At 40.2% G+C, this 72,089-nt stretch overlaps 1 protein-coding gene and 1 pseudogene across 1 annotated transcript; both read right to left on the bottom strand.

Moving 5' to 3' along the window:
* Positions 1–16,860: 16,860 nt before the first annotated feature.
* On the bottom strand, positions 16,861–45,117 carry Wdr75 (WD repeat domain 75). Its single transcript, XM_021157262.3, has 21 exons — positions 44,713–45,117; positions 41,277–41,406; positions 39,201–39,266; positions 38,262–38,352; positions 36,400–36,524; positions 34,957–35,027; positions 33,612–33,731; positions 32,803–32,891; positions 28,399–28,557; positions 27,407–27,466; positions 27,206–27,321; positions 25,778–25,953; positions 23,867–24,024; positions 23,042–23,222; positions 22,204–22,298; positions 21,535–21,630; positions 20,793–20,962; positions 20,263–20,322; positions 17,903–18,049; positions 17,523–17,614; positions 16,861–17,189 (listed from the first exon to the last, which is right to left on the bottom strand). Exons 1-21 carry the CDS (start codon positions 44,793–44,795, stop codon positions 16,985–16,987), a joined length of 2,490 nt encoding a protein of 829 aa, XP_021012921.1. The 5' UTR covers positions 44,796–45,117; the 3' UTR covers positions 16,861–16,984.
* Positions 45,118–67,730: 22,613 nt separating this feature from the next.
* On the bottom strand, positions 67,731–67,918 carry LOC147006029 (Nuclear RNase P; annotated as a pseudogene).
* Between the last annotated feature and the right edge of the window lie 4,171 nt (positions 67,919–72,089).

The following is a 72,089-nucleotide window of genomic DNA, read 5'->3' as shown; positions in this document are numbered from 1 at the left end:
TAATATAGTATAATATAATAGCTATTTTTAATATAATATTTTTATTGATTATTTGGGAATTTCACATAATGCACCTAGATCACCCTTACTTCCTAGTCCTCCCAGGTCTGCCCACCTACCCTTGTGGCCTCTCCTCTCCCCAAAGATAAAAACCACAAAACAACAACAACAATAACAACAAATTTCAATTTGTGTTATCCATATAGTCACAGGAGTATGGTCAAATTCCCTGCTTAAAAAGTCCTCCCCTCCCCACCCCTGCCAGTAGCCATTGTAGAGAACTACAAGTTCACATCCTTATCACGATTTTTAAGAATTCTCTTCAATGGCCTCCTGTCTAGATTGGTACTTTATTGGGGGAATGGGGTGAGGGTAGGGGTTGTCATAGAAGCCTTCTATGTCCCTCTTTCCAAACTGTGAACCTGCAGTCAGTGATACCACTGCAGAAGAAGCTTCCTTGTTCTTAAAAGTCAGCAGGAGCATGGATTATAGACTTCCACATGGTATCTGGCATGATCATGGACATTCACTTGGCCTCTGGCTTAATAGGTTCAGAGGTTCAGTCCATTATCATCAAGGTCCTAGCATCCTAGCATCTAGGCAGACATGGCAGTGGAGCATATCTTGTTCTGAAGACAAACAGGAGAAAACTGACTCCCACATGACTAGGAGGAGAGTCTCAAAGCCCACGCCCACTGTGACATACTTCCTTCAACAAGGTCACACCTCCTAAGAGTGCCACTTCCTGGGCCAAACACATTCAAACTGCCACAGACACTGACATGGTCCGGAGGACAGCCTGTCCCACTTGAAGCAAATTCAAATGGCAGTACAGATCATGATCATCCACATGGAATTCAGTGGTAACGTGGATCATTGACATCAACCTGGATTTAGACTATAATCTCTATTTTTACAATAGTATTAGTAAATATTTTTAAACATGAATTTTCAGCTTTGTCTATCCCTTTTCTTTTTGTATTGAAAGGACTCATTTTAGAGAATAGTGATACTTATTAATGATTTATATTTAAGGTGTATGTGTGTGCATGTGTGTTTGTGCAGTTTTGTTTTTCATTTTCTTTTCTTTTCCTTGTTTTTAAAATTTTTACATGCCTGGTACCCATGAAAGTCTGAAGAGGGCATTAGAGTTCCTGGAACAAATTTAAAGAAGTTTGTAAGCTATCCTATGGGTGCAGGGAACTGGGCCCAGATCTTATGGAAAAGCAACCAGTACTCTTAACTTCTGAGTCCAGCCCTCGGTTCTTGCTAATAAATGTTAAAAAGTATTACAAGGCAAAATAATAACATTAACATAGCCAAGGAGCAAAGGTCAGGAAATGGGAAAAGAAGACACATATACTTGAGGAACATGCATAGAATTGGGCACAAGGAACCTGCAAATGGAAAATACCCATAGGAGCCATCATGGCCATGGACCCATAGAGTGCTGTCATGCACCAGATGCACACTGAGGCAGAAATGCTGCTAGTCAGACAAATATCCCTATTTCCTACAGAAGAGAACAGCACAGTGAGTGGCCTGGGTCCACAGACTACTTTGTCTGTGCTCTGCAGGAACCTTTTCCGGCTCGTATCACAGACACACCAACTGGTTGTCCATCATGATAACACCCAGCCCACACCATAAGCCAACTCTGGGGATAGAGATCATTTTTTGTAAATCCAGTAAAGATCAATTATAGAAATGTCAGACTTTTACCAATTTTTGAGGAAGAATGTGGATTACTGGCTTTATGTTTTCAAAATACATGGCTTTTCACATTCTATATTTCATAAGTATTTTCCATGGTGCAAGGTAGAAAGATTTAAAAAAAAATTGCACTTCTCTGGTTATGTTCATGACTATGGTGCTAGGTGCAAATGAATGTTTGCTCCTTAGTTACTTGAAGTGTGTAATTTGGAAGATGAAGTGAAGCAGGTGATCATAACCCTCTTGTTTGCCAGTACGGTCATGGCTGGGAATTGGAAGTTTATCCCATGAGCCTTCAGCGTTCAGGAACTAGTTTTATCAGTGGTGAAGACAGATGTGACTGGCAGTTTTGGATTCATCAGTCACAAACTAGAGTAACACATCCTTGAAGTAATACTAATTTCTGGACATTTTCAGTTGTCTTCTTATTCTTAGCAAGTTTGACCAATGCATTATATACCTTTCATGCAGTTTTTCTGGATGGGAACACAGAGTATCTTTCCCTCGAGGTTTCTCATAAGGTTAAAGAGAAGTCATTAACTCAATCTTTTAAGCATCTGAAAGCATGTCTGGACTGGAGGACCCTCTTCTCAGGAGCCTCATTTATGTGGCTCTTACTTGAAGGTCCCAGTTCCTCCCTGTGCAGGTCCTTTTATGGATCTGCTCACAACATAGCAACTGGTTCCCCCAAGAGTGACTGGAATAGAGGAAGAAATAAGGAGAGCAAGAGTGAGAATGTGAGAAAGAAGCAGGAATGTCTTATAACTGAACACAGGAATGGCTGTCATACAGATAAACTCCAGCACAGTGTACAAGTGGATGACATATGGATGGGTATACTGTGAAGAACAGAACATTTGGAGCCATTGGGAGGCTGGTCTTCACTTAAACTTATACTGCCTCCTTTATATAGAGGGACTCTATCTCAAAATAAATCAACAAATAAATAAGTATAGGAATTTCATGATATATTTATGGCTCCTGTTCTTCATGATCAAAAACTACTTTAGATTCAACATGGAGAGCAAAAAGCTGAAGGTAGGGAATTCAGAACTTCAACTTTAGAGGTGTTCATGTCAACTATGAACATGAACCACAGCCTTCTGGACCACAGCCAATGTTATAGCTGGAAACCTTTGTCAGAAAAGGAATTTATAACTACCAGCTCATCACTGTCTCTACTTCCTCTTGCCTACTCAGTCAGAGAAGTAGATTTCCAAGGATTGTTTCAACTCTGCTAGGGTGGTAGCTCCTGGCAAATGATTAGATAACAAGTACTCCTGTCTTTCTTGCCATGAGGGCCTCAGTTTTATGTAAAATATATACAAATTATATCTTTGTAAATATATAATTTACAAATTATAAATATTTTGGAGAACATATACAAATATAGATTAGGAATTATATATATATATACATATATATATATATATGTCTCATTTATGTTAAACTTGGCCAAGTAATTTGTTTCATAAATTAAATATTTTTGGGCATGACATTAACAGACATGTCATGCGTGTTTGTGTGGTTTTATCTGGCTGGAGATAGGTGATATCGCCCACGCATCACGAGAATGTGCTGCAGATGGAAGGAACACATACACTGTCTGGCTCTATGCCCAGTCAGCTTTGAGCAAACCCAGCAATCACCAATAGCCTCATGTCCACAAGTGAGCAGTTGCTCCTGTGGCTCACTAAGGTCCTGGGCTGCTTGGTTTGGAGTTTAGTAATGTAAGTGGCAACATGCCCAGCTCCAGAGGATGAATCATAATCAGGCTAAGCAAATCCTTTTTCCTTTCCAGACATAACAAAGTCAAATGGCCTAACCTCAGCCACTGAACCAAACAAAAATAGCCTGTTTCAAACTTATGGGAATGTTTTTGCTTTCCTGAAAAAAAGGCACAACAGATGTTGCTAATGGTCTTTTTTTTTTTTTTTTCTTTTACTTGCAAGAAAATTCACTGTCCATTTTCAAACTTCAAGTTGAAAGGGAAAGATGAAAATCTTACATCTAAAGTCGATGGAACAAACATACAATCTGGATTCTGGATTGCATGATTTAGTAATTGGCTGACATTGACAACTTTCTACCTCAAAACTTTGTATTTAGCCAGGCTTTCTTATTTTAGTATCTACCATCTGTCTATCTGTCTGTCTGTTTATCATCTATCATCTGTTTATTCAGGCTCTCTCTACATATCTTTGGATGTCTAGGAACTCACTATGTAGACCAGGCTGGTTTTGAATTTACAGAGTTCTACCCTGCCTCGGCCTCTGTTTCTGCCTCCTGGAACCTGGAATTGAGGCATTTTAAAAATAATTTCTTTTAGGGTTAATTTATGAGTATTGTGTATTTACATAATTTCCATTGTTTCTCACACCTTCCAACTCTTCATCCTCTCTACTCTATCCCAGATTCATGACCTTTTCTATAAACACACACACACACACACACACACACACCACACACTTCTGTTTCCTTTAATGTTGTTCATATATACATGTGTTTAGCTCTGACCACTTGTGATTGGATAACACATGGGGCAGGAAATAAACAGAGTGGTGCCTCTAAACTTCTTTCTATGATTGGCGATGCATAAAGAGCCAAGAACATGAAACAGAAAATTAGATACACAGAAGTATTTCTGGAAAAGTTTTCTATGCTACTGGTAACTATTTGTTTTGGAAGAACAAAATATGAAATCAGGACAAATTATTTCTAATCAAACAGAAAATTTAGATGCTTTTCAAAGGGAGCCTCAAATGAAGACATAATACAGATATCCTCAGTTGTAGAAAAATCTGTACTTCAGCAGAATCTCTTGGTGTCAAGAGAGCAGCCATGGGCTGGCAATAGGGGGAAGGCAGCAGGGGAAGTCAATGTGTAAGGACAAAATACAATACATACATACATACATACATACATACATATATATATAATGTATATATATATAATGTGTGTGTATATATATATGTATATATATATATATATACACATTAATGAAACCCATCACTTAGTATGCTAACTTAAATTTTTAATTGGGCGTGGTGGCGCACGCCTTTAATCCCAGCACTCGGGAGGCAGAGGCAGGCGGATTTCGGAGTTCGAGGCCAGCCTGGTCTACAAAGTGAGTGCCAGGACAGCCAGGGCTATACAGAGAAACCCTGTCTCGAAAAACCTAAAAAAAAAAAAAAAAAAAAATTTTAATTGGATAGAAGACCTTACCAGCAAAAGTAAAATAAAATAAAATGGTTGGCTCAACATAACTGGTAGGAATCTTAGCAATCAAAATAGACAAGACTGGATTTGAGTGTACACTGAAAAAGCCTTTGGTGGAAAATATGATGTCATCTGAATTATCTCAGGATCTTCAGGGACTGATGACACACCTGGTCTTTGGAAACTCCTCTGTGATTGTCTCTTGCACGTGAGAGCTCAAGAATAGGTGCAACTAGAATGTGCTCAGATGATAAACAAGGGCGGCCAGGAAGGAGTTCTGGATGTATTGTGAATGTAACACTGAACTTGGAAACTTCAATCCTTTAGCAGAAAGTTTAATAACCCAAAAGCCAACATTGTTAATTGCAAGATCAGTGGAAGGACCAGAGAGACCACACTAGATGATTTATGGAGTAGATTTGAAGTTCCAAGTCACTTGAAAGCAAAAAGGGATGGGTGATGTTGAAATCTGAAGCCTGAGAGCAGATCTTACAGATAGGATGCCTTCCAGGCTCTCTGAGCTGACGTCAGACATTCCAGTTTCTGTGTGCAGAGCCCATAGGGGAGAAAGCATGCTACATTTCTTTCTCAATCACCAAACCACCTTGTAGGGACAGAGCTGGGTCTCAAGATGTAGAATTCTTATGAATTAATTACTCCAGAAGATTGAAAATATAAAATGTATCCTTATTTAAATATATCTTACATGGTTAATGCTGTGATATATATTTTCTCCTAAAATTTTTATTTTATGTGTATGGGTTTTTTGCCTTCTTGGACGCTTGTGTACCACATGCATACAGAGCCCACGGAGGTCCGAGGAGAACATTAGATCCCCTGAAGCTGAAGTTAAAGATGTTTGTGAGCTGCCATGTGGGTGCTGGGAATGGAACTTGGGTCCTCTGGAAAAGTCCCCAGGGATCTTAGCCATTAAGGCACCTCTTCAATCCCTGTGTGATTTTTAAATTTGTTTTCTGAAATCTTGTTTTTTTCCCCCAGTTAGGGTTTCTCTGTATATTATTGCCTGCCCTAAAACTAGCTTTGTAAACGAGGCTGGGCTCGATCCGCCTGCCTCTGCCTCCCAGTTGGTAAGATTAAAGATATTTGCTGCCACTATTCAGCTCTGAAGTGTTATTTTTGTTGTTGTTTTTTTTTTTCAAGACAGGGTTTCCCTGTATAGCTCAGGCTGTCCTAGAACTCACTATGTAAACCAGGCTGTCCTCGAACTCAGAAATCCGCCTGCCTCTGCCTCCCAAGTGCTGGGATTAAAGGCCTGTGCCACCACGCCCGGCCTGAAGTATTTTTTAATGTAGTATTTTTTTATGGAGAATTTCATAGAGTATATTTGATCAACCATACTCCCCACTTCCCCCAGTTCCTCCCAGATCCACATCTACCTCCCTACCTTTCCCAACTTTGTGTTATCTTCTAAAACTAGAAAAAAAATTATCCATCAAATCCAAGTTTTGCTGCCTATATACTATTGGGTGTGGAGGGTAGTTGACCTACGAGGGACCACACACATTCTTAAAGAAAACTGACTTCCCTTCCTTAGAAACTATCAAATGGCTCCTCAGTTAAAAGTGGGGGCTTGTGGACCCATTCCTGAAGGATGTATAACCAAAACTCCCGAAACCCCTTAAGATGAGACCCTGGAAAAGCATAGTAAAGTTATCTATTGAACAGAAGAGAAGCAGGATCATCCCAGCATATAGATGAACTTGTTTCTGAAGACCAAGATGACACAAGCATTCTCTAAGAACACAGGAGATCAAGGCACAAAAGAGAGAAAAACAACAACCGTCACCCAAACAGAACACCCTCCCCCCAGCATGACGTGGCCCCATTTATGATCAGCTCTTGTATTAGATTCAGTCACTAAGGCCATCTCGTTATCAAGAGAATGAAAAGTAACACTGGGCTGCTGTACAGTTCCTTCCAACACAGAAGTTATCCCACCTGTACGTTCTCATAAACTCTCAGAAACCTCAAAATGGCTGGACTGTTTTCTCCAGAGTATGTGAAGTGATACTTTTGGCTTCTGTTTTCATATATCACAGGCTTTGTGCCATTTGTGAAAATAATGGCAGGTGAAGAATAGTATATTTTGTGCAACAAAAGATGCTGTCACTGTTCTGAAAGCCAATGAGTCCAGTTTTGTCAAACTTCAGGGGCTTTGAGATGCATTTCTCCTTTCCAAGCACAGCTATCCAATCTCTTCAGGTATATTCCTGTGGGCTTTCAGGATCATGTTACCTCACTTAAAAAATCTATACTGATCTTGTGAAAGTACTCAGTCTAAAGTACATCTCTAGTGCACACAGATCTAAAGGAATACGCACAGTCTACGTGCAGAATGTACATCCTTACACATGACTCCTTTCCCACTGCAATTCTTTTACTTCTGAAAATAAGGTCTTTCCCAAGCTCTGAGACAAATACCTACACTTACCCTTTGGCTACTTGGTGACAGCTGTGTCAAAGGTATTTATAACTATTGGAAATCTCTCTGTGTTGTAAATGCAGGTTGTGTTTTGTTTTGTGCTGTCTGAGTAGCCTTGGGGGTCATAGAGCAGCAAAGAATGAACAGCTATGATACAGCGTGTATAGTATCACACAAGATCAGTATTTCTTTTAAAGTGGAAATCTGCTGTACAGTTCTTGGGCTTAACTTAAGTCATATGCATTAAACATTCCACACCGCTCTGGAAGAAGAGAGAAACCGATGCCACAGTAGCTTGTCATCTAATTACCCCACTTTTCCTATCACTGCCCAGTATTTGAGTTATATACCACAGGCAACAAAGCTCTCAGTTCATTCTTATGTAATCATTTGGGCCTAACTAGTTTAAGAAGAGTTAACATCTTAATATCAAAAGAAGGATGAAGTAGCCAGGCTTGATGGTTGTCCCGTAGCACTTAGGAAGCAGAAGCAGGGGGATTACACAGGAGTGTATTTCTTACGGCCAGCTTAGGGTGCACAGTGATTTCCTGGCAAGCCTTAGCTAGAGGATAAAACTCTATCATCAACAAGCAAACAAACAAACACATGTAATGAGATTAACAACAATGATAATTCACATTATATTGTTGGCTATTGAGCAATTGAATTAATTGAATACGCTTACATAAAATGAAGCATGAGATTTGGGTTGTGGAGTAAAAGGACCAGAAGTAGTTTGAGCAGTGTCACTTATCCAATGTGTGGGAAGTGGCTTCCAAGCTATCTGAGTCACTTTCGTGCTAGTTTACTAAGACCAATGAGGCATTCTGTTTGTTTCTTCTTGAAACTGCAGAGGAACCAGGTAGGCTTGTTTCTGTTGGTAGTACCTGCCTCAGGGGACCTGTATACAGTGTGATGAAGGCAGCCATCTTGGTGGTTCAGAGGGAGGATATATGGCTACATGGTTTAGATATAAAACATCCCTAAAAGATCCTGTGTGGAAGGCCTGGTCCCTAGCTAGTTGCACAATCAAAAAGTCATTGGATCATGAGAACATTAACCTCATCCATGCATTGATTTACTGATGACTTCATAATTGAATGAATGGCTAGAAGGAGGTAAGAACTAGAAGGTGGAGCCAATATGGAAGCAGGATATCTCTGAGTACTTGTCTTTGAAGGCTGAGCCTTGCCCTGGTTCAGAATAAGTTTTTGCTTCTTTTAAATGGTTTGTCAGGAATTTAGCCACAGGAAAGAAAAGCTAACCCCTCCAAAAAAATTTTGTCAGAATTTTCTTTTAATTTTTAAAAAGTTCTTATTATCCTAAACTGTGGTTAATTTCAGATAAAGTCGCATGAGCTACTAAGAATACTATGACCTGTAGTACTTCAGCATAATTGTCTGTAGTTCTCTGTCAAGTTCTTAATATCTTTTATCTTCATTGTTATTTATTTTGTACGAATGATATGTCTTTTGGTGAAAGCAGGCTATTAAAGTCACCTACTATTATTGTGTTGGAGTTTATATCTATGCCTTTATAGCCAATAGTGTTTGTTTATGAAATAAGATGTTCGCATGTTCAGTGCATCTCTGTTTAGACTTTTCTTCTTGTTGATTTGTTTTCTTAATCAAAATGAAATGTCCTTTAAAAAAACAAAATCAAAACTCTTGTGAGTAGCTTTGGTCTGAAGCTATCTTGTTAATGTTAGTATAAGCCACACCTGTTGTTTTCTGGTGCATTTTCTTAGAATTCCCATTCTATGTGTTTTTCTAGGTTTTTTCCCCCCTTGCTAGTGGAGTTTCTTGTAGCAAATACACGTCTTATTTTTAATCCATTCTGCTAGTATGTCTTTTGATTGGAGAATTGAGATAGTTTGCATTGTTATTGTTGAAAGGTACATTTTAATTCTGACATTTTGTAATTCTTGATATTTTTATTCTTCATTTCTTTATTTCCTGTTTTAGTTTGTTTACTTTATTCTTTCCTTGTGATTGGATTCCCCTTTCTTTCCTGTATAAGATCCCTTCAACTATCTTCTGAATTACTGGTTCTGTGGTCATGAGTTCCTCCAGTTTGCATTTATTGTGGAGATGTTTTTTTCTGTTCTTTAGCTATGATGGATCGTTCTACTAAATGCAGGAATCCAAATTGGTACTTGTTGCTTTTGGAGTTTGACATACATCCCGTCTTTTATTTTCTGCTGAGAACTCTATAGGCCTGCATCCGCTCCACCACTGGGCATGGCTGATTGGGGAGGTTGAAAGCATAACGCCCAGAGTTTGACTGTGCTTAGCCCACACCACAGCCCTGGCAGGCGCTGGGCTGTAGAGAAGCACCAAGGCACCACTCCGGCAGGTGGGAAAGCAGTCTTAGGTGTGGGAAAGCAAGAGCTAGTTCAGTTAGTGGCTATCACATGGGCTGATGATAACGAATAGACCAAGAAATACAACAGTTATATCTCCAGCTGTCTTTAGATCAGACCTGGAGATGATAGTGATTTCAAAGACATCCTAGGTCATAAAAACAGAGACACTTAAGACCGCCTGGCCCTTCAGAGCTAGCTCTGTTACATAAAAAGATGGCAATAAAATTCTATTTTTCCAAAACCACTATTCAGACGGGTTAAGGACCCTGAGCTTCCTGTTAGGAAAGGAGAGAAATCACTTATTACTCATCAAACTGGAATTTCCAGTTCCCAGCTAAGACATTTAATCTGGTCCTCATTGTAACACTTGTGTGTGTGTGTGTGTGTGTGTGTGTGTGTGTGAGATGGTGGTGGCAGGTGGTGCACATGATTGTTAGTTATTGTAATTATTAAAGTAATTAATAAGAAACCTGTTTCTGATCCAGATTTTGTGTGCATGTTCTAGACAAGATTAATCAAAAATGAATATTAAAAACCATTTGACATAATTATAAAATTATTGCCTGTATTTCTAGCCAGGAGAATTGATGGTCAAGATGTGGCTTCAATTGTGGATACATCTCAAAAAAAAAAAAAAAAACCAGAAATAAATTATAACTATATTTGCTTTGTTTAAAGCACAAAAAACCCTACAATCACGATACAGGTATAGGAAGACACAACACAGGCTGTGACTAAGAAGTGCAAAAGTCCTGGGTATCTAGGAGCTAGATTCCCTGTTCCTGGAAAGGATGACAAAACAGAATAAATAGTTATAGGGACTTGGGTTCTACTTGTTCTGGTTGGCTTTTGTCAACTCAACACAAGGTAGGGTCACATGGGAAAAGAGAACCTCACTTGGGGAATTACCTCTATTGGATTGGTGTGATTGGTGACTGATAAATGCTGAGGCTCAGCCAGTGTGGACAGTGCCACCCCTAACCCATAATATGCCAGGATCAGGTACTCAGGTTGGAGGACTCCAAGATGGCTTTCTAGAAGCAAAATGGGTCCTTACCAGAGACTTCAACTGGCACTTTGATGTTGGTTCTTGGCTGTGCCTCTCTTATAGAAGTGAAGATTAGAGAAGATGCAAGACCAATAAGCATTGCACAGCTAGCTCTATAAGCAAGCCAGGCTCAGCCCTGGTCACTAAGTCCTATTAATACCCTCCAAACATCATGTGTCCTCCACAGGTCTTGCCTCAGCACATGCATCTGTCTCAGCTGACATCACTCTGCCAATCAGCCAGCAAGAAGCCGAAGCACACCACCAGCAGATTTTCCTGTGCATTTCTCTCTATGGAGTTCCAACAAAAGAAGCTCAACTACACAATGTAAGGTGGACTGATACATGCTTTTTGTTAGCAAAGAATCCTTTGGCACATATTTTTTCATGTGCTTGTTTTAGCAGAACATCCTTTCTTCTGTGTCTGCTTCAGGAAAACACTCACTCATGTGTTTGCCCCAGCAAAACATCATTCAACATAACTGACTTTCCAAAGAACCCTTAAGTTTCCACTTCCAAGTAGCATCAAGATTATGACTGGGATTTTCAAAGCAATAGGGACTTGAAATGCTTGACTATATAAGACAGGAAACAAAAGTCCTCCTGGGGGCCAGGTTTAGGCATCACATCACCATCATGTGCTTGATTGGTGAGCCTCTGATCAGTCCAACCTAGTGAGAAGGGAAATGCTCTAGGGAACCTGCTTTTTCAAGATTCCAAGAATTAGGAGATTGGTGTGGTGGCAGTGGTGACTAAGCCTGCTTGCTCATTTGGGAGACCTGGTGAATAAGGGGTGTCTTCTAGGGCCTAACAAAGTTCTGTTTGGACCTTGGATATTTTACTTAAGCTTTCTGGGCCTCAATGTCCTATCCTACAAGATAAAGACAGCAAAATTATATATATTTATATATTGTTTTTTTGCCACATGTATGACTATGTACTACATCTGTGCAGTGCCATGCAAGTCAGAAGAGGGTGTCAAAACCCTTGGAAATGGATTACAGATTATTATAACCCACAAAGTAAGTGCTAGAAACCAAACCTGGGGCCTCAGGGAAGAGCAGCCAGTGCTCTTAACAGCTGATTTATCTTTTCAGCCTCAGCAAGACTGGATTTTAAATTGTAAATATAGCTATATATCCTTAGGTGGGTTTTAAATAGTATATGATAAATCCTAAATTGACACTGTGTACTGTCCTAATTATTGTTATGCCATTGTTGTACACCAGGGACCCTTAAGCAACTTATGATGAGCCCTATAATGAGTTGTTTCAATGCTAATCTCCCTTTTGACTCCCACCTGAGTTCTTCCCTGACAACTACAATATCTCCCATGTATGTGCACTGGAACTGAGGTGGGTTAGGCTAGGATGGTACCCAGAGGGGAATCATTGCAGTTAGTGCTAGTGTATTCAGCAATGAATTACCATTAGCAAGGCATTAGTTGTCAATAGTATTGATACGGGCTTACAGTTTCATATAGTTAGTTCATTATCATCATGAACTTCTCTCTCTGCTGTCACTATACATAAGCATATCACACATGCAATTAGAGAGGTAGCTGAGAATTCAACATCTGATAGGCAGCAGGAAGAGACACACTGGGCCTTGCTTGATGTTCTGGAGACCTTAAAGCCCACCCCCAGTGACACACTTCCCCCAACACCACCACACCTACTCTGACAAGTCCACAACTCCTAAAGAGGGGCATATTCATTCAAACCATACTGCCTAACTAAAATTCATGGACTGTACTATCCACATTTCAGGATACACAACTCTGTAATGGTTTGTTGGAATGCTGGTAGACAGAGGCAAAAATCTGTTTATACAAGACAAGCTGTGGCACTTCATTTTCCCCAGGATGGTCAAATGCTAGCAAAGGCTCACCCCTACCTTTCCTTGCAAGCTTCTTGTGTTATCCTGCTGAGAAGGGTGTCCCCAGTCTTTGTTCTCACTTTCCACATGACTCCTGAGGATAGTGTCAATGAGGATTTCTGTTTCCAATCTTGTCCTCTAGGGTACAATTGCCATAGCTTTGGACCAAGCACATCTTGAAGGTCACAGAGCACAGGCTCTTCTGTCATACTCAGAAATGTGGGTCTCAAAGCTGCCTTGTTCTGCACCAAAGGAAGCTGCAATTCAATAGCAAAACCGTCCATAAATTTTTACCTAGGGTCAGAAATTCTCCAGTGACTTTGGAGAACCACAATTTGAGAGTAAAGTAAGGCAAAAGTGATAAAAAGCCAGCTAGAACAACAAACTGTGTAAAAGGAGATAAGTAAGTCGTCTCCTGACCCTGCATGGAGTCCCTTCTAGTATAAATGCCACTCATCAAATCACTGAGCCGGCTGGGCAAGTAGACAAGGGTGTCTTAAAATGGCAGACAGCAATTTCTGAAGGAACAAGATGTTTATTTTCCTATGTGAACCAGAGCACAATATCAATATTTGCATTTCAAGTGCTTGTTTTGGGAGCACATATTCATTCACCCTTCCGTTAAGGCAGGTGACAAAGCAGTGCCAGGGTTTATTAAAACCCCACAAAACAATAGGAGGAACTGTTGCACTTTCATGTCTGATTATTGCATTTTGTAAACCCAGCACTCTGATCTCCCAAGGAGTTTCTAAGCAAAAGGTGTGTCATCTTTAAAGCTATCTCACTAAAGAGCTGTATTTCCACAATTTACATATGTGAATCTCTACTTTAGTATGACAAAGGCCAGTTTATCACTTTGGGGCTGGGATGGGAGTGGTGCCATACTATAGAGCTCCATTTCTAATTTAATTTTGTGGTTACACAGTAGCAGAACTGAGAAATCGTTTTGCCTGATTCTGCAGTTTAGAGGAAGGAACTGTAATTCAGAAGTCAGTGACTTGCTCATGGGATTTGAAAAACAAAATTAAGCAACCAACCAGATTACTGCTTAGGTCTCCCGTGCCTTGCCGCTTATTTTTATTGTTTTCTAGTCTAGCCTCACTGTGTACACTGTCAAATTCTAATTGGGGCTTTTTCTGCCTTGTTCTTCTTATCTCAGAGCTATTCTCCAGTGATGATCCTCGAAGGTCTAAAGTCCTGACCAAGTCTTATTTATCTCCTGCCATTTCAGTGATCCTAGCAGAATGATATAAGAAAGTCTTGTTTTAACACACATTCTTTAAATATATATATTTTAATGACCTAGGTTAAACATGAGGTTATTTGCACCTAAATATGTATCACTTTCAAGAGACAGAAGACTTATCTAATGTGGTACTTCTCTTACTGAGCCAATTTGACTTGATGTTTGCAATGAAGATTATTTGACACTGTACATGTATTCACTTCCATCGTTTGAAATGATCTTACTTTTTCAGTTGTTTGAAAGCTGCAAGAAAAGTAGGCACTACAACTGACAAAGGGACTTCGAGGAATGAGAAATCTGAAGAGGAAGTAGAGTCATTGTGAAATGCCATCCTACGAGCTTGGTAAACTGAACTTCAGTGGCCCTGCCAGTGATCTCAGGACCTACAATGAGGCACCTTCCAGCAGCCGTCTCTCCCTTCATGCTGATCCACTCTGCCCTTCTAATTGCTTCTTTTATACCCCTTCTGTCTCCTTCATTACCAAATATATATTTTCATTTTTAACTTGAATATATCAATTATTCATATTTGTGGGGTATTGTGTGGCCTTTCTATATAGATTACATGGGTAATGATCAGACTGGAATAATTGATGTATCTATCATCTTGTACACATTTAATTTTTTTAAGCCTTCATCATTTCTTTGTGTGATGTTGGGAATATTTAAAACTATTTGCTGTTTTCAAAGTCAACTTATCATTGGTAATCATCAGTAGTTGCATGTACCATCGAACATTAGAAGCTATTCCTGTTGACCACAAACCATCCTTTTAAAAACGTCCACTCTGAGAAATTTAATTTGGTATTACAAGGTAATTTCATCATCTTCTTCACAGTTTCTAGAAGTCGTGTTCATACAAGGTAGCTTTAAAGAATAACCAGAACATTATGAGACTCACGTCACCTCAACTAGATGGTTCTGTTTAACTTAGAGGATTCTATGAGTGCAGGCTTATCAGTTCTAACCAATGTTATCAATTGGCTGGGTGTACTGAAAACGAGGAAGTCAGTCAAGTGTAGGGGAGGGGATTTCTGAGAAACCTCATAAATCTTTCCCTCAGTTTTGTCGTGAATTTAAATTTGGTTAAAAAATTAGGGCTGGAGAGGTGGCTTAGTGGTTTGAGTGTGTACTGTTATTGTAGAAGACTTCAGTTCAACTCTCAGCATCAAGTCAGGCTGCTCACAAGCTTAGGTAACGCTAGAGTCAGATCCCCTCTAGCGGCGTCTGTGGGTACTGCCCTCATAAGTTCCTACACCCCACTATATGCACAGTAATTTTAAATAGCCTTACAACAATATGAACTAACCAGTACCCCCAAGCTTGTATCTCTAGCTGCATATGTAGCAGAGGATGGCCTATTCAGCCATCACTGGGAAGAGAGGCCCCTTGGTATTGCAAACTTTATATGCCCCAGTACAGGGGAACACCAGGGCCAAGAAGTGGGTGGGTAGGGTATAGGGAACTTTCGGGATAGCATTTGAAATTTGAAATGTATATAAAGAAAATTATCTAATTAATAAAAAAAAAAAGAGAGCAACTCATCCTTCCAAAGGACATATGATTAATGCAGCAGGCCATGAAGCAATGTTCAGTGGTCCAGGTAACTGATGTTGGAGCTCATTACATTGTCATTTCAAAAGTTGTGAAGACAAATGAACTAGTAGTTATACTACTAGGTACTATGCAAAAAAAAAAAAAAAAAAAAAAGAACATCACAGAAGGAATGAAGGGCTTCGATGAGTCCTATCATGAGTCCTGTCATTTGAAAATGCAATCCATGTCCCCCACAGGCTTACATGTTGGCCTGGCCTCCAGCTGGGAACCCAATTTAGGTGATAGGATCATTTTGATTGAAACTTCATCCATGGACTATTTCACCCATTAACAGCTGAATGGAGATGAAGCCCACTTGGAGTTACTAGAGGTGTCTTTGAAGGGCCGTTATCTTGTCTCATATCTGCTCTCTCGGCTGCCACTATACACAAGCTTGATGTCACATCCTCCTGAGCCAAGCTCTTCTACTTCACCACAGTCTGTGAAAACTGAGTCAGCTGACTATGGACACAGTGAGTGAAAATTGTCTCTCACCCTTTAAAACAAACATGCTACACTCCATTGACACAAATTCATCAGGTTAGATTAGTGTTGCCTAGCAGGCAGGTTATGGAGGCTGAAAGAAGTGGGCAGGTCTGTTTTGTTGTTGGGGTTAGAGGGATGAAACTGCTTACAAGTTGGTTTCTATGATGGTACACAATCTGTAAGTATACTAGACCTCACTAAGTTGTTCACTTTATATGCATGAGTTAGAAGTCACATCTCAGTACAGTTGATATTTAGTGTTGATTAAAATACAGTCCATTTGTCCACTATTAACAAAATGTTGCTTATACTCTTGTCTTATAGTGGCAAAGGCTGGGAAATATAACCAGAAGGAAATCATGTCTGGCGTGAGAATAATTCTTTGTGTCATTGCCTCTAAACTTTTGAAATCTTTTTATACCTTCAAATTAAAGATAAGGGTGTGTCAACTACAGTTAGCTCTGTCACAACAAAACCTACCAGAAATAAAGTTTCTTTGTAACTCAAAATAGAAATCTGTATGTGACAAATGCATACGCTCCATAACTGCTTATAAGGTCTGACAAAAACAGAGCTTTACAGAGCTTTCTTAAAAAGACTGGTCAGCACTCTTACGATGGCTCATAGTCATGGGTAACTAGTTCCAGGGGCTCCATGCCCTTTTCAGATTTTAGCAGGTACCAGTGTAGCCAGTGGTACATATACATACATTCAAGGAAAACATTCATACACAGAAAATAAAAAAATCTACACAAGTAAACATGTTTGAACAGACCTGAGTATCAGGCCTATCTATCCTACTGATTTGGGGGATCAAGAAAGAAGAATCCCAAGTTCAGGGTTAACCTAAGCAACTTATCAAGCACATAAACAGAAGACTTTTAATATTTTATCTTAAGAATAAAATAACTTTACAAACATTTTTGGAGTATTAACAGACAGTAAACATTAAGTACAACATGTCTCTGTGTCATGGCACAGCCATGACCTACTACAGAGCAGTTAGCCAGCTGTAATCTACTTTTCTGAACTTTCTCAGCTCCTTCTCTTCAGATTTTGACAGCTGATGTATAGCATCTTCTCCCAAGTCCGTGTTATTTGTTTCCTTGGCTTGTTCAGTAAGATCATACTCTTCATCTGAATCATCACTTTCTTTGTTTCCCTCCATATCGACATCATCAGGAACTTCTTCAGCACTTTGACAATAACAGAACATAAATACCATTAGATATATACAAATTAGGTCTTTTTAATTAAAGACCACCACGTTGAAATAATATATAGACAAAGCAACTCAACTGAAAACACTGTGATAAATGCCCTTATGGAGCACAGGCCTTAAAAAAAACGAATGAACTTAAAAAAACGTGGAACTACAACTTTAAGCAGTACACACATCTCTTCCTCAGCTCTTCACAAGTGTTGCATGTAATAATCTTATGTCATTAGCTACATTTCAAAGGTAAGATACAAATATGGTAGATGACACTCCCAAATAACTCAGAAGACAAACCACCTAGAATTCTTACCTTTTAGTCTCCTTAGACAGCAGCAGCGAGTTTACGAACAGAGAGCACAGGAAAGAAGCTGATGGCAGTACATGGGCTGGGGTGTGAAGAAGCTATAGGCACACAGAAAAGTCATTTTGTTAGAAAGATCACCCTTTGGCACACTGTGGCTTCACCTCCTAATACCTTTTATTCTAAATGGCCAGCCAAACACAACAGGCTTCCCTGAAGAAAAACCAAACCAAAGCAAATAGTACTTCCAGTTTCCTGCACTGTGTGGTCCCATCTCCTCACCCAGGTACAGGAGAGCATCAGCCCCCTGAGGTTCCTTACTCGTGTGGACATAAGATGAATCACTGTATCTGTTCTGTCTCCCAGGATCTGCAGTACTGATCACTCACCTCAGTAATTGCAGGTATGTTCTCTGTTAAGGGGAGTTGTACCAGTTCATTCTCTGAAGTTTCAGTTAACTTTGCATCCTGCTGTTGCCTGTGTTTTCCCAATATAAAAGAAAATGGGGTCGTTGGCAAACTTTCTTCTGCCAGCAGCTGTATGGATGTAAGAGAAGAGGAAATTATTTCAATAAAAAGATGGAAATTCTTTGACTGAACAGGTAAGGGTCACTGAACTATAAAATGATACTGGTGAAAAGCTTGAAATCACATGATGTTACTCTCATGTCATAGACAAAGCAACTGATGCCCAGTGCCCCACTTTCTACATGAGAAAGCTAGCCAAAGACACTAATGAGAGAACTATGCCTTCCTTGATAGGGATTATAAAGATTACAGGAATGTGTTCTCAGAGGCCATATGCTCATATGGGCAAAGAACTAGGGCAAGGTCACATAGCGACAACCTGGAAGGATGCAGCAGGTTAAAGAATGAAATCTTAGTAGAGTCAAGAAAACAATATTCTAAGACAAAAGCAAGGGGTGTGTGTGTGTGTATGTGTGTTGTTGATAAACATGACAAAACTGCCCACAAAATAGGCAAAAACTGAAATATAGTACAAGGATGGGACTAAGCAGAATTCTTTTTAAAAACAAAAAAACCCAAACAAACAAGAAAACAAAGCTAAAAGCCAGGGAGGGCAATTTGGGCTGCGTGGGAGATGGAATAAATTCCTTCTGAGTCAGTTACCTATTCAAAGCTCTCCTGGATCTCCACACTGCATGAGGAAAGCTGGAGCTACTTAGTAAGGCCTACCTTGACTCCCAATTTAAAATCCCAAGACACACCTCACTCACCTTTCCTGTCTCAACCCTGCTATATTTCATTTTCTAAAATGTACTACATATTTTACTGACTTATTGGTTGTTGTTTAACATCTGTATCTTCCTATAAAAACATTTTTTATAGACAAGGCTGCTTTGTTAACATATCCCAGTTGTCTATAATAGTCCCTGGCATATAGCTGATTACTAACAAAAATGTGAGTAAATTCAGTGAGTTTTCAAAAGACATTAAGCAAGCTATGGTAAATGGTCAAAGATGAAGAACGTCAGAAGCTACATAATCTTTGTCCACTACCTTCAGAGTGCTGAGAAACGGTTTTCAGTTTACATTTATACCCAACTAATCAACAAGTAGGACGAACAGAGAATACTTCCCAAACTGCAAGGCCCGAAGTTCAGCAAGGTGATAACCCATGTTTGAATAGAACAGGCTTCACCAAAGTAAGTACATGAGCAAAGAAAGCAAGTCTATGGGACCTAGTGTCACAGCGGTGAAAAGAAGCCCAGAATGCCGAGCACAGGCTCTAGGATGAGCACTGTTAGCAGATTCACAGAACAACTAGTCCAGACTGAAGTCAGCCATGGGTCTGTGAAAAGTTTTCATGACTTGAAAGAATACATATGTGTCTGAAAAATCCCCCCCCCCAATAATTTGGATAAAGCCTGGAGAAGAATTAAATAGTAAAACAAAACACAGCAAAACACCCAGCTAATAGAAAAAAAGGCAGCAGTAATTAACTTCATGAGGGAAAAAGTTGATCACAAAAAGAAAGTATGTGGACTGCCTGGTATGAATGCATTTCTATGTTAAGGCAATACAAACTTTCAGCTTCAAGAACTTCAATAAATTCAACAGATAACTAAATCCAGAACCCATAATCTAAACATGTTCTTAGAGATATGAATTTCAAGCTAGTAAATAAAACTCTAACCATGGGGGGGGGGGATATGGGGGACTTTTGGGATAGCATTGGAAAAGTAATTGAGGAAAATACGTAATAAAAAAAATTAAAAAAAAAAAAAACCTCTAACCACAATTATAAGATGTTTCTATAATGATGATCTAGTGTTGCCCCTCAGTGTTTATGGAGGGCTGGCTGGTTCCAGAAAATAATGCAGACAACAAAATCCAAGATCCTTAGTGGACAGAGTGGGTTGGGATCTCATTTAAACATAAGCTAAGCACATTTACCCATTTACTCTGGCATGTACCACCCTACCCCACCTACAACTGATTATTTAGCCAATTCCATCCCACAAGTTGGCTAACTCTTTAAAACACAAGACTATACTTCTTCTACTCTAAACGTGAGAGGAGCAGAGCAGAGGTTACAGGGACGCACTTAACAATTCCTTCTTAGAACTCAGTGAGACACGTTCTAAAAGCTAGTTTTCTTTTTAATTTTTAATATTTTTATTACATATTTTCCTCAATTACATTTCCAATGCTATCCCAAAAGTCCCCGCTAGTTTTCTTTAGAAAAACAACATAGCATGTATCATAAATGAATAAAATAGGCCTACCTGTCTGCTTGTTGGTGTGAGCTTCTCTTCTGGAGACTTTGTACTGAATGTTAATAAGGTCTAAAAAGACAGATCAATTAATGGAACAAAATATACATTAGGAGGTGAAATGAAATAAGATTATACAATGTCTTAAAGTGTCCATTTTGATATATACATCTGCCCAAAGAAAAGATTTAAATTTCTTTGAAAGGTTCTGTGGGAGTTACAAGACCATGTTCTGAGAAAAATGTAAAACCCAGTCACAAAATAAAAGCCACTAGTTTAGTTTCTTCAACAGCAAACCAAATGGTAAACTTAGGGAAAAATGCTAGATGAATTAACGTCAACACAAAGAGTCCCTTCTGTGACCACAAAGCTTCAAGGTGTGGGGACAGTGCTAACGCAATCACATTCCTAATACTGATGCACGGATGCTTATTGGACTATTTCTTTGGGGAAATAAACCTCTAAGGAAAGAGTTCTACCTAAAACAAACTTTCTAAAACTATTTCTATAAACAGGCCACCCCTTTAGTGGGAGACAGTTACCTGTGATTTCGTTAGGAAGTAAAACTGAGATCTGTTCAGCCACTGGTGCGCTTCTGAGGTGAATGATTCTGGGACATCTCGTGGAACAAACACTCCCCACTGGACTTCCTCTCTGCAGACATTCTTTTGAATATACAATGGCCTTGGCTCGCTAGGTTTAAATACAAACACTAAAGGGGAAAAACAGATAGTTGTCATTTTACCTGTGGAGGAATATTCTAGCCTCAGGCTGGCAGATCACACTAATATGGTTCCCAGCCCACAGAGTCAATGGCCCTGCTTAGACTGCTGTGGGACAGGTATCCACTGAGTGCCTAGTATGCACCAAACAGGTTAGGAATGAGGACTAAAATCTGAAAATGAAAAAGTTTCTGTTCCAGAGACCAGGGTATCTGCATAAGAGACAGCAGAACACTATACAAATACTTTGTCTGAAGTACCAAGAAAGAAATGCAGACATTGTCTCAGAAGCAGAGAAAGTCCAGTTAACCAGCAGGGGAGATTCTGAAGCCTGAGAGGGAACTGGCTTGTGGAAAAGTCAGGGATATACTAGAGTATTCCTAGCAATAAGTGTGAATGTATATATTATAGGTGTTGGGTAAGAGAGGATGGGCAGGCCCCAGACAAACAGCTGCATGTGAATTTCTGACTCAAAGCGACTATGTCTCAGCTTATACTAAAAACAGTAAAAAGAAAACCTAGGAAACAAGCTGCATGCTATCAGAAAACCTTCAGTACTTACGATCTGAGCCCGCTGAAGACTGAGCCACTGCAGCAACATGGTCTGAGTAAGGGTCGGGTTCCATAACTCTAACATTCAATTTTGCACTCCACTGTACTGTGGGAAGAGTGACACACTGCTGAGAAGAGGTTCAGCAAACGCTCAAGTCTTTACATCAAGTGTTCTTTATCTTCCCTGGGACAGCTCTGCGCTCTGCTTGTATGGAAGGGTCTATGATTTTTCAATAACAATAGAAACACACAGACATTTTCTGTGGAGGGGTCAGTGAAGCGTGCATCAGGACACAGAACGGCAAAATGAACTTCAGTAGTCCTTCCACCCACTGCATTAAAGTTAGGCTCATTCAGACTCATTGCTGATGCTTTTCTGCTCTTACTAGACGTGGGTGACAGAGACTACCATCACATTCATTAGGAAATAACATCATACCTTCCCCATGTCCACATGAGTAAAATGCTCTCAAAGCCTCATTTTTCAGGAATACTGTGACAGACTACTTTCAAATATTATACAGTCTGGGATCCTGCATACAATCAACAGAGCTCTTCCTTGAATTCACTTTTGGCCAAGTAAAAAATTATATATTGTAGGGGTAAAGATATGAAAACAGGGTCCTTGTTTCCTAAACAGTCAAAGTCTAGCTGCAGCATCCCACCCGCATGGGCTTACTTGAACAACTGAGCAGATTCCAACAGCAGAGAATGCCATTCTCAGTAGTGCCGAGAAGATACTTTGAGCATGTCAGTCTTCCAAAGCAAAGGTGCCTAGGCCAAAATCACATAAAAGATGAACAGCAGGCAGCTCTAGTACACTTAGCGACAAAGAACTGCAGGCTTAGACCACTGCGTTTAGTTCTACGCAATATAGACTCGTAAGAAGGCATAGTTTTATTCTTTTTGTTTCTAGTTCTTACGGCAATGGAAAAGGCGCGAAGCCAATAGAAAGGGGTTATCTAGGTACTTGTACTTCTTTAGGAAAACAGGTGTAATGCTATGATCAACTCTATCACGTAACAATCCATGCCACAAAGAACAGTTTATGAACTTCATGCCACTTAACAAAACCTTATATATTTAAAATGAGATGAAATTAGTCGCCTATTATTTTGTCCTCAGGTCTGGGAACCAAAAGTATTAGTTTACATTGTTTACAAAAGTACTGAGTATTACATTGTATTTTTAAGGGAATGCATAAAGACTGGCAGGTCAGGATCAACCAAGGCTAGCATATCTTAGTTTTTACACAATACCTTCATGAAAGTGTTTACTATATCAAACAAAGGTGCGTACAAAAGTTCAATGTGAATCCTAGTGTAAGAAATGCTTATAAACTACATGAACTCATGGGTTACAGTTTCTCAACATTTTGATTAACGTCTTACCCTTATTCCCCAGAAAACTATAGATTACCTCTTTGGGGGAAAATATACAATATTACTGAAGCTTAAAGGCTTTTGAAATTAAAAATACATACATACATTGGTAGCAATACAAACTAATTTACCTACCTTATTTTCCCAGCTCGTTGGCAAAATGTACATTTTAGTTCCCATGTTTGTGAATCCCATATTGTAACTATTTCCTCAAAACTAACTGCCAGTAAGGAACCATCTTCAGAGAAACAACAATTGGTTGCTTGATATTTGTGGTAACTACCCACAAAGTCACAAGTCCAAGCAATGGCTTTTTCTGTGGAAAAAGAAACCATAGCAAAAATGGCATACATATGAAATAATGTTAAGAGGCAGGTTATAAGCAGAAAAGGTCAAACAAAGAAAACAGAACATAGCAAAACCCCAGATTCCCCACAACTGTTCTAAGTAAACAGTGTAACCTACTGACAGGTTATTTTTCCCTTCCTGGAGACCTTGCGCTCCCTCTAGTGGAGGAGAAAGAGTGAGACACCTAGTGGCAGGAGCCCTTTATGCTGCATGAAACAGACATAAAATGCCCACCTACTTGCCCAAAGCACAGATTCTGGTGGAAAGGTATGTAAAAATTTAACATGAAAAATAGTTGCTGAAATTAAGCAGTTTATAGAATTCAACAAAGCGGAAAACACCTTCTCAAAAAAAGACATAAATGTCGATATAAATATATTACTTCTTTTTTTATTGTTTTTGTTTGTTTGTTTGTTTGTAATTTCCAGACAGGGTTTCTCTGTATAGCCCTGGCTGTCCTGGAACTCACTTTGTAGACCAGGCTGGCCTTGAACTAAGAAATCCGCCTGCCTCTGCCTCCCAAGTGCTGGGATTAAAGGCATGCAGCACCACGCCCAGACAATATATCACTCTTAAAACTGTAATTTTTCAACACAATCTGAGTGAACTTACTGTATATGTCAGAGTCATCTGTTAATATCCACACTTTGAAGTGGCCATCTCTGCTAGCTGTGACCAGGATGGGTTTTTCATAGCTTTCTGCATTATTGAAACAGAGAGCTGTAATGTGGTCATCATGTGGCATGGCGATCTTTGTGTTAAGAACAAACCTAGTTGAAAGAAAACCACAAATTCTCAGAAAAGTTATGGTATGCTAACACTCTGCAATATCAGGCAATATCTTCAAAATGGGCGACTGATGGATTATTACCCCAAATGACAAATTTCCACATTCTAACAGTCTCAAGACTGTTCTAACATCATCCGGTGTGACTCAAATACAGAGCATTATATATAGTGGCCAGCTCACTGGGAAAAATAAATAGAAATCAAATCATAGCTGAAGGCCTACTGTACTAGATTCTGTAGGATAAATACACAGAACTTAGAGGTCTGGCTTCTCCTAAAACAGACAAAATAAAAACAGAGAAAAAGAATGGCTGTGGTAAGAATGGCTCCCTTTATATTGTGAAAGCACAAAATAAAAATGACCCATTTAAACTGTCCCTTCATCAACAGTGCTTGCTATGTCCTTATAGTATAAGAACAGCATAGTGTTTCCATGTTAAGAGCATGTAATAAGAGAGAGGACCAGTAGCAATCACTTAATTCTGGGTCTCTTTTCTCATCTGTAAACTATGGGGCAAAGACTCAGTGAAAATTTGTTTCATTCACCTGATACAATTGTCGTACTGCCTTACTCTGCTAACCTAGGCCTAGTCATAGAAGCTTCTAGTCTCTTACCTAGGCCTAGAATGTTACTAGCCTCTGAAATGTACTGGTAAGTAAGTTCACCCTTCCTATTTCTTTCTGAACTCCATCTGGCTGGTTCAACTCAGCCGTTCTGGTTCAAAACTCCTCTCCAAGATGACTGATTCAATCTGGCTTCTTTTTCGGCCTCTGCGTTTTGTTCAGCTTGGCCTCAAACTAACTTTAGCAATCTGTTCTAATCTTTTGGCGTCTCGTTCTTTGGCTGGTCTGTCTTCACCTGTGTCTAGCTTGTTCTCTCTGCAACCCTGTCTCTGTACAACTGTCTCAGTAAAACTGCCTCCTACATATTTCCTCTCCTTCCTTCTCTCTTCTCTTTCGAGGTCAGCATATCCTATCATGTGCAAACATGGGTGCTTTCTTCTACATACTAACTTTACTTTCACTGCTTGGGATTAAAAGTGTGTACTAAGGGCCTGTTTGTATTCCAGCCAGAAGGATTTAAAGTGTGCTAAGGCTGAGTCACACTACAACTAGAAACAGGTTTTTTTTCAGTGAATAACACAATCTTGGGATTAACAGTGAGATCAAATATCCTGCAATACCTTACATTACAATGTTCTCTAGAAATTTATCAAGCCAGGTGCATGCCATGAATCCCAGCATTTGGGAGGCATAGACAGGCAAATCTGAGTTTAAACTAGCCTGGTCTAGACAGCAAGTTCCAGAATAGCCAGGGCTATACAGAGAGTCCCTGCCTCAAAATCAAAACAAAACAAAAACCTGGCACAAAGACTCAATGGACAGTTCTTTAAGAAAGCAGAGGGTTATTTGCCAGAACACGAGACACATTCTCTATATTCTCCCTGACAGTGCTGGAAGAACCAGGGCACATTTGGATTCTAATTCTGGATTTGCCTTGAAATGTGCTATGTTGTGGGGTTACAATTCTTTATCCTGTTTCATCTTTTATGTGATGACATGGCATGACTTACATTGCATCAATGCTTTTTCAAAACAGAAAGCTAAAATAAAGCTTTATTATTAGAATGATACCACAAGCCCCATTTCTGTATTTGTCAAAATGCAACAACAAAAATATAGTTTTAACTATGAAATAGAAACTCAAATGAGGTGGCCATACAATATGATTACCCTTGGGTTTTCTTGCTATAGTTCCACAGTTTCATTTGCAGCTCCAGCTCATTTTCATTTTCTTGGCGTTGTTCAACTGTTGCCAACCAAGTCCCAGAGCAGCCAAAGGCAGCCTTTGTTAGTTCAATTTGGGTTAGACCCTCATCATTGATGTACTCTTGCTGTATGATATCTAGCTGACAAGGTTAAAAAAGGTCCAAAGTGTTATTAATACAAGAATCTTTTACTTCCAGTCATATTTTTCTCTAAGAAAAGCTTTATAGAAAACCTCAGGGCTAAATCATCTATTACTTCAAAGAGCAAAAAATAAAAACAAAGAGATAAGCAATGGTCCAAGAAAACTAGCTTTCTACTTATGACTGATCCCTTAATCCCTTAAAATGGGTTTCCTTGTGTTTGGTAAGAAAACAAAGTGGTTACTATTGATTGAGGAGCCCTCATATGAAAAGCTACAGATCCAAAATGTCCCAGATTTCTTTTGATATTGACAATGATCACAAAAATGTAAGACATAATCTGGGACTAGGATCCAAGTCTACACATAGCCAGCCCATGGGTGATTTTATCTAATAGTTTTAGCGCTGTGTTATGATGTCTTCACATGAGGTCAGACATGGGATTTTCCTTCTGTGGTGTCAGGGAGGTGCTCACAATTTTTAGATCTGGGAGCATTTAAGACTTTGGACTTTGGCCAGGTGGTGGAGGTGCACACTTTTTTTTTTTTTTTTTTTTTTTTTTTAGTTTTTATTTTGAGACAGGGTTTCTCTGTGTAGCCCTGGCTGTCCTGGCTGGAACTCACTCTGTGGACCAGGCTGGCCTCGAACTCAGAAATCCGCCTGCCTCTGCCTCCCAAGTGCTGGGATTAAAGGCGCACAAAGGTAGGCGGATCTCTGAGTTCAAGGTAAGCCTAGTTTACAGAGTGAGTTCCAGGATAGTCAGAGCTACACAGAGAAATCCAGTCTCCAAAAAACCAAACAAATAAAAAAGATTGGATTTTGAGATTAGCGATGCCCAACCATATTAAGTGTAGTAAGTGCCCTTTTAGTAAATGTGGGGGTGGGGTGATGGGGAGGGTTTGACTCGTTAAGAGCAATGCAGGGCGCAAGAAAAGGGATTGCATTTTATTGCAAGAATACTGAAGTATTCTTGTTTAATCTACACTAATCTTTAATGTTTGCAAGTTAGACAGTTTATCACACAACAGTCCCAGAGTTGTCTTGTCAATCCACACATGCTCATTCCTTTATCACTGTGACTCAGAGCACATGTGTGGCTAGCATCACCTGCATTAAAGTAATCTCAGACATTATCAGCTGTGTTCAAGTACAAACGCAGTGTTAGGAGCTTCCAAAGAAACCATACAAGCTCAGTAGCACTACAAAGAACTTTCACTTGTTTTAAAGCTTAGCTTATGGATTAAAATCTTACATTGTATAACTGCTTATCACCCTGGAGAGAATAAAACTGCAGGTGACCAGGCTTTCCATTCAAAACTAAAGCTTTGGTTCTTGGGTCAACCATCAAACCAGTAGATACACTCCTATCTGCAAAAGAACCGACAGAGAGTGGTTGAAGAGCAGCAGCCAGGAGTCGGATGCAGGGTCTCCTATCCACTTGAGCCTATAGTACCTTTAACTAGGCCTTGAATTACTGCCGATGCATCAAGATTTCGGTGAATAACTGTTATCTCTGTTAAAACAGGGAGGAAAATAATTAAACATGAATAGGTCAGAATATTAAGGTAACAAGGATCAGATCTTTATGTTACTTAATGTACCACAATACAATAAAATCCAGTAAGTTCAACTAAATCAGTGTTACTAGAAAATCAAAACTACAGTTTACAAGTTAGTTGGACAATGAAAATGGGGATGTAAGTTTCTGTTAAAGTCACTAATCTTTTCTTTCAAATTATGTGTGTTCATGTCTGTCTGTGTGTATGAATATGTATGTGTATGAGAGTGCAAGTGCTTGTGGAAGCTACACAGTGTGCTGGGTTCCCAAATCTGGAGTTATGGGTGGCTGTGAGCTGCCTGGTGTAGGTGCCAGGAGCTGACTGGAGTTATGGGTGGCTGTGAGCTGCCTGGTGTAGGTGCCAGGAGCTGAGAAAGGCTCTTTGCAAGAGTAGCACATCTATCAACCTCTGAGCTCTCTGAAGCCCAGCCTAGTCTATGCTTTATAGACTGTACTCATGAACAAACTGTTAATGTACACGGTAAGCTAGGGGAGGAGAAACGCGAAGAGAAGGTTGGGGAGAACAGCAAGCACCCAGACTTCATCACAGGCTGTAGCATTCCTTCCAGCCAAAGAGCTCACAGCATTTGTGTGAAAATGTCATTACTTATGAAAGTGGGAAGGCCCACTTAAAACCCACCTTCCATTTTAAAAGGCTCTAAAAATATAACTGGCACAGCAGTAAATATACACATTTAGCTTTATGGTTTCATAAAAATAATTTTGAAAATGATAGATCTGGTAGCATCTGAGGCTAGAAAGGGGTAAAGAAAACACTACACATTAAATTTCTACTATTTTCAACTAGTTTTAGGTTTCTTTACTTCCCATTCAGAAGCTGGTGACTAACTGTTAACACCTCCTCACGATGAGAAATTTAGACTTACTGTTATCAGAGTGAGAAGTACAGAACAAATCTCCTGCAGGTGAGACAGAGATGTGCTCAATAGAAGATCCTAATCGAGGAAGAAACTCTTTGTTCTTCTCTGATCCATCTCGCCACTCCACAAGCACACACTCCCGCCCGCCACTCAGCAGACTGGTGCCTTTGCAACCAAGGAAATAAAAAACAGCAGAGTTTGAAGAAAAACAAAACAAACCACACATATAAAAAGACAAATATATTTATTACTTAAGTGATCTCTCTGGAACTTACAAAAGTGTCTTCGTATCATTTTGAACTAGTTTTATTTATTATCTTTAAGCTTTAGTTTACTTTTAATTGACATAGCTGTGCACACACACAGAGTACAATATGATGCTTACATACATATATGGTGTAACACTCAAATCATATAACTTGAACTACCACCTTAAGCATTTATCTATTCCTTGTGATGAAATAATGAAAATCTTCTTTTATATTTTCAATAGCAATAGTTATGCTACCTATTGTGCAACAGAGCAGACCAAGCCAAGAAGACCTATACATAAAATATTTGCTCATCACAAATCTGATAAGGGATTACTATTTATAAAATATAAAGAACTCAACTAATTCAAAAGCATAAACAGGGCTGGAGAGATGGCTAAGTGGTTAAAAGCACTGACTGTTCTTCCTGAGGTCCTGAGTTCAATTCCCAGCAACCACATAGTGGCTCACAGCCATCTGTGAGCTGATGCCCTCTTCTGGTGTTTCTGAAGACAGCTACAGTGTACTCATATACATTAAATAAGATAAATAAATAAATAATTGAAGAATGAACAAAAAGCAACCTTAATAGACATTTCCCAGAAGAAACAAAAATAATCAACATGTGTATGAAAAAATTCTCCACATTAGTAACTATTAGAGAAATCCACATAAACATCCAAAATGAGGCAGTGCCCCACTCCAGTCAGACTGTGACCAGGCATTCTTAGACACGGTCAATATGGAAACAATGTCTACACTGCACTTAGCAAGCTCACTCTGGTGTACATCCAAGTGAAATGATATCAGAATACTGCAGAAAGTAACTTATTTCCATCACACACCAAAACCTGGGCTCAGTAATATCAACTAGCTGTGATCAGTCCAAATAAAACAAAGGACTATTTACAACACTCCAGCGCCAGCAGCTCTGGGAAGAGATGATAGGATTTAGTAATATAAAGTTTATAATGTATATTATTAAATGCGTATGGTCATTCCTTGCCATGAGATGCCATGAGATGGGCAGAGGCCACAGTATAGAAAAGAATGAAGAGAAAGTGTAGATTAGATTAGGAGAGAACAAAGATACTATGTGAAACATACGGATAAATATACATACACCAGCATCCTAAAACCACACAGTATTTTTTTTTTTTTTGGAGGTGAGAGAAAAGAGGATAAAGAAGGTAAATAAATAGCTACAGTTAAATCTCCGTCTTTCTCTTTTATCTCAATCCTTAGGTCACACTCTTGTAGACACCAGGCACTGTTCCACAAATCCAAAGCTTCATTAGGCTGAATCTACTTTCTACTTCCTAGGCTCTAAGACCTAACCCTAAGTATACCTACAAGCATCCAGAACACACAGGGCTAATGAAGATCTGTCCAATTAAGTCTCCAGGAAGAAGGAGTGAAAGACAAATCACTTTCCTGTCTTCCTTTGAAGGCATTATCTTCCCTACCACTCCCAGGTGCTTTAACATGCCCAGGATTCCAGGATCCCAGGATCCTAGGAGTTTGGTCACACCAGGATCTCAGGATCCCAGGATTCCAGAATCCCAGGATCACAGAGACAGCTGAACTCTGAGGAGTTCTAACACAATCAGGATCACAGGAAGGACAGGCTCCAGTCAGATATAGTAAGAGCAGGTAGATAATCAGATGGTGGGAGGCAAGCGAAAGAATATAAGCAACAGAAACAAATGATACTTAGCATCATCAGAACCCAAATCTCCCACTATAGCAAGTCCTGGATATACCACCACACGGGAAAAGCAATATTCAGATCTAAAATCACTTCTCATGATGGTGATAGAGGACATTAAGAAGGACATAAATAACTCCTTTAAAGAAATACAGGAGAACATAGGTAACAGCTAGAAGCCTTTAAAAAGGAAACACAAAAATCCCTTAAAGAATTACAGGAAATCAAACAGGCGAATAAAATGAGTACCATTCAATATCTAAAAATAGAAATAGAAACAATAAAGAAATCACAAAGGGAGACAACCCTGGAGTTAGAAAACCCAGAAAAAGGATCAGGAGTCACAGATGCAAACATCACCAACAGAATACAAGAGATAGAGAATCTCAGGTACAGAAGATACTATAGAAACAGTGACACAACACTCAAACAAAATGCAAAATGCAAAAAGATCCTAACCTAAAACATCCAAGAAACCCAGGACACACAAACCTAAGGATAATAGGTATAGAAGAGAGCAAAGATTCCCAACTTAAAGGGCCCAGTAAATATCTTCAACAAAATTATAGAAGAAAACTTCCCTAACCTAAAGAGATGCCCATGAACATACAAAAAGCCTACAGAACTCCAAATAGATGTAACCGGAAAAAAATTCCTCCCATCACATAATAATTAAAACACTAAATGGACAAAACAAAGAAAGAATATTCAAAGCAGTAAGGGAAAAACATCAAGTTACATATAAAGGCAGACCCATCAAAATTACACCAGACTTCTCACCAGAGTCTATGAAAGCCAGAAGACCCTGGGAAGATGTCATACAGACCCTAAGAGAACACAAATGCCAGCCCAGGCTACTATACCCAGCAAAACTTTCAATTACTATTGACTGAGAAAACAAGATATTCCAAGACAAAACCAAATTTACACAATATCTTTCCATAAATCCAGCCCTACAAAGGATAACAGATGGAAAACGCCAATAAAAGGATTTGGGAAACTACACCCTAGAAAAAACAAGAAAATAATCTTTCAACAAACCTAAACAATATATCCACAAAAAGATAATTCCACCTCTAACAACAAAAATAATAGTAAGTAACAACCACTGTTCCTTAATATCTCTTAACATCAATGGACTCAATTCCCCAATAAAAAGACATAGACTAATAGACTGGAATTGTAAACAGGACCCAGCATTTTGCTGCATACAGGAAATGCACCTCAGTGACAAAGACAGACACTACCTCAGAGTAAAAGGTTGGAAAACAATTTTCCAAGCAAATGGTCCCAAGAAACAAGCTGGTGTAGCCATTCTAATATCGAATAAAACCGACTTTCAACCAACCAAAAGTTATCAAAAAGGATAAGGAAGGACATTTCATACTGGTCAAAGGAAAAATCTACCAAGATCAACTCTCAATTCTGAACATCTATGCTCCAAATGCAAGGGCACCCACATTCATAAAAGAAACTCTACTAAAGCTCAAAGCACACATTGTACCCCACACAATAATAGTGGGAGACTTCCAACACCCCATTCTCAGCAATGGACAAATCATGGAAACAGAAACTAAGCAGAGGCACAGTGAAACTAACAGAAGTTACGGACCAAATGGATTTAACAGCTATCTGTAGAACATTTCATCCTAAATCAAAAGAATATACCTTCTTTTCAGCACCCCATGGTACCTTCTTCAATATTGACCATATAATCACAAAACAGGCCTCAACAGATACAAGAGGACTAAAATATTTCCATGCACTCTATCAGATTATCACAAACAAAGGCTGGTCTTAAATACCAACAAAAACCAAAACCAACACACATATATGTGGAAGCTGAACAATGCTCTACTCAATGATAACTTGGTCAAGGAAGAAAAAAAGTAAGTAAAGGCTTTTTAGAATCTAATGAAAATGAAGACACAGCATACTAAAACTTATGGGTCACAACGAAAGCAGTGGTAAGAGGAAAACTCATAGCTCTGAGTGCCTCCAAAAAGAAACTGGAGAGAGCTTACACTAGCATACCTGAAAGCTGTAGAACAAAAAGAAACAAATGCACCCAAGAAGAGTAGATGGCAGGAAATAAACTCAAGGCTGAAATCAACCAATTAGAAACAAAAAGAAGTATACAAAAAAAAAAAAAAAATATATATATATATATATATATACATATATATATATAAATAAATGAACAAACAAAAAACCCAACAAAACCAGGAGCTGGTTCTTTGAGAAAATCAACAAGATAGATTAAAACCCTTAGCCAGACTAACCAGAGGGCATTTGATAGTATCCAAATTAATAAAATCAGAAATAGAAAGGGAGACATATCAATGAAATATATCTTAAAATAATTATTCTGTCTGTTGACTATTAACAGCTGAAAATATTCAAATCATGTTCTATATATAAAAAAAGAAAAGAAAAGAAAGAAGCACTCACCTGTTACTGTGAACGCCAAATCCATAACCATGTCATGGTGCCAATGCAAAGATGTGTATGTGTACTTCTGATCACTGTCAAAGTTCCTCCTGTTGGAGAAAACAAAATGCTCTTTAAGACGGTTTCCCTCATGTCATAGATCCTGATTACAGTTTCTCCTCCTCCACTCCCAGCTCCCCTACCATTCAGACCTATTCCCTTTCTGTCCGATTCGAAAACTGGCTTCTGAGACAGTAATAAAATAAAATATAGTATGATAAAATAGAAACTAAACATCAGAATTGGACAAAACAAACAAACAGAAAAGAGCCCCCCTGAGAGGTTATTTGATGGAGACATCTCATTAAGATTAGAAAACAAACTCTTAACTTCAGGTACCAAATGGGAAACAATGGCATGCTAAATGCAATAAACCAGTCCCAAGTGTTTTGGCATCAATATTTAAAAATAGTTTGTTCTTGGTAACCAGATGAACTTCTATAAGTAAAGTTATCACGGCACTCACTGTACCACACACTAGATAGTCAGCACTGTCTCAGTTTCCTGTTTTAGTTAAAAGGCAGGGAACAAGGTTCTCTTCAATAAAGTGATTCCAGTGACATGGAGTGCTTCTCTCTCTTCAGAAGCTTAAGGTTAGCAATCCTACATGGCAGTGTGATGGAGGAGCCCAATGCCAGGAAAGGGAAGGTGGCAGCAGAGCAGTGATGTGCCATACTCTCTTTTTTTGGGCCCAGAGATAGTGCTGCCCTGAGGATGAGTGTGAAGCAGTGTATATACACGTGATCCCAGGTTTTCTGGAGTTGACTGACCAAAGGCGGATTTTGCCGTCCATGTGACCAGATGCAATGCAATCTTCCTTTGGGTGGCAGGCTACACATGTGAACTTGTTCTTCGCATTCTTCTTGGTTTTTGTTGATGGTAAAGTAAAACTAGGAACAAGACAAACAACAACTTTCCCTTGGTTATTCTGTTTGGTAAACATTTACAAATGTCCAGTATAAGCTTCATGTGACCCAGGTCTTATCACAAGAACTTGCCAATGCATTCTGATTTAAGTAAAGAAGACAGTCCTTTTAGTACCTTTTCCTGGCCGGTGGACAGAAAATTTCTCTCTGAACCAAAATCTTAGTATTAAGCTTATGGCCATGTGTAGTAAATTCGAACAGAAACGACTGACTTTATGTGTCCTAATGGGACAAATTCAGAGGGATAAATCCATTTGCTATGTCTAGGTTGGTTGATATTCTACTCCTGAAGAAGTGAGGATTTTTGTATATCATAAACAAAGCAATGGTAATCTCAGAAGTGTAGCTGCGAAAATGACAGTGTCTACGAGATTGATTATACAATTCTCAGCTCATCTAAATATGCATGTTATTCATCCTTCAAAACTCAGTAAGATAGCATCTCCATTTAAACCTATTATTTTGAAGTTCATGATGGATGAAATGGGCTAAATGTTTTTTAAGTTCATGCTGGTGATTTTTGTGAACTTCATCCAATCTAGGGTCACCTGGGAAGGAGAAACCTTACAGGGACAATGGCTCCAGACTGACCTGTTGTTAAGAGTGTGGGGCACTTTTTGATTGAGATTGATGTGGAAGGGCGTAGCCCACTAGAGTGATGTTATTTCTGGGCAGTTAGCTGGGTCTGGGAGTTATACAAAAGCAGCTGAGTGAGGAGGCATAGAGAGCAAGCAACACTCATGGCCTCTGTTTTATGTCCTGCCCTGAGTTCGTACTCTAACTTCCCTTTATGACAGACAATGAAATTGAGATGTTAGCCAAATAAACCCCTTTCTCCCCAAGCTGCTTTTGGTCATGGTATCTTAACATAGCAATAGAAAACAAACTGGAACAAAGCCCCAGTATCCTAATGCCTAGATTGGTTGCTAAAGTCAATGAGAATCACCAGGCCAAGCTTTTCCAATCTAAACTCATTTATTACACCAAGCACACAGTTGATTGTATTGTATGCATGAGGTTTGGGGATAGAGAAGACTCTCGAGCTAGGGTGCCCCTACCCTACCTCATGAATTAAAATGTGTGAACCTCTACAGGATGGCCCACTTTTTGAAAGAAGACACCAGGTTTGGACAACACTGTAACAAGTTCTCCAGTAAATATAGCAAAGCCAAGAAAAGGGAATTCTTACTTGCATGTTTTTTTCTTTTTGAAAAAATAAACAGATAAGTAAAAGTCCCGGACTGCAGCAACATATTCTCCCTGGTGGTTTAAGCAGAAGGTAACATTAAAAAAAAAAAAAAAAATCTCAAGATTGTATTACTACAAAATGACTCTTTAGAATTCAATCCTAAATTCTATAACTATATATTTAAGCGTAGTGGTTTACATATTTTCCCATTAGGCATACATACAATACCATGCCATGTTTGACTATATCTATATAACTGATGCCAAAATCCAGACCTAGAAACCTCTCCACCCCAGAATGCGCACTCCCTACTTAGTCACTCCTCAATGCCCCAGTCACACCAGTAACTGCCACTTTATCATCATAGCTTATTTCAATCTGTACACTCCAACTGTAGCTCAACACATTCTTCTGAAATCTACCTACACCATTAGGTGTATTGTTACTTTCTTCTCACTGGTGAGCGGCATCCAGCTGAGTAAATCCACCACAGTTCTGGTGACTGGCTGGTTGACTGGGTATCAGCTTGTTTCAGGGCTATGGGAAACAATCATTACTCCTACACTTAGCATTTTGCTATCATGCTCTGTCTTTCCAGGCCCAGGGAATTTAACTTTGCTCCTCATCTTGACACCATTAGTAATTCTGGTGGAGGCGAAGTGAATTCTAACTATGATTTTACCCACTGTGGTAATCAGTAAGACTAAGTATGACAATGACAATGACAGTGATGAAGCCATCCATCTTCTCTACTCTGAGGAACTAACCCTGTCCTAAAGAATGATACAATGACTGAAAAAACTCCAAGGCTATGCAATAGGTCTTCTGGTGGCTTTTGACTTTACTAAGGCATTAACAGGTAGCAAAATAATGGTACAAATGCCACAAAGTATATGTCAAAAACATGTTAATATTCATATGTGCTGCAATATTAAGTTGAAAAGAGGAAAAAGATGACAATATTTCTGATTCTACTTCTTTTGGGAACTGTTGTCTTCAATGTGATCAAGAAAAAAAAAGTCTATAAGAGCCTTTAAATATTGTCATTGGTGAGACAACATTTTCTTTACTCATATTTTCTGTGATACCTGAATTTCCTATGATGGGAAATTCTCACTATAGATACATAGCCCATATTTTCTAAAGATACACAACACAGCCTAAAGTGGAACAATGTCAGTGCTTTATATGAAACAAGGAAAGAAATAAGTTCAAATACATTGTTATTTCGGGGAAAACTGTAAAAGAGCAAAGGACAGAATATATGACATAAGGATGGTGCTAAAACTGTGCATACCATAATCCAGGAGAGCTTGCTAAGACAGTGTCACAGTGTTTTAGTTACTAACAAAAGTGCACTAATGCACTGGACATCAGTGTTGAGGGAGAAACTTTCAGGGAATAGATTTCACATATAAACAGAAACCAACAGAACAAACGTACCTCATTTCCAAAGGCAATGCACTTGGGGGACCTGTTTATGTAATCCAAAACAAAGGTGAGCTCTCTAGCTTCCACGTCCTGGCTTGTTGATTTGGGCAGCTTCACTGATACCAGCTGAAATACATCTGGCCAGAGGAAGTCATTTCTTACAAAGTTTCTCTAAAGCTTATACACTTAGTCATTTGAAACAGTTATATGCACACTCAAATGACAAGACTGCAACTGTAGGATATTTTGAACAAACTGTGTAAAGGGAGCCAAGTACAGGCCCTCTGTGCTCTCAACTGCTGAGCCATTACTCCAGTCCCTGAACTCTTCATTTGATTGGAGTCTAAATCCATAACTGCTGGATACTCCTGACTCTCTGTAGAAATAGAAAACTTACACAGGAGTGTTTTATGTTCCAAAGTACTCAGCTGCAGTTTAAAGTGGATCTATGTGGGAACACACCTTTAATCCCAGCAGGGTCAGGGTTAGGGCTGAAGGGAGAGGCAGAGGCAGAGGAAGGAAATTCTCTGTGAGTTTGAAGTCAGCCTGGTCTACACAGTGAATTCCAGGATAGGCACAATTATAAAACTATAAAGAACTGTCTCAAAAAAAATCCCAATAAATAAAAATAAAATGGGACTGAAAAATGAATATAGTATTGGTGAGTTAAGCAGCCAAAGGAATGAAGCCACATGAGAGCTTTCTAAACTGTGTGGCTAGGGAGATCGCTCATTAGTGCTTCCATGAACTCATGAAAACCTGAGTTTGCTGCAATTTCAAAAGCCAGCACAACAACAGGTGTCCAGACAGGAGGATCCCTGGGACTTGGGGGCTGCTAGTTTAGCTCAATCACCAGACTACAGGTGAAGAGAAAGAATATGTCTCAAAAATTAAGTGGAGAGATAAAGGAAGACATTTGGAGTGGACTTCTTGACTCTACATACATAACTGTATGTACATACATGTATGTAAGTTAGCTATGGCTTATTATATATAACACTGACAGATGGGCACATAAAATAGGCACATAAATCAAATGTTACTAATATTCAACCATATGTGATTCTAAAGCAATTCTTTGGTGTACATACAGTTATACCATTTAGTAAAAAATGAAAGCAATTTTAATACTATAGATTTGCATGTGCTTGTATATTTGTACATAAAGGATTAAATTTTGGGCAGTTCAGCTGACTGTCTATAGTCACTATCTTAAAGCTTCTTTGAACTTTTAATTGCAATACAACTGTATCTTATGGGGAGTAGTCCTCTTGAATCCCAGCATTAAAAACTTTCTTTGGGTAACTTCATGTCGGTATTCTGTTATACCAAATTCTATGATGGAGAAAAACTATCTGTAATTGCTGGCAATGTTGTAAACATTCCTGTAAACCTGATATGTGATAGTTTCGATGCTAGTAAACAGAGTAACAATTTAGCTACACTACTGGTTCTTTATATCAGTTTTTATCTAAATTATTTGATATGAGTCAAGATCAACAAATAAAGGGACTGCGATGCTTATTATTAAGGGCTGGAGAGCTGGCTCAGCCATTAAAAGTTAGGCTCCCAATGAAAAAAATATAAGACTAACATATTAAAATTCAGCAGACAGACAAATCCTTGCCTGGATTTAACACTGAAGCTCTGAGCCCATTATAACCGCTCCCCCCCCCCCCCCGCCCCATTCATTAAACACTGAAGACCTCAGAACTAAAAAGCCTCAGCAAAGGATAATGACAGCAATTTACATGACAATTCAAAAACTGCCAGCTTGATATTAAAACTAGTGTCGAGACCCTTGTAATTTTGAGAAAGTGTAAAGATCCATTTGATATCCCACAAAAATACAAATGAAGCGCATTATGCTGTACCTGGCTCTTCTTTACTTATTGTAAGGAAGACGGAATCTTCCGCATGGGGAGGAATAAAGAAGGCGTGGAGTTTAGGTCCAATAGTGAAAGTCTGAAAGAGATAATGAGTCACTCCATGCAGTATCCAGCTCCTCCAGCAGAACACAGAACTCATGGTGCAATTTAAGGATTTCTTACTGATGTTTCGTACCTCAAGAGAGTACCTGTCTATAGAGGCCATGTACACTATTTGATGATTTATCTTTTATATACCTTCCTGGCTTTTCAATGATTGCAACCTATAATAATTTTATCGAATATCAGGTTATATAGATTTTTCCCACTATAATTTAAGGACTACATAACAAGATCTTTCAATGATATAATTTAAATATAACAAGATATTTCAAAGATGTAAATTCTTATAGAAAAAAAGTACTGTAATTTTTGTTTTCCTCTCATCGACTGCACATATAAAAATCTGTCTAAATTGTACTCATTACTGCACTCAATGTGAATTTTAGCAAGGGGGAAAAAAAAATCACTCTACTTGTTTAAATTTACACTGCTAAAATTAATAGGATGAATCACCTCCTCATGGTAATTGGTATTTCTTTTTCTGTCATGTCAATTCCTAGCTTACTTTCGACTCCACCAGTCCTCCCTGAAAATGCTGGGACAGCAGCCAGGGCCGCACACAGACACTCCACCACGGAGCTACCCCTACAGTGCCCATGCTTATTTATCTCCCATCCTGTGAGCCTAACTAGTTGTTTCTTATTGGTGAGTAAAATACTTTCTCTCAGTGCTTATCAGTCTTCTTTTTATGGTAGGATCTTGAAATTTTTATATAGTTCAAATTATGCATTTTAAAAAAATAGTGTTAGGTTTCTTAATTTGTTCAGTAAGTCTCTTAAAGATTAGGCTTTACAGAAGAGAACTAAAGAGCAATACACATACCTTTATCAGAATGCCATCAACATAGTCCCACAGTTTAATTGTGCCATCAAAGGAACAAGAGTAGAGCTGCAGGGTAAAACCATACAAGACAGATTAAACACCATTCCAATGAGATCCAATGACAGTGGAAGGCAGAAAGGACTGGGTCCTGTTTGTTGTGCATTATCTCATGGTTGGCGCTGAAGAGGTAGTCAAATTTATAAAAGTTGAATATCTCTATTTAAAATTTAAATGCAAAGCTTTGTGAGCCCCAAAATGATACTCAAAAAGTATCCGATTCAGATTGCACAGTAAAACAAATAAATATTCCCCCAAACATGAAACAACTTCTGCCCAAAGTATTTGAAATAAAGGAAACCAAGCAGTGGTTTCTGCAAAATCATGTAATTAAAACAATCTAACAGTTTCAGCTTTTAAACAGAAAGGAGGAGGTGGGAATCAACACTCTACTCCACAGTGGGATATGGTAGGGAGCTGAGTGAAGAGCACTCAAGAATTCGCTCTCGTTTATCCAAAGCCCAATTCCTTTTCACTGGTGTCACTGCACTCATCTTACCTAAGCATTAAAAGAAGTTCCTGAAATGACGAGAACACTCCTCTGTTTAAACTCAATCCATTAAGGACCAATTCTTTAAACAAACACAGAAGGAATTCTTGCACACTGAGACTCTATGGCAACTCCATGGTGCTGAGTTCCAGGACTCTCACTCAGTCTTTGCTGTACATCACTACAGAAGGCTTGACAGTGTTAGAACACTAGTCTGTGGACCATTCTTGGTGAGCACAGACCTTAGTAACACAAAGGATTATGTCTGTTAAAAATGCTTAGCTTTACTTCGGCTTCACAGATTTGTTGAGAAAATAACTTGTTTATAAGGTTTATAAATAATTTTAATTTGAAAAAAAAGGGCCACTTTAACATTTTTTGTGATCTGAGTCATGAATTCATGGATTAAAAATAAAAAGAATTTGAGTAAAACAATATTATCTTCTCAAGCAAAATAATTCTCTTAGGTAGAAAATAAAGCCAGATATTTTATCCAAGACTCATACATAAGGATTAACAAAACAGTTAAAAATGTAAGTATTGTCAAAATGGAGACCTCTCAGGTTCACACAATTGTTATCCTGCAACCTCACCCCAACCTGCTGATAAGACTGCTCATCTGTACGTGGCCTTACAGACAGCACTAATTGGATTTTCTCTTAAGAGAGAGGGGGGGGTGGGGGTGGGGGAAGAGAATACAGTTGGTGTATCTGGAAAGGAGAGTGGATCTGGGGGAGAGGGATGCATATGATCAAATATAACATATGAAGTTCTCAAAAAATTAATCAAATATTTTAAAAATACTCCTGACTTTAAGAGAAAACGTATACAATGTGTATATATGGTTTTTTGTCTACCAACAAAGGTTATAACACATACTTAATAAATATGACTTTAACTGAAGAACACTTTTTTCATTAAAAGCCTGCAAAGGATAAATATGTAATACAGGAATAAAAAATATAACTGGATCATACGGAAGAGTTATTTGACTCTGATTTTTAAGAGCAGATCTTGGAGAACTTAGGAGAGAAAACAGGAGTGTTATTTTATGCCCTATGTCTTTTATGGCACAGTTATGGTGGCAATGTCAATCTTTTCAAAACCAAGCAATAGCCTCCATGTTGCTATGACTAACACAGGAAATAGGAACTCATTAAAACTTATAGCAAGAGCAAAATATTGAATTACCTTGAATTTTTTTAAAAATTGGAAAGTAAGGGCACATGTTTGGATAGTCACAATGCCACTGCAATGGATCAAGAATCCATTTAACTGCACCTATATTTCAGAACCTCATATAGATAAAAACAACCTTACCAAGTAACAGTTATTAGCATCATGCAGGTGAAATGGTTCACAGAATATCCCATGGGCAGTGTAGTTCTAGGCTATGGACCTCTTTCCACTCTCAGAAAACTGAAAAAATACCCTGAATAGGAAAACCTACAGATGGACCCACTGCAAATTTAACCTAATTGTTTCTGCTAACAGTAAAAATGGACACATGTACAATTACAAGCTGGCACCTGTAGATGGTTGCTGGGGTTGATGAGAATTCCAGACACCAGATCTGTGTGCCCATGCAGAATGTGCACACACTCTTCTGTGGCTGTGCTATAGACCTTGACAAAGTCTCCCGAGACACAGAAGATATACCTGTAAAAGAGAGAGCGAGAGAGAGATCTAAGTCTCACACGCTATACAGATAGTATAATCGTTTTATGGCCTGTTATGAAGATAACAATATGCAGATACCCTTCAATATAGCTTAAGAGTTGTATATTCAGGCTGGAGAGATGGCCCAGTGGTTAGGAGAACTGACTGCTCTTCCAGAGGTCCTGAGTTCAATTCTCAGCAACCACATGGTGGCTCACAACCATCTGTAATGGGATCTGATGTCCTCTTCTGGTGTGTCTGAAGACAGCTACAGTATACTCACATACATGAAATAAATAAATCTTAAAACTTTAAAGAAAAAAAAAAGAATTGCGTATTCAAGTATATATATATATATATATATATATATATATATATATATATATGTATATATAGTCAACCCTATGAGGATATGAGACGAGGATATGATATGTTCTACTAATGCAGAAAAGACTATGAGATGACACAGCATTATTCTGCAAACAGCCCAATTCTCCCTTGCTAACTGGAGACATCAGCTCACAAATGCTGAGTAAAAGGTTGTGCTCTCAATGGTGAGGTCCAGGTCACTCCTGTATATATATCCATCTTCTAACTGCTGAAGTACTAATTTTGCCTATATCATCTTACAGTTCTGGCTTTTTCCCACAAACCTGATGCTCCTTCATTATCAAAGTGGTTACATTCGTAACAGAACTTACCTAAGAAAAGCTCAGAAAAGAATTTCACACTTTTCTCACTGTGAAAGGCTCAGATCACTGAGAACCCCAGTCAGACTATTCTCTGTGCTGCCAAAGCAACCTGCACATGACTTTATCCTAAGAAATACGATGCCAACCAGGGTTGCTACAGCCTGTCTTATTCAATCAATGATACTGGGTTGCTTATCTGTGCACACCTTTGCAGCCAGAATGTGGTTTATAACTGACGGTATGCCTAAGATACATTGGCTCTATGTGTAAAAAGCTCAAGAAAGCAATCACTGCAAAGCACCTGTAGTGTTTGGTATTCTTCATGACTTGACCCATGATCCTGAGTACTTTAGTTAAGAGGCTAAAAATCTGTAGCCTGGACCATTCCTAAGGAGTTCTTAGCTTCCATGAGTGGTTAACACACTTGGGTTTTATATTCATACTATGTTAACTCTACAAAACTTGACTTTAACTCACCTCAAATAAGATTAAAAACAAAAAAATAAACAAAAACAAACAAACAAACATAAAAACCAAATGTTTTTTGTTTTTTTTTTTTGACTAAACAGTAAAACACATTTCTCTAGTTGGGCCTGATGACACAGGCCTGTAACTTCACCCTCTTATGAACTTATGAAGCTGAGGCAGGAGCATCACAGACTCCCTGGACTACATAGCAAGTTCAAAACCAACCTGAGCAACCCAGTGAGACTCCTCCCCAATGAAAATAAACAAAAGAATGGGTACCCATAAAGGGTGGAACAGGTGCTGGGAAGCAGGTCTCAGTGGTAGAGTGCTTGTCTAGTATGTGCAAGGTCCAATAGTCACAACATTAAGTGAAAACAAAAACAAAGCAAGTCAACCTACCCTTTTGGATACTACTGTGTACCTATAAGGGAGGCCATTCATAGAACAACCAATAGACAACCTTCTCGGCTTAGCCTAATGTGGGTGTTTAAAGGAAAATGGAATGGTCCCCACAGGCTCAGAAGTTTGAAGGTTTTGGCCCCAAGTGGCACAATTATTCCTGAAGGATTAGGAGGCAGACCCTTGTTGGAAGAGGTGTGCCACTGGGGCCAGGCTTGAAGGCTTCAAAAGCCTAATCCATTCTCAGCTGTCTACATAGGGATGTCTTCTGTACTGCTCCAGCACCATGCCTGCCACACACACCCCACCCCCCAATCATGCTCTCCACTGCGATGGTCATGGATTCTAACCTCTGCAATTGTGAACCCCAAATTAAACATTTTGTTTATAAGTTCCTTTGGTCCCAGTATTTTCTAATGGCAATAGAAAAGCATATAACAGATAGTAGCCCTCTGCAATCTTCATCTTTCTCACTATGACATAAAAAAGTCTTAAAAGCACGTAGGCTTTCAAACATCTACTCTGACTTTTCTATTCCTCACCACACAGTGAATTTCTTGTCTTGATTTTGTCAGCTCAGCTAGTTAAAGATCAAACCGTTGGCCAAAGCTTTTAAAAAAATCCTATCAGACTTGGAAAATGAGATGGACCAAACACCTCATTTAACAGACAAGGCGATGCAAAGTTCAATGCAGGGTAAAAATGGGTATAAGGATGAATTTGAAGGGGCAGAACTGTGACAACTCCTCTATGCCCATTTTATCCCTTTAATTCATAAAACAACTTCAACAAACCCCCTATACTGGTAAGTATACTGGCAGGGTATTGCGAGAGAGTACACCTTCCACAAATACCTTTCTAAAATAGAAAGGGGTTTTTACTATTTGCGGTTCACAGTTGCAGAGGTTAGAATCCATGACCATCACAGTGGAGCCCATGATGGGTGGGTGTGTGTGTGTGAGAGAGAGGCATGGTGCTGGAGCAGTACAGGAGACATCCCTGTGCAGAGAGCTGAGAATGGTTAGGCTTTTGAAGCCTTCAAGCCTGCCCCAGTGGCACACCTCCTCCAAGGAGGATCTGCCTCCTAATCCTTCAGGAATAATTGCTCCTCTTGGGGATCAAGCATTCAAACTACTGAGCCTAAGTATCTCTACATCCAGAGTGCTCTGAAAAACTAGCCCTACTACACACCTCTTCTAAATGATACAACGTAGCAGCAACAAATCCAGCTGACAAGCAGCGAACTGAAAGCCACTGTTGTAAAAGTTGTGTGCACATAGACACGTTCTCCTACAGACCTAACATCGGTTTTTATGTAAAACTCAAAAAGAAAAAGGGGGAAAAAGGAGCCTGGTAATTATGATGTTTTTCTGCGGGAAAAGGCGGAATCATTAATGATTTAGAAGTCCAAAACGTTCCACACGTGAACATTAGTCTGCATGAGCAGACCGGTGCACATACAGAGAGGGACCATTTTCCAACCGAGCGGCTCCTAGTCCCTTGTAGACACCTGACCTGCCCCTGCAACCCCCAACCTTCCCGCAGGTGGAGTCCGGGGTGCAAGGCACACAGACGCAGCAGCAAAGCCGGGCGCGGCTCCGGGTCGGTCCATGCGCCGCACAGCGCCGCGGACTCCAGGCTCGCAGTCCGACCTTGGGCCGCGCGGCGCGGCGCGGCGCCGCACCGGACAGTCCCCTCCCCGGCCCGCGGTGCCCGGAGCCCTGTTGGCCCGCAGCCTACTCCATACTTGGAATCCACGGAGAACACGGCCCTCCTGAAGTTCAGCCGGCTGCCGCCGCAGCGAACCACGCGGACTCCTTCTTCTACCATCTTCACGCAGGCGCAGGAAGCACGGAGCACCGGCCCGATTACGAACTTCCTTTATAGGCCGACTGGCCTGGCCCTATTCTTCCGCCCGCGGCCCGTCTGGGCCTCTCTAGCTCGGAGACTCTATGGTCGGCTCTATGCCTACGCCGCCATCTTTAGTTTGGGCAGGGTCAAATTAAAACCCTTGTAGAAGGAGTAAAGCCCAACAGCCACGCACAAAATTAAATCATACCAGATGCCGCTACGGCTATTCGATACAGAAGAGAGTTTTCTCTTCGGCCTCTTTTACCCGACTCTAAAGGTTCCGCCAGAAGCGGAAGTAAACATCCTTCCTCCTACTGAAGCCGTTGCCTTTTCTGTCACGGTGATTGAGCGACAGCAAGATGACGCAGTCACCCTACTCCTATTCCACCCCCTCCGTTGCCTTTTTTGGAAAGGGGCGGGGTTCAAAGAGCGTCTTACAATGCTAACTAAAGTGGGGCCCTTTAGCTCTTTGTGGCGGTTCTATGAGCATCGCTAAGTTCCTGTAGCATCTACGCCACACTTGCCAATGCAGTTTCGACTCCAGAATAAAAGTACACCTTGGTGTCAGGGCTCCTGCAGTGTTGTCCGGTTTGCTCCGGTTGTTCAGTTTCTGTTGTTCAGAAGCCCTGACTTCTGAGGATGTTGATTCTTAACACTTTATATATGTTGTATTCGAGGTTGCTGCATATCTATGTTGAACTGTTCGTTTGTCAATATTTTCCTTTGTGCTGGCTCTTAAAGGGCATCTGATATCTTAACCCTAACAGGAGCAGATTCTTGATACATTTGAAATTCACCATAAATTTATGCTGGTTCATGGCAGGAAAAATATCGAGAGAGAGAGAGAGAGAGAGAGAGAGAGAGAGAGAGAGAGAGAGAGAGAGAGAGAGAGAGAGAGAGAGAGAGAGAGAATTAGTTTTTGTTTTGTTGGGTTCATAGTTTGGGGAGACAGAGCTAGACAGGAAGAAACTGATTATGTTTTTATCTCAAATTTAAAGAGTTTCTTCCCAAGATATAAGATACAATTTGCTAAACACATGAAACTTAAGAAGAACGAAGACCAAAGTGTGGACACTTTGCCCCTTCTTAGAATTGGGAACAAAACACCCATGGAAGGAGTTACAGAGACACAGTTTGGAGCTGAGATGAAAGGATGGACCATCTAGAGACTGCCACATCCGGGGATCCATCCCATAATCAGCCTCCAAACGCTGACACCATTGCATACACTAGCAAGATTTTGCTGAAAGGATCCAGATATAGCTGTCTCTTGTGAGACTATGCCGGGGCCTAGTAAACACAGACATGGATGCTCACAGTCAGCTATTGGATGGATCACAGGGCCCCCAATGGAGGAGCTAGAGAAAGTAACCAAGGAGTTAGAGGGATCTGCAACCCTATACGTGGAACAACAATATGAACTGTCCAGTACCCCCCAGAGCTCGTGTCTCTAGCTGCATATGTAGCAGAAGATGGCCTAGTCGGCCATCAGTGGAAAGAGAGGCCCATTGGTCGTGCAAACTTTATATGCCTCAGTACAGGAGAACACCAGGGCCAAGAAGTGGGAGTGGGTGGGTGGGTGAGTGGGTGGTGGTATAATTATGGTATGCTTTTTCATAGTGGAAGAACATAGTGAACTTAACCCCCCATCCCACCCTAGACTCTTGATGTCTAAGTAATAAATCCTGTAAACTTGGAAACTTTGAGATCTGATATATGCTTATTATATTCTGAGGCATTGAGGAAAATAAATGGTTAAACTAGTTTTTACTTCAGTTGTTTTAGTGTTTGGTGAACTTTGTTTAAATTAAGAAGGAATAAGGCTTTCTGATTTGGACAAAGGCTAGTTGGACTACTAAATTCATGAGAGGATTCTTTCCACACAAAAAATTTAATCTACTAACATTTCCAATAAAATTATAATTTGTGTTTTTATTTCTTTTTGCACGAACATTTAGGAACCAAATTTTCTCTTGACAGCTTAATATTTATCATTTCCTCCTCTTCCTCCTCCTCTTCCTCCTCCTTTGCATAGAACAGGAACACTGTTGGTGCTAGTGCACTGGTTGAGTAATGTCTTCTTATACTTTGATTTTTCTGTTTTGTCATTGTATTAGTCAGGGCTCTCTAGAGTCACAGAACTTATGGGTAGTCTCTATATAGTAAGGGAATTTGTTGATGACTTATAGTCTGTAGTCCAACTCCCCAACAATGGTCAGCAGCAGCAGTGAATGAAAGTCCAAGAATCTAGCAGTTGCTCAGTCCCACAAAGCACACATGGGAAGAAGAATCTTCCTTCTTCCAATGTCCTTATGTAGGTCTCCAGCAGAAGGTGTGGCCCAGATTAAAGGTGTGTACCACCACACCTGGATCTGCAACTTGCTTTGTCCCATGCTGACCTTGAACTCACAGATCTCCTTGCCTCAGTCTCCTGGGATTAAAGGCCTCTATTACCTTGCCTGGGGCAAAGGTTTTCACAGCCACTAAGCCTTAAGATCTTCCATGCCAAGATCCAGGTCAAAAACTTATATCTCCCAGCCTCAAGATTAGGATCACAGATGAGCCTTCCAATTCTGGATTGTAGTTCATTCCAGATATAGTCAAGTTGACAGCCAGGAATAGCCACTGCAGTCATAGAAATTGAAAATAGCCTTTAACTAAAGACGAACATATTAGAGTAACTCTCTGATGTATATGCTAGTGCTAGATACAGGTGGGGAAATATTTCAATAAATGTCTGTCTTTCTAGAAGACACCTAGCATAGCATGGTTGGGAAGTTGATCCAAAATACAAAGGTGTGAATAGTGTGTTGGGTACACTCTATTATGAATGATGGGAGACTTAATAATGGGAGCAGCTACTTCAAAAGAAAACCAACCCAAAGAGGCCAACCTACAGAATCTTCAAGGAATTGGGGTGTTTCATAGTACCATTCACAGATTAAGAGACCTGCCCTTCTTTTCTGTAAGATATATTTTCAGCAAAGTTAATATGAGGATAATTCTAACTGTCATTATTACAACATGTTTAAGTATCATCTGTGTAGTATAGTAGCAGTTGCAATTATGTATTTTCAATTCTTTTAGACCTTATGGCCATGTGCTTTTATAATTACTTGTCAGTTTTGTTTTAGGTGACAGAAGAGAATCCCCCAGTTTTCATCTTCTTTTATTTAGTTTATTCTCTGTGTTAACTGGGCATGGTGGCTCACGCCTTTAATCCCAGCACTTGGGAGGAAGAGGCAGGAGGATTTCTGAGTTCGAGGCCAGCCTGGTCTACAAAGTGAGATCCAGGACAGCCAGGGCTACAGAGAAACCCTGTCTCAAAAAACAAACAAACAAACAAACAAACACCAATCAGCTTTCACAGTGATGAATAAAATGTATAAATTATAACAAAATAAATATTTTTCAAGAAAGCATCTACCTCATAACATTCATATTACAATAGTTAAATGTTATAGGGCTTTGAACTAAAGCCTTATAACTGACTTAGGGGAAAAGAAACCAACCTGGCTTTCTGAAGGTAGCACTCATCACATACTCTCTTATGCTTTCTGTACCATGCTGAGACTGAGTGTTATGCATTACAGTTTCAGTGAATATGTTAATAGATCCCTGATATATGTGTCACATATAATGGCTATTTCTGTTCAATAATATTATCTACTAATTTGCAGAACGTGTTATTTATGAGGACTTAGTGATTATCATGTTACCTTTCTTTTCTTGTGTGTCATGCAATAACTCACAGAGATAAAACTTGGAGGGCAAAGTCCTAAATTCCATAGAAAAATACATAAGTTCCCAAGAAATAACAAAATTTCATAATAAGAATTTTGTGTTAGGTCACAAAAATATGCTAAAAATTAGAACTATATATTTTTGAATTCCTTATACTGTTCCAGATGTGGCAGAAATCGAAAACTAGACAGGCCCTATTATTATAAAGACTGGATTATAATTGTCAGGCCTTAAAGAAACCCATGACAAGTGTCACTGAGTACCTGTGGCTCCTCCCTGCACTCCTCATCCAGCCCAGGGGTTGGGCTTCCCTTTCCTAGTTTCTGATTCCTATGTAAGACAGCCATTTTGGCCATGCACTCTCTTAGCCTGTTTGGCTCTTCCTTTGGTCCTCTGCACTTGTCTCCTGGTCCACTCTTGCCCTCTCTTGTTTTCTATCTCTTCCTCTCTCCATCCATTCCCCATGTCCCTGTTCAGTCTGGATCTTTCCAGATGCTCCTGGTTTTACTTTCCCTCATATCTACATTAAAATCTTTCTCAACTATATCTCAGAGTGGTCATGAGCTCATTTCCATCCAATTGTTGTTAATAAAACAAACAAACAACAATAAAACCAAAACCAATATGAACAATTGGTATCACCCATGTAAAATGAAGCTATCTGGAAATTGGATATTTAGACCCTAATAACTTAAGTAACAAGGCAATGGTGGGCAATATTGTCAGCTTTTGTGGGTCACATGCAGCCTTTCTTACATGTTATTAATTTTGAACCTTGCAATCCTTTAACAAGGTGAATATTTTTACTTTGAAATTCTACAAAAATAGAGTAGCTTTTGTCTATGGACTATACTACAACTGTTTACTTGTTATGCTTGAAAATATGAAATGACATGTCAGATTACAAAGGCTTAATTGGGAAATTAAGTGTTAAGAACCTCGTTATTATTAACTCTTAGTATCACTAGAACAAACTACCCAACACATGGTATGTAGGAAGGAAAGAGAAGTTATTTGGTTCATGATTCTGGAAAGTTCAAGTCTAAGTTACCAATATGATATAAGTGCCATTATTGTATTTTTAGGGATATTTTGCTGTCCTGGTCTTTGTTGTGGCTCATGGGAATTCCAATGAAGAGTAATTGAAATGGATCAAAACACAGAGATTATGCTCACATCCATCAGTTCCTAATAAGATAAACAAAGCAAGGTCATTGATTATCTTTTAAGGGTTCCAAAAAGGAAGGGACTGTTTCCAGAACTTAACCTAAAAAGAAATCAGAATCAAGGATTTATTCTGCCTTTTCCATACAAGTTTTCTCTGAATAAATAGTGAAGCAAAGTTCTGTTCACATAAGTCCTACAGATAATAAGTATAGATAATAAGCTGAGAGATTATATCATCACTATTCTGCTATCTCTAAAGAATCAATGCCTGGTCATGGGTGCTAACATCATAGGATAAATGTAGATACTACAAAAACCTCAAATTAATTTTGTAAAATAAATCTAAAAATCCAGAAAGTGAAGAAGTTTATATACCACTTACTAATTTTCTAAAATACAAAAAATAGGGAAGTATAATAACATTATAAGAAGGTGGTTAACAAAATCAGACAGAGTACCAGTCCATATGAGATAAACTTGATTTCTTTAACAAATAAATTTCAAGAAAGTTTAAAAAGGAAAGAGAAATCATAAGTCTATTTTAAGAGAATTAGAAGGCATATTGTCTATTTATAATAGCTGGCCCTAAGTTTTCCCTGATGTAAATAACTTTAAAAAGATTATGAATCAACAAAGGGCAATATGGTAGAATTAGGGTTTACTTAGGAGATAAGCTTTCCATGAGTTCAGTGCCAATGTGATCAATAGCTATTACATATTACATTATATTACATACAATACTTAAGAGTATTTTTAAAAATTGGTTAAATGCTGATTGTTTGAGTATCAGACATATACTTATCATGTGTATGTGTAACTGTATATGATAGTATTAACTTAATACATAGAAGAATATTGCCTAGATTTTATAGCCACCTGCAAGATCCCATAAGAAAAAGATGAATTCAAACCAAATTAAAAGCTCAATTGAAAACAGATAGAAATACACTTAGAAAAACTGCATAGCTTCAGGCTTACTTTAGTCATAGAGAAGTGAAGAGAGGAAGGCCAAGAAGGCAGACTGTATATGTGGCAAATTAGATTGGGCTCAACAGTAAACACATCATCACCAGTCCACAGACTGATGGTAAGGCCCTGTTGCTGAAGACAACACCTATATAACAAATCGAATATGGAGAAGTGAAACTGGTTCCTACCTAGAGCCTCCACACCTACTGATTAGTGTTCATGGTACTAGAAGCTACCAAAGTAGAACTAACAAAGCTATATACCTTCAAACTACAATGGTGACCTGTCTGCAGAAATATAATGCAATAGTGGCACAAAAGTTGTGGGAGTTCCTGGGCTACATGGCTTTGTGTTTCTGGCTGGTTGCACTCATGCACTGGCCCAAGGGCTATCTTGGATCCCTGAATAGAAAACACACACTCACACCAGTTATTCTTAAAATGCCTTGGCTAACTCAATGTCTGGGCACTTCTAATGTTTTCCCTGCTACCCCAGGCTCAGTCCGGTGGCCACTTCCCCCAAAACTTATATGGCTGGTTGGAATTTTTCCTGTCACTGCTATATTCCCTTCTTTTCTCCCCAGTCCTCCCCATTCTCTCTCTGCATCCTACCCGCTGAACTCTCAGTGTCCAGCCCCATGCTCAGCCATTGATAGAACAAAAAACAATTGAGGGCTTGGACCTTCACAGATTCCCGATCAAAGCATCAGAACCACCATCTACATCTCATCTTATCTGTCCAATTTTAAAACAGAACAAAACATCAACAACGAAACCCTTCTCTCTCTCAGACGTAAATTGAACAGAACCATAACAGTCATGTAAATTATAAAGTATGATATACAATTAAAATATAGTCCATCATATTTGTCAGTTGGATAAAGTACTCTACCACCATTCCTAACTTAAAGAGTTACAATTCTATCCCTGAATTATGTTTAGATTTTAGCCTGTAAAACCATCTGAAAACCATGCTTTCTACTCTATATCATGTCTTTAATGTTAAACAACTTAAGTTTGCTTATGGAACTATAATTAGTCTTCAACCCTGTCAGAAATCTGAGAACAAAATAAATGTTGCCTGAGTATGAGGAAGCACGGGCTTCTTCAACCACTCTCTGATTGGATTTATGTTCTACTTCATGGGATGAAGCCCCTACTTGTTACTCCTTGAGTAGCAAAGAACATGAGACTACACAGGCCATGCACACAGAGCAAAATACTACCGTTCTGCTAAAGTAGTAGTTTTCAATCTTTCTAACCCTTTAATACAGTCCTTCATGTTGTGGTGACCCTCATCCATAAAATTTTTTTTGCTGTTACCTTTTATCTGTAATTTTGGTGGTATTATGAATTAATGTAATATCTGATTTGTGACTCCTGTGAAAGGGTTATTTCACCTCCCCCCCACCCCCAAAGGAGTTGCAACCACAGAGTGAGAACCATTGTGCTAAGGGAATACAGTAATAAAATGACTCCTAATGACATTCTGCTGTACTCATAGATCAGTGCCATGTTCAGCCATTATCAGAGAAGCTTCTTCCTTCAGTGGATGGGATCACACAGTTTGGAACACTCAGTCCTAAATGGGATGTCTCCATAAAATCCTTCCCTCCAGAGCACAGGGAAGTCTGTAGAAGAGTGGGCAGAAAGATTGTAAGAGCCAGTGGGGATTGAAGACATCAAGGAAGCAAGACATAGACACAGCAAGACTGATACAGAGACTGTGTCAATATGCACAGGGCCTAAGCCAGATGATGTTCCAGCACTAAGAGGGCAAATGGACATAAGACTCATTGCTTGACCACAAGCTATCTCCAATTGATAACAGTTTGCAAAGGAAAAAAATATTTTTCCCAGTTGTGTCTAACTGGGTATAGAAAACATACTTAAAGGCAGGTCCTATGCCAAGAAACAGATGATCAACACAAAAACTCAAAGGCATTTTTTGTTCTTATGCTTTGTCTGACATTTTTTCACTTTATAAATATTTTGCTTATGTATATTATGGTTTCTGATTTTATGTTTTTATGGGATTTCTGCATGTGTGATTGTGGTGTGTGTGTTTGTGTGTGTGTTTATTCTTGTTTGTGTGTTGTGCTTTTTTCCATTTTTTGTCTTATTCTGGTTTCTTTTTAACTTAATTTATTTTTATTTTTAGATGTCTGTTTATTTTCTAATGAGAGAGAAAGAAAGGGTATGGATTTGGGTGGGGGAGGAGGTGGGGAATATCTGAGAAGAGTTGGAGAGAGGAAACAGTAATTAGAATTATTCTATTAGAAAACGATTTTCATTAAAAAAAGGTTTCAGCTATATGTATTAGTTGGCTAAAACATAGTTGTGGAATGCTCAGTTAAAACTTAAGGGCCCCTCTTAACATTACAAACTCCATTTTGCTTTCAGATTCCATTTTATGATTAACTTGTCCTCTGAATGAACTCAGCTACTGAAAAAAAACCTCACCTTGTTCTAGGAGTCATGTCACCCTGGTAACAATCACAAATGCTCTTGGCAAATAGCCTCTCTACTCCTAGCAACAACCAATCAGTTCTTAAAGGGAAAGTTCCTAATATCTAAAGTAGATTGATTAAGCAGCAACCATTGTTAATACTAAGCTGAACTCATCACTAGCCAATAGAAGTGTGCCAAGCAAATGTCAACCAATTATGTAACTGTCAAGTTGGAAAGTTCCTTCATCTTGACAAAAAGGCAATGCTTGTACCAACTTAGCACTGTGCTGGAGAGGTAGGAGGATGCCTCGAGCTTGAATAAAGATTCTTTGCTTTTGCATAAGAGTTGCATAAAAGTTGGACTTCTGGTAGTCTCTGGTGGTCTGTGGGGACCTTGTGATCTGGACATAACATCTGGGACCCCCACGATCCCCCACCCCCCACCAAGACCCCAAACTCATGGAGTTGAAGACTGATTGGCTTTGGATGATGTTTGTCTGAATGTCCAGTTGTTTTTGTTTTAGTAAATCTGTAAGCCAGTTGTACTGGCTAGTTTTGTGTCAACTTGACACAGCTGGAGTTATCACAGAAAAAGGAGCTTCAGTTGAGGAAATGCCTCCATGAGATCCAACTGTAAGGCATTTTCTCAATTAGTGATCAAGGGGGAAAGGCCCATTGTGGGTGGGACCATCTCTGGGCAGATAATCTTGATTCTATAAGAGAGTAGGCTGAGCAAGCCAGGGGAGGCAAGCCAGAAAAGAACATCCCTCCATGGCCTCTGCATCAGCTCCTGCTTCCTGACCTGCTTGAGTTCCAGTCCTGACGTCCTTGGTGATGAACAGCAGTATGGAAGTGTAAGCCGAATAAACCCTTTCCTCCCCAACTTGCTTCTTGGTCATGATGTTTGTGCAGGAATAGAAACCCTGACTAAGACAAATTGGTACTAGCATAGTGGGGTATTCCTGTGACAACCTGACCATGTTTTGGGGAGGACTGTGGAAGGACTTTGGAACTTTGGGCTAGAAGATCCATTCAGTGTTAAGAGCTCTGTCAGATTTTGTATAGGAGCTTGGAAGACAATGTTGAGAACAGTGCAGAAGATGGAGGCCTGGCTTGTGAAATTTTGGAGGAAAAATTAAAGACTTTTCAGGGCCATTGCTATTTTGGAGTTTGATTATTCTGTGGTTATGGTTAGCTGGGGCTGAAGAATCAGCTGTGATTAACAAGATACCAGTACTGCTAAAGTGAAACTTTGGCATTACTGGGACTATTGATGCTGGTTAGCTGGAGCTAAGAAATTAGTGGTGATTAAGAAGAGACCAGCATCGTTGAGGTGACATCTTCTGGGAAGTGTTTTCTGAAAGCACAAAGAGGCTGTGTTCCAGAGATAGCCAAGGTTGTACTCCTACTGCAGTGGGACTTGGTAATGTGTAAGGGTCACACATGACTGGCAATAGATCCCTGGGCTCCAGCTCCTAGGTATAGGGGGTACCTCTCACACATCTACCACAAAACAGGCTGATAGGTGGGAGGACTCTGATAGAGCTACCGGTCTCATATGTGCCCTGGTGGCTCAAGTAGCCACCCATCTTCTAGGGAGAGATATCTTACAAGCCCTAGAGTTAGTTCAACCACACCAAGATAGAGGACATTACCTATAAAGAAAGTCAAACCCAAGAAGACCCTAAAAACCCTCCTCCAAATCATCCCCAATTCTAGGGGCTACTGTTAGATTTGATGCTCTCTGCCTTGATTGGCTCTCCAATGAAGCCATCTGAGTCTCACAGTGGCCTCTATCAAGGGAGACACTTAAGTAAGGTACTTACTTCAAGATGCTTCTCAGTGAGACACCAATGTGCAGATCGATGCAAAAGCGAGAGGTTTATTTTCCTGTGCATTGGGGTCAACTCCAATATTTAGGAACTAGATGTTACTGATAATGTTAAAGTGAAAGCTGCTAATGAATTCAAGCAAAATGTATGATATGGTCACTTGCTTGAGGTGGAAATGAAAGTAACCTAGAGATGAGTAAATCTTCAACTGTTCTCCTAGTCTTAGCCTCAATTCTGTGTAATAACAACAGGGCATTCTTATTACAAAACTGAGGATGGAATAACGTACAGATATTTTCCAGAAAGTCAGCAGTGGGTTCCATGGGTTCAGGGATGATGGTGGTGGCCTCCTAGGAATTTTCCATATAGGTTAAGTGAGGATGTTTTTGTAGACAAACAGATGGGGTCCTGGAGAATGTAAGGTTAGAAGTATGACCACATGTTTGCCCTTTTATGAAACCATACTGTCTCACACATGTCTGAAAGATACTGACCTTGTAACTGAAATACAGCTGCCCTGATCCTCACCAGAGACTGATGGTCTGGAAATATTAAAAAATTGTGCTTGCTACAAAACTTTGAGATTTCATAGTTCCTTTTTTTTTTCTGTTCTAAATCTGTACTATTCTGTATCACCAGAAAATGATGGCATAGGAAAATAGAGAAGGCACCCCCCTATGAACTTTGTAACCCAATTTCTTTGTATGATCTTAATAAAAGACTGTGGCTGAGTCAAGTCTATATGGACACTCTGATTCTGAGTTCAGAAAGCTCTCACAGAAATGAACAAACCTGTCAGCTCCTCAATTGATGTGTTTTCTTACTTGCCTACCAGGTATCCCTAGTCCTTGACAACCCCCAACTAATGTTGAGGCTGGACCCTGGCAGGGAGACTCTTTCACCTCCCTCTCCCAACTTAAGGACCAGCTAATACCTTCTATATCTGCCCCAGGATTAGAAATAGCCCCTTATTTTGCTCAATGCATTTTTAGGAACAGAGATCTCCTGGGAGGACATCCATGACCTGCTTACTGCTCCCCAGGCCATGTGCCCTCCACAAACTTCCCTTTCCTCTATTCTTGTGGCTGTTTTTGTCATTTTTCATACTAACTCTGCTACTGCCCAGCCTCTCCGTATTCTTCCCAACACTTAACACTGGAGATTCTTCTCTAAGGAAACCTACAACAGATACAACGAAGTCATAGGAACCCAGGATTGCCCACTTGAAGGATTTCAGACCAGGTTTGAGATACTGATGCACACAGATTGCAAATACCCTAGAGACCACCAGGTACCACAACTCTGATGCAAACACTTGAGAGTCTTTATTCAAGCTCGAACTTGAGCCACAGACCTTTCTGGTGCATAGGATAGGAAAGCCACCCTGAGGTCTAGGGCAAGGGGGTTTATAAAGGAAAATAAACACAAGTTGGGGGGGGGGGTTCCAAGCCTTGCCATTACATGAGAGGGTAAAGTAATGTTGGTCTTTAAGCTAATCAATTTATAGCACTTGGTTAAACCACAAGGAGATGGTGTGATGGTTTATATATGCTCAGCTTAGGGAGTGGCACTATTAAAAGGTGTGGCATTGTTGAAGTAGGTGTGTCACTGTGGGTATGGGCTATAAGATCTTCATCCTAGCTGCCTGGAAGCCAGCCTTCCACTAGCAGCCTTCAGATGAAGATGTAGAACTTCCAAGTCTGCCTGCACAATGCCTGGCTAGATGTTGCCGTGCTCCTACCTTGATGATAGTAGATTGAACCTCTGAACCTGTAAGCCAGACTCAATTAAATATTGCCCTTATGGGCTGGTGAGATGGCTCAGTGGGTAAGAGCACCCGACTGCTCTTCCGCGAAGGTCCAGAGTTCAAATCCCAGCAACCATATGGTGGCTCACAACCATCTGTAACGAGATCTGGCGCCCTCTTCTGGAGTGTCTGAAGACAGCTACAGTGTGCTTATGTATAATAAATAAATAAATCTTTAAAAAAAAATATTGCCCTTATAATGTTGCCTTGGTCATGTTGTCTGTTCCCAGCATTAAAACCCTAACTAAGACAGGTAGCAAACATCAAAAAGGAACATTTCAACCTAGAAAAGACTTATGTTTTCTTAGCCCACTCTGTTGTTACCAGCTGATGTGTTTATTTTGCAACTGCTAGAACATTTCATGATTTTTCTCAGACCTCAAGGGTGGGGACCATGTCTCTTTAAGGGCAAGTTAACATAAAATGGAGTCTTAAGAGCAAAATGGAATTTATTCTGCTACCTCAGTCTCTTCATTCCTCCCCTCAACTAGTTAGTTGCTTTGGAGGCCAATCTTGGATCTAGATTGTTTGCACTAATTTGTTGATAGTGAGATCTCATTATCATCAATTGAATAGCTCCCAATCTCTGTTTTATATATTGTAAAAGCTTGTTTATGATACACTGTCTGAAGTTACATAGAAGTTAAAGAATGACTAAGGGTCCTATGAGGGTGGAAACAAGAGTTGTTAACCCAGGGAAGGAATCAAATAGTGAATGGTACCAACTTTTAGATTCTTCTTGTTCTTCCTGACACCTGTCCAGTGTTTCAATGACCTTAGGAATGACTCACAAATGACACCAGAATGGTTAACATAGAAGCAGCATTCCTCAGGCAAGGTGACACATAGGCCTCTTGTTGCAGGAGGACTGAGTCTAATTCCTGCCTATTTTGTATCAGCACTTCAGCCAGAGAATCTACATTGCACTCCAGGTGGTAAATGGATGGTTCTAGGCACTGGATATTTTCACCTATGTCTGCTTTTGAACTGTTATAATTCTGTTCCTGTAAGGCTATCACAGCTACCCCAGAGCCAGCACAGGCTAGCCCTGCCCCTAGAATGGACACTGAAGTCAAAGAGATGGGTTTTCTCCTTTGACTCATAAGGTCTCCCTCAATTTGTTCTGCTAAGGATTTCAATACTGTTTCCTCTGAATAAAAGATTATGTGGGGGCACCAATTGAACCAAAATACAGAACCCATTTGGGGTAGAATTCAGAACCACCCCCATTCACGCAAAGGGTCATTCCTGTTGAACAGGCCCACCATGCCTGTTTTGGGGTAATAATCCATTTGGGGTGAACTATGGGAATGGTCCAGTTGCAGAAGTGTAAATGTGACAAGGAGACTTTCCCCAGACAGATACGCTGTCCTGATATAGTCTGGAGGGTTAAAGCTGGACCTTCATGTGACTATCTACATGCAGAGTTCCTTTCAGAAACATTATACTCAGCTGTTAGCCCAATGCCTTCATAAAAGGGGGATCTAGCATTATAACATAACCAAGAGGAGGTGGTAATTTGGGGACTGGAAACATTTAGTATTTGAAAGGTATTTACCATCACTGGACAGAGTGGATCTGCTGATTACATGATAGCCTGTCTCAGGATTTTCAATCACCCTAATTAAATAAAAAGACTGGTGTGGGCTGGGGGCTGCAATACACACAGTGCCCACAGTTAGCAGGGACAACAGACGCAGGACTGAGACTGAGTCAATTTAAGTTGAGGGGGTTGGTGTCCTTTTGAACCCTCCATTCCAGTACAGCTGGAGTCACCTGACTCCAGTCTTTTAGGGAGAGTGAATTAGCAGGTCTGGCGTGAGTGTAGTGCATCCAGGCTGTGATTCCATCCACGTTGATGGTAATTGGCATGATTAGCAGGATGATGTAAGGTCCTTCCCACCTGATTTCAAGTATGCCTTGGTGAAATCTCCTCATATAGACCTAGGCTCCTGGCTGAACCTTGTGTGGTTCTGAAAACTGGGCTTGCTTCATAGAGGGCACATAATTTAGGTCAAACATGTTTATGAGCCCATTGGGTAGCTCTGACCCTAAATATTAAATCATCATCCCACAGTTCTGCAATGGCTGCTGACTTCAGACTGGGTACAATGGGGCCTGGGATACCATACATAATTTCTATGGGAGTTAGTCCCATCTGATAAAGAGAATTCCTTACCTGATATAGGCCAAAAGGAAGGAGCATCACCTTGGCCCCACCAGTCTCTAAGGCTAATTTAGTTAAGGTCTCTTTTAATGTTCTAGTCATTCTTTCTATTCACCCTGAACTTTGGGGTCAATATGTACAATGTAATTTCCAATCTGTCCCAATGAAGCTAGCTGCATTCTGACTTACCTTGGACACAAATGCTGGTCCATTGTCTGACCCTATCATATGAGGAAATCCATACCTGGGTAAGATATCCTCCAGCAATTCCTTGACCACTAACTTTGTGGTCTCAGCCTTAGTTGGAAACACCTCTGTCGATTGGGAGAATTGTCCATAAATATCAGCAGATATTTATAGCTGTACCTTCCCAGCTTGACCTCTGTAAAATCAATTTTCTCAGTATGCCCCAGTCTCTTACCTCACATTCAGGAACTGTTTGGAGTTGCTGGAAGTATTTGTTAGGTGGCAAGCTTTACAGTTTGTTACTATATCCTCAAGAGTGTATATCCTTGAACGTCACTTTGGATTGTCTGATCACCCTGCCATTCTTCTGACACCCATGTCGGTGACTAGATTTTTCTAAGAATGGTTCCTGCTAAAGAGGCAGGTAATTTAGCTTACCTTCAGATTGCCACCAGCCCTCTAGACATTGACTCATGGACTTGTTTTTAGTCCATTTAATTTCTACTTTTGTATATAACTGGTTGCGCTGGATGGTTCAGGTAGGACAGTGGCCAATACAGAGATGGCTGTTTCCTTTAAGGCTACATTCTTAGCAGCTTTGTCAGATAAGCTGTTAACTCTAGTCACTGGTGCTGTTAATTTTTGGTGCCTTGGGCAATGAATGATTGCCAATGTTTAAAACCAGAGGGCTTTAAGGAGTTGTAGAATTTCATCTTTATTTTTGATCTTCCTTCTACTGTTAAGAGCCCTCATTCTGGGTAAATGGCTTTATGCACATGAGATGTAGCAAATGCATACCTGATGTTCCTGTAGATGTTAATAGCCAGTCCTTTCCCCATGATGAGGGCCCATGTTAATGTTATTAGCTCAGTCCTTTGAGCTGAAGTGCCTGGAGGAAAAAACTGAATCCAGATTACCTCCATTTCTGTAGTCACCACCACTCTGTTCTCCTTTGAACCTCATGGATAAAACTGCTCCCATCTGTAAACCAGGTCCATTCTGCTGGCAGAGGAGAGTCCCTCAAGTCAGGTCAGATACTGTGTACCTGGGCCAGAACCTCATCACAGTGATGGAGTGGACAGTCCAAGTCAGGATCAGGTAGAAGAGTTGCAGTGTTTAGGGAAACAGGCAGCTGGAAAATATCTCGGCCAGGGTTGATTAGTAAAGGCTGATAATGAATCATGCAGGTATTACTGAGCCACCAATCAGGAGGCTGCATGAGTACCCTTCAATTGCATGGGGGGGGGGGTAGTCATGATCAAATTCTGTCCCAAAGTTTAATCAACATCTTTAACCAACAGTGCTGTGGCTGCAATAATATGTGGGCAAGGTGGCCATCCTGCTGCCACTGGGGCCCAGTTTCTTTGATAAATAAACCATTGGCTGTTTCCATGGTCCTAGACTTTGGGTTAAGACCCCTTTAGCTCCTCCCACTCTCGCAATCTGTTGAAGCTTGATGTTTCCTTTCTCCTAGATCTGAGGTGTGTTTGGCTCTAGCCAAATCTCGATTCAATGTCTTTCCTGTCTTAATCTACTTTTTTCCCCTACATTTTCTCTGTTATTGTATACCTTTTCTACAACTTCCACTAGATCCCTAAATGACTTTTCTCCTAATCTTTCTTGTCTCTGTAACTTTTCTTTTTTTTTTTTTGATTTTTAATATTTTTATTACATATTTTCCTCAATTACATTTCCAATGCTATCCCAAAAGTCCCCCATAGTGCCCCCCACTTCCCTACCCACCCATTCCCATTCTTTTGGCCCTGGCATTCCCCTATATTGGGGCATATAAAGTTTGCAAGTCCAATGGGCCTCTCTTTCCATTGATGGCCGACTAGGCCATCTTTCGATACATATGCAGCTAGAGACAAGAGCTCCGGGGTTCTGGTTAGTACATCATGTTGTTCCAACAATAGGGTTGCAGATCCCTTTAGCTCCTTGGGTACTTTCTCTAGCTTCTCCATTGGGAGCCCTGTGATACATCCAATAGCTGACTGTGAACATCCACTCCTGTGTTTGCTAGGCCCCGGCATCGTCTCACAAGAGACAGCTATATTTGGGTCCTTTCAGCAAAATCTTGCTAGTGTATGCAATGGTGTCAGCGTTTAGAAGCTGATTCTGGGATGGATCCCTGGATACGGCAGTCTCTAAATGGTCCATCCTTTCATCACAGCTACGACCTTTGTCTCTGTAACTCCTTCCCTGGGTGTTTTGTTCCCAATTCTAAGAAGGTGCACAGTGTCCACACTTTGGTCTTCATTTTTCTTGAGTTTCATGTGTTTAGCAAATTGTATCTTATATCTTGGGTATCCTAAGTTTTGGGCTAATATCCACTTATCAGTGAATACATATTGTGTGAGTTCTTTTGTGATTGTGTTATTTCACTCAAGATGATGCCCTCCAGGTCCATCCATTTGGCTAGGAATTTCATAAATTCATTCGTTTTAATAGCTGAGTAGTACTCCATTGTGTAAATGTACCATAATTTCTGTATCCATTCCTCTGTTGAGGGACATCTGGGTTCTTTCCAGCTTCTGGCTATTATAAATAGGGCTGCTATGAACATAGTGGAGCATGTGTCCTTTTTACCGGTTGGGACATCTTCTGGATATATGCCCAGGAGAGGTATTGCTGGGTCCTCCGGTAGTACTATGTCCAATTTTCTGAGGAACCGCCAGACTGATTTCCAGAGTGGTTGTACAAGCTTGCAATCCCACCAACAATGGAGGAGTGTTCCTCTTTCTCCACATCCTCGCCAGCATCTGCTGTCACCTGAATTTTTGATCTTAGCCATTCTGACTGGTGTGAGGTGGAATCTGAGGGTTGTTTTGAGTTGCATTTCCCTGATGATTAAGGATGTTGAACATTTTTTCAGGTGTTTCTCTGCCATTCGGTATTCCTCAGGGGAGAATTCTTTGTTCAGTTCTGAGCCCCATTTTTTAATGGGGTTATTTGACTTTCTGGAGTCCACCTTGTTGAGTTCTTTATATATATTGGATATTAGTCCCTTATCTGATTTAGGATAGGTGAAGATCCTTTCCCAATCTGTTGGTGGTTTTTTTGTCTTATTGATGGTGTCTTTAGCCTTGCAGAAGCTTTGTAGTTTCATGAGGTCCCACTTGTCAATTCTCGATCTTACAGCACAAGCCATTACTGTTCTATTCAGGAATTTTTCCCCTGTGCCCATATCTTCAAGGCTTTTCCCCACTTTCTCCTCTATAAGTTTCAGTGTCTCTGGTTTTATGTGAAGTTTTGATCCACTTAGACTTGACCTTAGTACAAGGAGATAGGAATGGATCGATTCGCATTCTTCTACATGTTAACAACCAGTTGTGCCAGCACCATTTGTTGAAAATGCTGTCTTTCTTCCACTGGATGTTTTTAGCTCCCTTGTCGAAGATCAAGTGACCATAGGTGTGTGGGTTCATTTCTGGGTCTTCAATTCTATTCCATTGGTCTATTTGTCTGTCACTATACCAGTACCATGCAGTTTTTATCACAATTGCTCTGTAGTAGAGCTTTAGGTCCGGCATGGTGATTCCACCAGAGGTTCTTTTATCCTTGAGAAGAGTTTTTGCTATCCTAGGTTTTTTGTTATTCCAGATGAATTTGCAGATTGCACTTTCTAATTCGTTGAAGAATTGATTTGGAATTTTGATGGGGATTGCATTGAATCTGTAGATTGCTTTTGGCAAGATAGCCATTTTTACAATGTTGATCCTGCCAATCCATGAGCATGGGAGATCTTTCCATCTTCTGAGATCTTCTAGAATTTCTTTCTTCAGAGACTTGAAGTTTTTATTATACAGATCTTTCACTTCCTTAGTTAGAGTCACGCCAAGATATTTTATATTATTTGTGACTATTGAGAAGGGTGTTGTTTCCCTAATTTCTTTCTCAGCCTGTTTATTCTTTGTGTAGAGAAAGGCCATTGATTTGTTTGAGTTAATTTTATATCCAGCTATTTCACCGAAGCTGTTTACCAGGCTTAGGAGTTCTCTGGTGGAATTTTTAGGGTCACTTATATATACTATCATATCATCTGCAAAGAGTGATATTTTGACTTCATCTTTTCCAATTTGTATCCCTTTGATCTCCTTTTGTTGTCGAATTGCTCTGGCTAGGACTTCAAGTACAATGTTGAATAGGTATGGAGAAAGTGGACAGCCTTGTCTAGTCCCTGATTTTAGAGGGATTGCTTCAAGCTTCTCACCATTTACTTTGATGTTGGCTACTGGTTTGCTGTAGATTGCTTTTATCATGTTTAGGTATGGGCCTTGAATTCCTGATCTTTCCAAGACTTTTATCATGAATGGGTGTTGGATCTTGTCAAATGCTTTTTCCGCATCTAACGAGATGACCATGTGGTTTTTGTCTTTGAGTTTGTTTATATACTGGATTACGTTGATGGATTTCCGTATATTGAACGATCCCTGCATCCCTGGGATGAAACCTACTTGGTCAGGATGGATGATTGTTTTGATGTGTTCTTGGATTCGGTTAGCAAGAACTTTATTGAGGATTTTTGCATCAATATTCATAAGGGATATTGGTCTGAAGTTTTCTATCTTTGTTGGGTCTTTTTGTGGTTTAGGTATCAGAGTAATTGTGGCTTCATAGAATGAGTTGGGTAGAGTACCTTCTGTTTCTATTTTGTGGAATAGTTTGTGAAGAACTGGGATTAGATCTTCTTTGAAGGTCTGATAGAACTCTGCACTAAACCCATCTGGTCCTGGGCTTTTTTTAGTTGGGAGACTATTAATGACTGCTTCTATTTCTTTGGGGGATATAGGGCTGTTTAGATCATTGACCTGATCTTGATTCAACTTTGGTACCTGGTATCTGTCTAGGAACTTCTCCATTTCATCCAGGTTCTCCAGTTTTGTTGAGTATAGCCTTTGGTAGAAGGATCTGATAGTGTTTTGGATGTCTTCAGGATCTGTTGTTATGTCTCCTTTTTCATTTCTGATTTTGTTAATTAGGATGCTTTCCCTGTGCCCTCTAGTGAGTCTGGCTAAGGGTTTATCTATCTTGTTGATTTTCTCAAAGAACCAGCTCCTTGATTGGTTGATTCTTTGAATAGTTTTTCTTGTTTCCACTTGGTTGATTTCACCCCTGAGTTTGATTATTTCCTGCCGTCTACTCCTCTTGGGTGAATTTGCTTCCTTTTGTTCTAGTACTTTTAGGTGTGTTGTCAAGCTGCTAATATGTGCTCTTTCTAGTTTCTTTTTGGAGGCACTCAGAGCTATGAGTTTTCCTCTTAGAAATGCTTTCATTGCGTCCCATAAGTTTGGGTATGTTGTGGCTTCATTTTCATTGAACTCTAAAAAGTCCTTAATTTCTTTCTTTATTCCTTCCTTGACCAAGGTATCATTGAGAAGAGTATTGTTCAGTTTCCACGTGAAGGTTGGCTTTCTATTATTTATTTTGTTATTGAAGATCAGCCTTAGTCCATGGTGATCTGATAGGATGCATGGGACAATTTCAATATTTTTGTATCTGTTGAGGCCTGCTTTGTGACCAATTATGTGGTCAATTTTGGAGAAGGTACCATGAGGTGCTGAGAAGAAGGTATATCCTTTTGTTTTAGGATAGAATGTTCTGTAGATATCTGCCAGATCCATTTGATTCATAATTTCTCTTAGTTTCACTGTGTCCCTGTTTAGTTTCTGTTTCCATGATCTGTCCATTGGTGAAAGTGGTGTGTTGAAGTCTCCCACTATTATTGTATGAGGTGCAATGTGTGCTTTGAGCTTTACTAAAGTTTCTTTAATGAATGTGGCTGCCTTTGTATTTGGAGCATAGATATTCAGGATTGATAGTTCCTCTTGGAGGATTTTACTTTTGATGAGTATGAAGTGTCCCTCCCTGTCTTTTTTAATGACTTTGGGTTGGAAGTCAATCTTATCAGATATTAGAATAGCTACTCCAGCTTGTTTCTTCATGCCATTTGCTTGGAAAATTGTTTTCCATCCTTTCATTCTGAGGTAGTGTCTATCCTTTTCTCTGAGATGAGTTTCCTGTAAGCAGCAAAATGTTGGGTCTTGTTTGTGTAGCCAGTTTGTTAGTCTATGTCTTTTTATCGGGGAGTTGAGTCCATTGATATTAAGAGATATTAAGGAAAAGTAATTGTTGTTTCCTGTTATTTTTGTTGTTAAAGTTGGCATTTTGTTCTTGTGGCTGTCTTCTTTTAGGTTTGTTGAGGGATTACCTTCTTGTTGTTTCTAGGGCGTGGTTCCTGTCCTTGTATTGGTTTTTTTCTGTTATTATCCTTTGAAGGGCTGGATTCGTGGAGAGATAATGTGTGAATTTGGTTTTGTCATGGAATACTTTGGTTTCTCCATCTATGTTAATTGAGAGTTTGGCTGGGTATAGTAGCCTGGGCTGGAATTTGTGTTCTTTTAGTGTCTGTATAACATCCGTCCAGGATCTTCTGGCTTTCATAGTCTCTGGTGAAAAATCTGGTGTAATTCTGATAGGCTTGCCTTTATATGTTACTTGGCCTTTTTCTCTTACTGCTTTTAGTATTCTATCTTTATTTAGAGCATTTGTTGTTCTGATTATAATGTGTCGGGAGGTATTTCTTTTCTGGTCCAGTCTATTTGGAGTTCTGTAGGCTTCTTGTATGTTCATGGGCATCTCTTTCTTTAGATTTGGGAAGTTTTATTCTATAATTTTGTTGAAGATGTTTGCTGGTCCTTTGAGTTGAAAATCTTCATTCTCATCCACTCCTATTATCCGTAGGTTTGGTCTTCTCATTGCGTCCTGTATTTCTTGGATGTTTTGAGTTAGGATCTTTTTGCATTTTACATTTTCCTTGATTGTTGTGCCGATGTTCTCTATGGAATCTTCTGCACCTGAGATTCTCTCTTCCATCTCTTGTATTCTGTTGCTGATGCTGGTATCTATGGTTCCAGATTTCTTTCCTAGGGTTTCTATCTCCAGTGTTGCCTCATTTTGGGTTTTCTTTATTGTGTCTACTTCCCTTTTTAGGTCTAGTATGGTTTTGTTCATTTCCATCATCTGTTTGGATGTGTTTTCCTGTTTTTCTGTAAGGACTTCTACCTGTTTGATTATGTTATCCTGTTTTTCTTTAAGGATTTGTAACTCTTTAGCAGTATTCTCCTGCAATTCTTTAAGGGATTTTTGTGCTTCCTCTTTATTGTCTTCTGCCTGTTTAGCAGTGTTCTCCTGCATTTCTTTAAGTGTGTTATTAAAGTCCTTCTTGAAGTCCTCTATCATCATCAGGAGATATGCTTTTAAATCCGTGTCTATCTTTTCCGGTGTGTTGGGGTGCCCTGGACTGGGCGAAGTGGGGGTGCTGGGTTCTGATGGTGGTGAGTGGTCTTGGTTTCTGTTAGTAAGATTATTACGTTTACCTTTCGCCATTTGGTAATCTCTGGGGTTAGTTGTTATCGTTGTCACTGTTTAAAGATTGGAGCAGAAGCTGTGTTCCACTCACCAGCAGTCCCAAAATCCTGCGGCGGGGGTCGTGGGTAGCTGGCGGGTGTCAGGCAACCCTGCTCTCCTGCTACCCCGGCGTTGATCCGGCCGGATGAGGCCTGTGGCCCTACTCAGGCCGGTTTCTGCTTCCCTAACTAATGCAGTCTCAGGTCTTGAGCACTTGGATTGGAGCAGAAGCTGTGTTCCACTCACCAGAAGTCTTAAGATCCTGTGGCGGGTGTTGTGGGTAGCTGGCGAGTGTCAGCCGACCCTGCGCCCCAGCTGCCCTGGTGCTTTTCTGACCGGAAGAGGGTTGTGGCCCTATGTAGGCCGGATTTCTCTCTCCCCAACCAGAGCAGTCTCAGGTCCCGCGTGATTGGACTGGAGCAGAAGCTGTGTTCCACTCACCAGCAGTCCCAAAATCCTGCTGCGGGGGTCGTGGGTAGCTGGCGGGTGTCAGGCAACCCTGCGCTCCCGCTACCCCGGCGCTGATCCGGCCGGATGAGGCCTGTGGCCCTACTCAGGCCGGTTTCTGCTTCCCTAACTAATGCAGTCTCAGGTCCCGAGCACTTGGATTGGAGCAGAAGCTGTGCTCCACTCACCAGAAGTCTTAAGATCCTGTGGCGGGTGTTGTGGGTAGCTGGCGAGTGTCAGCGGACCCTGCACCCCTCTGTAACTTTTCTTAATGTTCAGCTCACTGATTGATGAATGCCGTGGCTATCATGCTAGAATTCTCTGTTTTCACAGGGTCTATGTGTATATAGCCTTACACACGTAGACTCCATGACCTGTTCAAGAAATACTGCTGGACTTTTACCAATTTCCTGCCTAGCATCATACCTAAACCTTGGCCAAATTGTTGTTTAGACCTGCCGAAAGAGCCTGGTGGTAAGTCTGGAGATGTTCCCTTCCTTTAGCCGTAGTGAAGTCCAAGTCTGGGTGGGTTTCTCTGTGGGGCCAGAAACCTGTTTCTTGGCCTCTGTCTGTGGTGAAGAAAACCTGCAAGAGCTTTGGGCAGGTGACTGTACGGAGTACCTAAGGCAAAGAGTGGTTATTGCTTCTCAGTGGGCTGAATGTGGCAGGATAGTGTCAGTGGAGACCCTCTCTTTACAACTCCGATACCACATATGCTCAGGCAAGGAGTGAGCACTTCTCCTGGCAAGAAGGGTAGCCATTTACTGAGCAAAGTGAATGACCAGGAGTCTGTTCCAAGCTCTGGTGAGAGATACATCTGTCCACTTGGCGCCTCTCTTGCCTAGTCTGTCCAGCTAAGGAGCCCTGCTCTCTGAAAACTCACCTCCCCACTCAGGGAGAGCTCACTCAGGGCTGCAGGAGGCCCCGGCCTTAGACTTTTTAAAGGGGCCCTGGATGCCTGTGTGTCTACACTAGGGAGAGGGGGAGGAGGATGTTGAGAAAAAAGGAAGTCACCAAGTTGTTGCTGGAAATTGAACTCAGGACCTCTGGAAGAACAGTCAGTATTCTTAATCACTGCTCCATCTCTCCAGCCTACTTCTTGTTCCCAGCTCAGGTGCCCCTCCCAACCCTAAAACTGACAGACGCCACTGGGAAGGGTGGCAGGGCTGGAGTTGGCTCCTGGGCTGGGGCTGTCTTCTGTCGTTCTTTGTCATTCTGTGGCTTCTCCTGTTAGTGAAGAAGCATTAGAAGGGGGCAGGGAGAAAAAGCTTTTGAAACAGTTTATCTTCTACTGCCCACACCTTGGGGAGATGGAAGGTCCCCCTCTGGTGTCTGTCCAACATCAAAGCTGGCCACTACAACCTGCAATAAGTGGTCCCTAGCCCTAACTTCCTTAAAATGAGTCAGAATAAGATTAAGGTAAGAAACAAGTCTGTTTGTCACATGGTGTCCGTCACTGTCCAATACAAGTAAAGGCCAAACAACACAAGAAATGGAATAGGCAGGCACAAAATAGACACTCTATGACTGAAAACATAAATGAACCCAAAGACTCAGACTCATAGATTCATAGATTCCCACTTTGGAAACTGAAGAGGCACAGGGAAGAATGCAACTGATGGTGGAGTTCTCCATCCTCCACCAAAAATTCCTCCAATTGACAGCTAGATATTTCATCCTGTGTGTGTGTGTGTGTGTGTATGTGTGTGTGTGTGTAGCTCAGAAATGTCTTCCTGACCCCTGTAGCTATGACCTTCCAGCCTAACATACCTAACAGAGCATAATAAAAATACATTAAGTCCAATTTCTAAAGTCCCCATAGTCTATAGCTGTCTCAACAATGTTAAAATTCTATAATGGCTATTCCTAGTTGTCAACTTGACTATCTCTGGAATGAACTATAATCCAGAATTGGAGGGCTCATATGTGATCCAGATCTTGAGACTGGAAGACACAAGTTTCTGACCTAGATCTTGGCATGGAGATCTTGAGACAGAGTGACTATGAAAAGCTTATGCAAAGGCAAGGTAGTACACGCCTTTAATCCCAGGAGACTAAGGCAAGGGGATCTCTGATCTGTTTGCTTCCCACCAGGATGACAATGGGCCAAACCTCTGGAACGTTAAAGAAAGCCCCAATTAAATGCTTTTCTTCATAAGAGTTTCCATGGTCATAGTATCTCTTCACAGCAATAGAACACCAGTTACCACAGAAGTTGGTATCATGGAACAAGTTATTACTGTTAAAGGGCTGATCATGTTTCTTGTTGGCAGAATGTAGACTTTGGATTAGGAAAGTAAGGAATGCTTTAAGTGGGAATTAATGATCATATCAATAGGAACATGAAAGACAGTGGTGCTAAGGGTGATTTTATCTTTTCAGAGAAGACTATTAGTAAGTGGCCTAGTGATACTTTGGTGAAGAATGTGGCATTTTCTTGCCCCTGTCCAAAATATCTTCTTGAGTCTAAATTGAAGAATTTTGAGTTAATAGTGTTGGGAGAGGAGATTTCAAGACAGCCTAGTGTTGACTCTCTCCTCTGGTTAATAGTGGTCACTCTTATGCAGATCTATAATGTAAAGGAGCAAGATGAACAAGAAAAAAATGAAAAAGTGTACAGTTTGAGGAGAAAAGGAGTGCTAGGAAGTGTAATGGAGCTAAATCCAGTGCTCAAGGAGATACAAATGTTAAAGAAAACCATAGTGCTAAATGGAATAAAGGGAGTGGTGACCTTAGGGCAAGACCCCCCCCAAGTAAGCTTCCAATTTATGAAAAGAAATAAAGGGAAGCTCAAGCAGTGAAGGAAACCATCAAACACAGACACCCGATAAAGTATATTGGAATGAAGGGCCAAGTTCAAGCGGTAGAACATAGCAGCATCTGCCACGTAGTCCTGGCTTCAAAGTTAAAGTTATAAGAAAGGGATTATGGAATTCTCCCCTGAAAATAAGGAAAGCAGCTGAGGTCAGTTGTATGGCTGGGGTGTCCCTGCATGAGGTACAGAGTACCCATTGCATAAAGCTGTGAAAGTAAAGCCTGCATTTTGTCACACAAATACCTAATGAGGAAGCTGCAATTCTTGTATTACAGACTTGTGTTATCTTTTCCATAACTGAGCATGTACTCCATGTGAGTCCTGGACAAAAGACCTCTAGAGCTCTTTAGGAGAGTACCTCCCTGACCCCCTGTTAGATAAGGCTGATGGGATGAACAATCAAATAAAACTAAATTTATAACTTTCAAATCTCAGACACGCAGACAGTATCTCTTTGTGACAATGTCTCAAACAAATCCCAAGTAACCATAGAGGGTTTCTGAAGCTGGGACTCACCAGATTTGCACACTTAAGACTAGGATACAGGAGCTGAGCCTGAAAGCCACAGTAACTTTTTAATAAATACTGGGTCTGATCATTCTATTTCTTAGGTGAAGTTACATGTAACCAGAGAGGAAGACTCCCTCAGTGGGCCTTATTCATGCGAAGTGATTGCAGTTGTCTCTGTGTCTTCATTGGGCATAATTCTAGGATCTTCTATACATACAACAATTCTTGAGGGCCCAAGTTCTCTATATGAATGTCATGTAGGAGACTGAGACAGGAGGATAACTTGAGTTCTGCTTTATTTATTTTTTTTTATTGCTAAGAACTATATAAAGAAAAGTATTACTTTTTTTTTAAACCACCTTTGTGATCTTTATTGAAGAGTGACAACTTTGTACTCCTAGGAATCAGGTACACTGTGTACTTGAGAGACAGGACATCAGAGAGGCGTGGCAGGAGATTACACAGCAGACACTGGAAAGTGTCAGTCCACCATTTTGCCCACTGTTCATGTATACACAGCATGAATGAGATTTGAAATCTTTTCATGGTAACGAAGTTACAATCACCCACTTCTGTAGCCTGAGTCTGACCCGCGGTGTCTATGTCAGCAGTTTCCCTCTCACAATCGTTAAAATGCATTTCCTGTTAGGAACCTGCAACATATTTCTTGTATTTATTTCTTTTTGAAGTAAGAACTACCTCATCTGATAACTGGCTCATTTTTGTCATTTATCAAAAACTGAAGGGTAAAGGAGGAAAGTGTGATGAATTTAAAAAAATATTTTTTAAAGGAAAGATAAAATTCATTTTCACAAATTTGCAAGAGCTGCTGGTGCGGGACTTATTCTACTATGCGACTAGACCGGGACACAGTGTAAACCGCTGCCTCTGCCCAGGAACCAGCGGTTCTTCAGAAGCGGCAGCTCACTGAGCTGCGCTGCGCAGACCCCCAGGAATCTTCCACCCAAGCCCATTGGCGCAGAGGGAGAGTCTCTCTACAGAGCCACTAGAGAGGTGGGTTGGCAGTTGTAGGAAGCCGGCACACACAGGCACATAGACACGGTTACAGCAGGTCCACATGGTGGTAATGCAGGAGGTAGGCTGTGCAGGCTGGAAGTCAGCAGTCTATTTCACCACCTGGTACTGGTTAAAAAGTTTGACCGTTTGGTCATCAATTCGCAGCCAGCCATTAAGCCCAATCTGGAAGATGTCCGTAGTGTAGTGGCCGATTGTAGCGCTGTCACCATGATGGTAGACCACTGTGAATAGCCTCTACGTTCTGTGGCATTTAAAATGTTTATTTTTGAAGCCTGGAGAAAGCAGTTTTCTGCTGATATCTAAGTCCACAGTGTCGTCAACATTCCTGACCAGCTTCTGGCATCTGCCTGTCTTCTCACCGACGAAGCACTTTAGGTGGAGCACGAGGAGGACTGGGGGAAGCTTCTCTAGAATCACTCTGCGGCTGACTTTAATCTCCTGCTCGGTTTTGGTGGTGTAACCTTGGATAGACTCTCTTGCCACTAAGCCTTCCAACGCATCCTGGACTGTGCATATCCAGTCAGATGGGATATCCAACTGCAGCGAGAAAAATGGCTACAGAGTGGCGGACTCCTTGGAACTCTGCTGGTAAACCACAGACCTGATGTGTATACTGAAAATGCCAATGATAGGCGTCTGGACGAAATCCGCTGCCTGCCGGGTGACAGATGTCTTGTTCTTGGGACCCACTTGCTTGCAATTGTCCTCACTGACCTCACTGGTGTCTTCTAG

Source organism: Mus caroli, unplaced genomic scaffold, assembly GCF_978045245.1.
Source record: "Mus caroli unplaced genomic scaffold, Mus_caroli_1 scaffold_1, whole genome shotgun sequence".
In the NCBI taxonomy this organism is placed as follows: domain Eukaryota; kingdom Metazoa; phylum Chordata; class Mammalia; order Rodentia; family Muridae; genus Mus; species Mus caroli.
Note: the sequence above shows the minus strand (reverse complement) of the source record. Positions and strands in the feature narration are given on the sequence as shown.

Excerpts from the sequence above, each read along its gene's own strand:
- Wdr75 (XM_021157262.3), bottom strand. The coding sequence starts at position 44,795 with ATGGTAGAAGAAGGAGTCCGCGTGGTTCGCTGCGGCGGCAGCCGGCTG. Across the intron at positions 27,467-28,398 it reads TACTTCTCACTCTGATAACA|AGATAACAGTTATTCACCGA; the intron begins GTAAGTCTAAAT and ends CTGTTTTAACAG. Across the intron at positions 27,322-27,406 it reads AATTCAAGGCCTAGTTAAAG|ATAGGAGTGTATCTACTGGT; the intron begins GTACTATAGGCT and ends GTTCTTTTGCAG.